At 40.5% G+C, this 72,089-nt stretch overlaps 3 protein-coding genes across 6 annotated transcripts; 2 read left to right on the forward strand and 1 right to left on the reverse strand.

Annotated features, from left to right (window-relative positions):
* Nucleotides 1–4,830: 4,830 nt before the first annotated feature.
* On the reverse strand, nt 4,831–11,123 carry LOC131240945 (uncharacterized). 3 transcript variants are annotated; one of them, XM_058239503.1, is made up of 4 exons: nt 10,380–11,123; nt 5,726–5,843; nt 5,384–5,611; nt 4,831–5,284 (listed from the first exon to the last, which is right to left on the reverse strand). In XM_058239503.1, exons 1-3 carry the CDS (start codon nt 11,009–11,011, stop codon nt 5,408–5,410), a joined length of 954 nt encoding a protein of 317 aa, XP_058095486.1. In that variant the 5' UTR covers nt 11,012–11,123; the 3' UTR covers nt 4,831–5,284; nt 5,384–5,407. The 3 variants fall into 3 exon arrangements, with proteins under 3 accessions (XP_058095486.1, XP_058095487.1, XP_058095485.1); XM_058239504.1 differs by having other exon boundaries at nt 4,831–5,293; XM_058239502.1 differs by having other exon boundaries at nt 4,831–5,611; nt 10,380–11,122.
* A 29,913-nt stretch (nt 11,124–41,036) lies between these two features.
* On the forward strand, nt 41,037–52,128 carry LOC131240946 (heat stress transcription factor A-4b-like). Of its 2 annotated transcripts, XR_009168912.1 has the most exons (4): nt 41,037–41,376; nt 41,558–41,925; nt 43,295–44,525; nt 51,902–52,128. XR_009168912.1 is itself a non-coding variant. In XM_058239506.1 (3 exons), exons 2-3 carry the CDS (start codon nt 41,710–41,712, stop codon nt 44,420–44,422), a joined length of 1,344 nt encoding a protein of 447 aa, XP_058095489.1. In that variant the 5' UTR covers nt 41,037–41,376; nt 41,558–41,709; the 3' UTR covers nt 44,423–44,666. The 2 variants fall into 2 exon arrangements, 1 of the variants encoding a protein (XP_058095489.1); XM_058239506.1 differs by lacking the exon at nt 51,902–52,128 and having other exon boundaries at nt 43,295–44,666.
* A 3,202-nt stretch (nt 52,129–55,330) lies between these two features.
* LOC131240947 (pathogenesis-related protein PRB1-3-like) lies at nt 55,331–56,114 on the forward strand. The gene has a single exon (XM_058239507.1). The coding sequence runs from the start codon at nt 55,483–55,485 to the stop codon at nt 55,993–55,995; it is 513 nt and encodes a 170-aa protein (XP_058095490.1). The 5' UTR covers nt 55,331–55,482; the 3' UTR covers nt 55,996–56,114.
* The last annotated feature ends 15,975 nt before the right edge of the window (nt 56,115–72,089 follow it).

Here is a 72,089-nt window from a genome sequence, read left to right on the forward strand (position 1 = left end):
TAGATAGAGCCCGCATTGAACAAGGATGGTTCAAATCATTGAATATGTGAATAATGAAGAGATAAGATTACGAGATTACCCCTTTCAAGTACTTATTGCGTGGATATTGGGTAATATGAATGGGGTTATTATTGGAAATTTAAAATAAAAATAAGAGGCACGTAGCATCAAGGTCATGAGAGGTGCAGAGAGCAGTGATTATAATATTATTAAATAGAGGTATCTCGATGTTGTAAGTGGGATATGTGATGATGATGATGGTAGCGCCACTGGCCTCCAATTCAAAGTCAAAGTACGGTGGGCCCCACATTCGCTACATGATGCCAATCAAGGGTCCTTTTTTATCTTTTGACATTAAGGGGTTCGCCCCGTCTGCACCACGTGATGACTGGGACCGTTCATCTGGATGGTCCCACCGTTTTATGGCCTCCATTTCAAAAATCTCGGTGATCACAAAATAAATCAATCCTATTTGTCCATGAAAAGGCGAGACAGAAGGGCGCGGCATGGGATCCAATGAGGTGGGTGGATCCCTGACTTTGGGGCCTACCATGATCCATGTTCCTTATATCTATGCCGTAAATCCGTTTTGAAAGCTCATTTTAGGGAATGGTACCGAAAATGAAATAGATAAAAATCTCACTTGGACCACACGGTAGGAAACAGTGGTGATTAACCATTAAAAACTTCCTGGGCCACAGAAGTTTTGGATCAAGCTGATATTGTGTGGTCTCCTTATCCATATCATTGTAACCTTATCAACAGGTTGGATGGCAAATAAACATTCCGGTGGCCCCAAGATGTTTTTAACAGTGGGTATTCAATCACCACTATTTCCTGTGGTATGGTCCACATGAGATTTGGATCTGCTCCATTTGCGGGATCATGCTCTAAAATGAGCTTTCAAAATGGATGGACGGTGTGGATATAGAGCAGATACATCACAGTAGGCCCTTAGTCAAAGATCCGGGGATCCACTGAAGTGGCGACCAAGAAAAACTGTTTCACTGGACCGTCTTTGCGTGGACGGTTGGATGTTTAATAAGTGAGATTTTTCATGTGGGCCATCGATAGTTGGACCTCAAGTAGATCAACTAAGCATATTTCAGCGAGTTAGGCAGCTTAGGTGAGGTATGTGGAACTGTTGCGTGCACTTAATAAATATGAAGCTAGTTAATATAGCCTGCATTTGATAAACGGAAATGGTACGTAATCGTTGGACCATGTTGGGGTTATAGAAATCTCCTATAACCCTTGGTTAGTCAAAAGCTATCTTTTGGTCCTCTCGATGTAAAGATCCATCCATATGTTATAAGGTCAAGAGAGAATTCCTGAGCTATCGATTCTCATCCCACGACCTTATCTTTAGTGTCAAAAAAGCACCAATAACTCTTTCCCAGTACCCAACCACACTCTGAATTCCTTGCCTGTAACGGCCTCTCAAATACCCAAACACGATAATCTCTTTCTATTGTAATCTATTTCCTGGAAATTCTCTCTCTCTCTCTCTCTCTCTCTCTCTCTCTCCACCTTTTAAGATCCCACAGAGCCAAACTACTGCTACATACTGCCCCTGGGATTGTCTGGCCTTTGTAACAGTGCATCATGTCTTGCATTTAAGCGCACACAGTTTCTTCTTCTTTTTAATATCAAAGAATATTAATCTTTGTGGCCTCACTAGTGGTAGGTTGCGTTTGGATGAGGGGATTTGTGTTTAATAAGGTAGACGGGATTTGTTTCATGGCCACACTGCAATCACCACGTGTGCTTGTATCTGTCGAGAAGGTCGATGCAGATCTCATGTGATCGTGACAAGTGTCAGTTGCACATGCACAGCACTTGAATAAAATTATTCAATGCAAGAAAGGTAGGTGCCATTTTCGTGACAATATCATTTTTCTTTTTTGACTTGGAATAATGTTGCTTAATGCTTTAGAAGCCTACAATATGAAAGGCCTAAGAGACATTGAGCTTTGCCCTTTGGTGGGTAAGCTACCCCATCTTCTTTACAGTTGCTTTGATGGCCCACGCCCTCCCAAAAAGGAGGCAATACACAATGGGTCCCACTGTTTCATTCAAACATGGGGAATCCATTGGTATACCTATAGTTTTGAAACTCAGCCGAGTCAACTTGACTCAGCAAGATTTCAAGCCAAGCCTTTAGGAAACTCAGTTCTAGCAATGACTTGGCCCTGACTTGGAGGGACTCGTTGAGCCAGTCCCCAACCAGAGAGTGAACTCACAACCTCTTACATGTAATTTTTTCTTTTAGAATTTCCTAAAAATCTTTAAATTATATTCTTCAAGTCAGGTTGGGTTCAGTCTCCAAGTTGACCCAACCCAGATGAACATTGAATTGCGTCAAGTTTTCAGGTTTTTAAACTATATGGGTATATTCCAATTGGAGGTAACACAACAACCAGCCCATCGCTTCAAATATGGGTCCCATTGCTCCTGCCAACAGGATGGGTGTTCATCAGGAATGTATAATGGGCCCCACCTAAATGCAAACCTGATCTCATGCAGGTGGGTGTCAGTGAGTATAGCAGTCCACAGCCAGGCAACCACTACTGGGTCCAGCCTGCCATGGACCAGACTGTTGGGCCTGAAATGTCCAGGTTTACAGCTGACTACATTGTGTTTTTGAGATGCTGCTTGAGCCTGTTTGCATCAGCCATTGGCTGGAGTACAGGCACATTTTTAAGGCCGACAGGTCACGTCCGGTGCTGCATTTTAGGCCCTGAAACATAAACAAATTGGTTGGAAAACTAGACTCAGAAAGTCCACTGGGTTGAGTAGACTCCAAGACCCACTCAAAACTCAAAAGCAGAAACCCAATAATAAATAATTACTCTTTAAATACAAAAATGTATTTTAAAATGAACACATGAATAAAGATAGGGAATCCAGTAAAATCTCGACTCAGAGACAATTCACAAAAGCAAAACAGCAGCAACTGCAAGTCCCAAGGTCGATTCAGTGGAGTTCTTAAACGGGTGGGATTGCTATCTAGGTGTATAGTGGTTAGGTTCCAAAGTAAGAGAATGTGTACGAAGGCCTGCAGATATCACTCAAACACCAACATCTGCACCATATACATATCTAGTGCAATTGGAACTTTGATCTGGTGAGACCCTATTCACCCAGCTCAACGACCTTTAGGGCGTGTTTGATTTTCCAATTCCCACGGAAATGCCCCGTGAATGGTAATAAATATTTCCCTCCTTAATTGCCGCACTCTTCCCCATAATTGATTTGACGGCTTACTTTTCGGTGTAAAAATGGCAAATATTGTGAAACATTTGTGGGTCCCACCATGATGCATATCATATATCTACACCGTTCATCCATTGTGTCAGAAGAATTTATGATATAAGCCAAAAAAATTGAGGCATATCCAAAGCTCAAGTGGACCACGCTGTAGAAAAATGTGAATTATATACTTACCGTTTAAAACTTCCTGGAGCCATTGTTTCTTTTGGTATGGGCCAGTTGAGTGTTGGATCTAACTCATTTTTCTTCTCATATATCAAAATGCTGTGATAAAATGTATGGACGGAACAGATATATCATATACATCAAGATGGGGTCCTAAAATGGCCACTACTACTTTTGAACCGGTTTCCAAGAAATGAAATTCCCATAAATATTCAAACAGGTGAAACGGTAATAATCACCCGTTTCCAGGTGAAACGATAAAAATCAAACAGTGCCTCAATTTTCACCGTGAAGAGATCAAACACCAGATCAAAACTGTTCATATGTGGGCCCGACTGTGTGTTCGCCCTGTCCAATAAATCAGCCAGGTGGGTGCAGACAACTTCCAACTAGTGCAGATTTAGAGCAAGGGGATATTATAAATCAAAAGTTCAAACTCTGGCAATTAGAAGAGGGAGTGCAAAAAAAAAAAAAAAAAAAACCTTCTTGAACTAGGCCTCTTAAGGTTGAAAAGAGATGCCAAGGAGATTTGGCCCTTCTGCCCCACCCCCACCACATGATGATACCAGCCGTTAGTCTGGAAAGTCTCACATATCTGAGCTACATGGCAAATTTTCACTGATCAGAAATAATCAACATTCAGCCTGAGGCAAGGAGCTGCTTTTATGGATCATTGTTTCTAACTAAACTTTGAAGGGCCATAAGATCTCTCTGATCAGTGACAACCTTGTGGTCTGTCTATGGTGGGACCTAGATGAATGATATGGATCATCATATGGCAGGGAAGAAGGGTGAGCCTCCTTAGTGTTTCTTGGTTGAAGAAATAGATTTTCTAGAAACAGCCCAAAGGGCGAAAATTCACTGCAGAAGAAATCAGAAAAGAAATCAGAAAGCCAAACCAACTTCTTTTGATGCAAACCAACAGAGAAGCGGAGGAAAAGGCATGGACTTAGAACAGCAGGACAGAAGAAAAGATCAAAAAGTACTGTTCCATAGCTGAAGAAGCAGATGAAACTAAACCATGAATGTATCGACTCGCCAAATCTGTCACATTATATTCAGCAGATCTTTTGCACAGCGTTTGGATTGATGAGTGAATTGAATCATGAACATTCAGTTTAGTCAAAGACGAAATGAAGACGAAATGACAAAGGATAGTGATATTTCTGAGAATTCGTAATGAAGTAGCCCTCAGATTACAGTTACACTTCTTTCCAAGCCAATTTGAGTGTACCACGTCCGCAATTTGGGGTCAAGACCCTCGATGTGAATGCCACGGAAGGTAATTAAAAAGAACATTTAAATCATGTCATGAAAAACAGTTGTATTAATGTAAAGTAAGAGTTGCACTGATACTTTTAACTGATATGTGCTTGATAATAATGCTCGATAGGGCAGAAAATAGATAAAGAGTTTCTTAGAAGAAACTAATGGAAGTCACAGCGAGACTATAGCCTAAGGTTAAGCACACTGTCGCCACTTTCTGATTATGATAATCCCAAAACTCTTCAAAATCTATATAGGCACAGCCCATTTCTACATTTAACCAAGATTCTAGTAATAAATATAAGGATTTCCTAGAACAGAAGGAAATTTCCATTACCAGCATGAGAGAAGAATCACAGATTGAAGGCAAGGCAATGTATCATCATCACTTCCTCTTGAGCCTTGAAACCCATCTCTCTCAAGTATATTTTGGGAAGCCCTCCCTTCTACTGTCATGACAAGGGACCCCATAAGCTGGAATCTCCTGTTGCATCCTTGCAACAGTAGTACAGTTGGCATGATGAGTGCTCCTACAATGGGAAAGCCAACAGCACTATCTATCATATCACCCTTTTGCTCCCTATCAGTGCTGCCATAAAATCGTTTAGTTTCACCAAACAAAAGCACATCTGCCTAAAGGGTGCAGTATATGAGAATGGATGCATTTGGAAGAGCATACCCGAAAACTGTCAAGACTGCACAGCTATTTGCCGAGTTTAACTGCCGCCTTCAGCAATTTGCTGACGGAAACCTTTATGTCATCAGATACTATCAACTGCTGGGGCAACGACTCCAAGCCATATACGGCAAGTACCCTCAATGCATCTTTTAAATCCAGGTTCCACCTTTTCTTTACTCTCTGGTTTGCAAATTTGCACAAGCTTTTCAATTTGCAAGGTTGGCAAACCTGAATGCATGAGAAATGAAAGAATAATCAAAAGATGGAAAGGGGAAAGTAAATAGAGACTTCATTAATTTATTTTATCTATGAAAGAAATTAGACACTTGAAGATTTACTTACAATATCTTCCCGAATGCAGAAAAAAGAACGTAAACTTTTAGCCGCAAAAACAGTTCTTCTTTCGGTGGATGGGCAACCAAAAAGAGTGACCTCTTTCAAGTCACTGCCTGACAACTGCCTGCAAAAGAAAGAACTTAATGGCTGCAGTAACAGAAGCAAGAATTATTAGAAAGCTGGATTAGGTGAACTTGAAAACAAAACAAATGCTCAGACTGCTACAGAGCACAAAAAACTTCAAAACTGCAACCATTTTACATCTTCACAATGTAAATGATTGTATGAATCTATTGGTCTACTGATTCTGATCAAGAATAAAAAACACAAGGCATGGCCAAAATTAAAATGGAATTGGTTGGCTGTCCAATTTGAGATGGAGATCCAATTTGTCAGGAGCAAGAGTGACGACAAGTATGTCCATGCAAAACCATGTTGAAAGCACGGCACTTCTTTTTCTCTAGCCATATGATCAATGACCTTCAAACTCACCAATCAGACCAAAGCCCAAGTGAGTCACTGGATAAAAACAGTTAATGACACTCAAGAGTCACTAACCAGACCAAAGCCTCAATGTCACCAAACTGAAGTAGCAAAGTTACATAAGAACTGAAAGCTTGTACTGTTATCATAAATAGTTGGAAGGCAAATGGTAACCCTATGTGTTCTGAAGATAACAATCTTGTATCCAGTGGTAATAACCTGTTCTACAACAATTACCTTGAGGATTCTAGCCTATAGTATCTCCAGGCACTTACGTGGATGGTTCAAGTGGCCAGACAAATAATGGATGTTTAGGTTGCTACCAGACAGACCAAGATCTCATCATAGCTAGAACGTTCCCAAAATATATCAAGAGTGAAGAGCAAGAGAAACACCCTAGCCCATAGTGAATTTACAAGTATTAAGGGTTATTTGGAAGTACAGCAACAAAGGCGGAAGCGTGATGCTTTTTCACCAAAATAATATTTTGTGGTTTTGGTACCTGCTGGCAATGAACACAATATACATTTTGAAGGCAGAGAAGCGAAGCAATAATCCACCCAAAGATATTTTGTTTCCAATGCTGCTCCAAATGCACAGTTACTTCAAAACAGTATCACCACACCAACACATTAATGTTTTGGCACCCAAACACTTCCTAAGCACCCCCTCCAGTATGAGTTTGAAGTTTGACCAGGTGACAAGTTTGATTGTGGGTGCTTCCAAATGCATGGTTACTAGAAAACAATATCACAATGCCCACGCTTTCAGTCAAAATTCATATTGTGGCTGTGCCGCCGTGGGTACTACCAAACACTTCCTCAGCAATCAGTCTAGTATGAGTTTGAACAGGTGGCAAGTTATATTGGAGAATTGAATGCCATCAGGAGTTCAGTACACTTCGTCCCAGTGAGATATAAGATACTGGACAATCCTGTGGACCGTTCATGTGAAATCATTGAGGTTTGCATTAAATAGCTACAATGTGACCTCATAAGCAACTTTCGGGCACCTTACTGTCGAATATGCAAGGCTCCCCCATCCTACAGATAGTAGGATCCAAAACAAATATTCATCTCAGTCAAGGTATTCTGTATCAGTAATAGTGGCCGTAACGGTCACCACCGTTACCGATACAAGTATCGGTCATAACGGCGGATATGAGGGTGTAATGACCGGTCATAACGGCGGATATGAGGGTGTAATGACCATTACGACCCTCATAATGGTTGGAAAAAAAAAATTGCTCGAAAATTTCTGAAAAAATATCTAGAAAATATAGAATAATGTAAATATTCCAAATTTGTATTCATTTTTTTAAAACATGTTTATGGTAGCATAACAGTACACTCTTTGGTGAGAGTATTGTAGTTGGCTATTTGGTGAATTTATGAATGTGGTTATGTGTCTCTAACGTTTACACACCACAATTAAGCATTAGAATTAGAAATCGGAAAAAATAAATAAATAAATAAATAAAATAAAAAAATTGCATGGACTACCCTTTTTTTTTCTTTTTGAAAAAATGGCCATCGGAGCTTCTATTCGCCCAAATCGCTTCAATCTACTATTTTAATTCTAACATTTATAGCACGAGTGGTCAAAATCTGCTCTAGAATGATGTAGGAAAGTTTTTGGAATAGTGAAAAAATAAGAAAAAAATAATGTATTTACATTGAGAAAAAGTGGTCATTTTTTGACCGTTATGGTAGTTATGCCCCATAACGGCCATTACAGCCCCTGTAATGGCCGATATGGTCCAAAAAAATAAAATAAAAAATCATTCCATCACCACCCCACCCCCCCAACCCAATCGCATAACGGTCACGGCCGTTACCTATACGTATCGGCCTTTACAGCCAAATCGTAACAGATATGGAACACCTTGATCTCGGTACCAACTACCACGGATTCAACTCAAGTAGAGTTTCAATTACTTTATCGTCTATGCGCACATCATGAGAAATATGATATTTGGCATACTCATGCTGCTATTGAATATGTGTGCACTGGGAGACCAAGCAACCTTGACAACAAGAAAGTAATGCAATTATCATAACTTTCATTTGAAACTGACTGTATCTAGTTCACTTGAAACCTTGAAGAACATGCAATGTGAGAGATTTCTTACTTGATCCTTCAAACCATTACAAAATATCAAAGACCCATTGGCAAAATTAGAGACGTGACACCTCCACACTAGATTGCCAATCAAGAATCCTTTAATAAACCCAAGATCTGTCCCCCTATGGAGAAAATGAATGCGGATAATAGATCCTCCTATCTTAAGCCTCTCTGACCCCTGAAGTAGCTAGTTGATTATCCATTCACAAGGGCTGAAAGAAGCTGTCCATACACTCCCTCATCCAACCAACCCACCTTGCCCAAACCCCATTCTCCAAAGAGAGTAAAAGAGAAACTACCAATCAACAAGATCATCTGCTTTCTCCATGTCAATCTTACATAAAATGCCAGCATTTCCAGATTTTTAATTTTCCAGGATTCGATGTATTCATTTACCACCATCAATCCATCCAATATTTGGCAATCTTTAATAAAAGCCCCTTGAAATTGAGATCAAGAAATCCGATGACCTCCCTTCAATTTGTACAGTTTTGGTAGTAATTTATGGTACAATCAACTAGCTCTGGTTATTTAACCATCTATAACTCCATATCAATGCAGTTCTAGGCATAGAAACAGATCTCATTCTCAGCAGTTTCCTGGTTCAGAAATTTCTCGGGAAAAATTCAATTTTTAGGTTTTTCTTGGGACATCATCAGGAAAATGTCACTGTAAGTAAGAAATTTAAAATATCTATTATAAATTAACAACTCACTCTAAATTTTTTAATATATATGCATATAATGAGAAAAAAGAGTTTAACTCAATAACATGAGATTTTTGCATTAAGATTGTGACCATTTTGTGATAAAATCACAGAAACATAAAAACTGCTGAGATTTTGAATCACCAGATCAGAAACTGTTGTGATAATATTATTTAGGGTGTGTTTGGTTGCAACCAAATTTCATAAAATATAATGATAATTTCCATCAAATTAGACTGATTAATAATGAAATTTCATGATATTTGGTGCGAATAAATGCAGCCTCGGTTAATTTTTTGCGGAAACATCTGGAGATCTTCAAAATCTCAGCAATATTTGCAAGTGGTTCTAGGTGCCCTCATTTCTTATGGCTTTCCTACTTATCTCTCTCTTGCAATGTTCGTCTACTTCATCCTAAGTATGCATCCATCAAGAGTACCAATAAACTACCACCAATTATTGGTTAGCTTAACAACCCGGCTCACATGCCAACATGTTATGGGTGTAGGATATCCATAAAAAAGTGGACTCCACCATGAAGATCACCTCACGTGAAAATCAGGCCTGTCCATTCTTTAGGCAGGTGACACAAGTACATTGAACCAGCCCATTCACAGGGTATAATTTAAACTGTCCCTTGTTTCGATACAGGATTGCCTGCCTGATTATTGAGCCTGTCTGATTCTTGTGCCGGGTGATCTTCATAGTGGAGCCGACCTTCTCCGACTGGCTGTCGGGGATCCTTATTCATCAGTGGTTTCTTATGCAACTCAGTATTGGAGTTAACAATCAAATCATGTGTGATCTTCATGGTGGGGACCAACTTTTTCCGACTGGCTATAGGTATTACTTATTCATCAGCGGTTACATAACAAGGGATTGGAGTAAACAATCGAATCATGTGTGATCTTCATGGTGGTGCTGACCTTTTTCCGACTTCCTGTGGGTGATCCTTTATTCATCAGTGGTTTCTTATGTAATTCGGAATTGGAGTTAACAATCGAATCATGTATGCAAGCAAGCAAGCCCTAATTGCTGCTTCCACACATTTTCATTTCAGATACATTCCGATTTCAAGGGTGCTGGGAATGCTTGTCAGCTCAAATCGACGTCAGCAAAATCTTCAGCCCATAGTTGAAACAATATGGAGATTGGGGAAAAGGAAAAAAAGGCGGAAAACAGAAGCCTGCGTGAATGCTAATAATCTATCTATCATTGTAACATAAATACACCAAATCACAAAAAAGGAAAAATTCAAGTTGAAGAATCGATGGAAGAAACTAATCAATTTGAAAAAGAAAAAGAAAAAAAAATCGATGGAAGAAACTAAGCAAAAAAGCCAGTTACCTTGCTGACTCCTGATGGTCCTGACCAAACCTCTCTGCCGCAAACTTCAAGTAGTCACATGAATAACTGTTGGAGAGGCAACTGAGATCCAGCCGTCCGTCCTTCACGAAATTCCCATTGATCAAGTATCCTTCCTCGTTCAAACGGCCCACGAACGAAACCATCTCCGGCGAGAGTTCTTTCGGGCACGAAACGCCGCCTTCCAATTTCTCACCTGAACTTGGAGGCTCCGCAAACAGAGAATAGAGGCGGTTGAGGGTCGCTCCGACAGTCCCGACTCCGTCTTTCTTCTGCGTTTCCGTAGCATTCGGTCTCAGATTCTTTAATTCTCTTTCCAAATCCCGCAGCTTTTTCGCCCTCTCATCATCGTCGGAAGTTTCGCCTTCTTCGACCTTTTCTAGCAACCCGACGGCTTCTCTGAAGAAGAGATCGAGAGGCTTCTTCTTCTTCGTGTTTGGAGGAGTTTCAGTGTCTTGGATGGCTGGGATTCTTTCGTATGTGGGGATCTCTTGAAGGATTGCTGATGAAAAGTAATGAGGAGAAGAACGGCTAGGATTGGAAATTGAGAAGATACGTGCAGGGTTTTTTCTTGAGAACGAACGATGGAGATGAAGGGTTCGGAACAAAAGCATCTTTAGTTAAAGAGGGAGAACACTGGACGTGAATACTTCCTTGTAAGGAGACGAAGGTTGCAGTACTCGAGATTGTAGACAGCGGGGTTTGAAGAGAACTTAGATACTCTGGCAGAGTATGATGGATGATACGCAGACGCTTAGAAATTTCATTCAAGTGATTCAAATAAAATTGTCCAGCTCATGGGTCTGGGACTTGCCACTTGCTAGACAGGGGCACGGCTCATCGACTTTTAAATCTGGCCCACATGGCGCTGGATCTGGACCACCCAAATAAGTAGGCAGTTTTATTAAGCGGGAACCCGAACATTGGCGTCAGTTGGAAGCTCATAACTATATGATCCATCATAACCCATTTCTGGACGGTTAGAAATGTCTAATAGCTCGAACTTCGAGAACTGGACCATCGATGGGGTGGTCCTTATGGATTGACATATTACGACTTACAGGCCGGAGACCATTTGCCAATGAAGATTGCTAAAAGTGGAAGTTTGACCAAAGATAAGAGAGTGGGATCAGCCCACAAGTCACCTGGCTCGACCTGCTGTTGATGCTGGATCGAGCCAAGGTAAATGTATAGTGGGTTCGGCTCTGGTTAAAAAAATAGGCCCATTTAGGATCAGGTTAGAAACTTGAACCCCATCCGACCTAACCCGCCCAGTCAAGTTATTAGTGGATTGAGCTAGATGATCAGACCCAAACCCTCAAAAAAGAACTGAAAGATTAGTAGAGGCACGTGTATGAACTCATATATGTATGATATTGATCCCATGTTCCATTCGTAGAACTACGTTGGGTCCTGCTGGCTTGAGTGTCAAAACTGGGGCTTGGAGACAAAACGTTCGTTTCAATTCCAGACTGTGGTTTTGTGGCACGTTCGGATGCCACCTGAAATCATTGGTTTGAGACTCACGGGATGAATTAAGCAACAGATGGGTTATACACCAAACCCACTATCATGTGGCCCGTTTGGTTTTGGCGTCTCATCTATCTGTTGGGTCGGGCAAAAATTTTGGCCCGTTTATTACAATGGGTTGGGTTTGGGCTCGGGCTCAATCTAAATGGACGCAACCTGACCCATTGGCTCCCTTATTCCTTACCTTGAACCACATAAATGTCACAAAATTCGGATGTGAGAAGACTTTGGGTACGCAACAGCAGATTTCTTGGGGAAAAAAAATTCAAAAAAAAAAAAAAGTGTTGGCCACGCATGTGAACTCACAGCCACTCACCAGGCTGAGAAACATGTGTTGGCCCAAAAATCAGGCTAGTCAATTATTTATTTTTATTTTTTTATTTTATTTATTTTTAACACACACACACATACACACCCCACACAGTCACGCTGGTGGAATTTCACCACCAATGGGTACTCGAACCCTTGACCGGGAGTTGAAACTCTTGAGAGTCTACCACCCCAGCAAGGCTAGTCAATTCATCAATGGGCTGCAATATAAGTTTGACATTGACAATTTTTCTAATCTTTCACTAACCATCCATTTTTAGTGACACGGCAGTATTATTTTTGGGCCATGGCATACTCCCAGTGGAGCCACCCGATGAGGAACCCCCTATGCCCTTCCATCATTAGGGCTGTCAGCCGGCCAAAAGCAGATTTTGGCCTGGAATTTGAATTAGTCAGGCCCAGCCTATTTAAAAATTGGACTTGCATGAAAGGGATGGCAATGAACTGGGTTCAGGTTAGGTGTAAGGGTATCCCATAGTCGCCAATTGGTACTATGCACATGATCTGTATCTGTACCATGTCAGGCCTGAAATGCGCATGCACACCTATGATATTGAGCAGCCAGTAATGGAGCGGAAACCCATTTACTATTAAAACAACCTAATAATTAACTTAAAAGGTTACATTTACATCAGTGAATGAAATATTATGAACCTTTCTTAAAGAAAAACATTAATATATATATATATATATATATATATATATATATATATCATGTTCATGATATTTTAAATTTAAAAAACTCGAAAACAATATCCATTAGAGAGGGGCTTCCCACTATCTTACTACTGCAACTAGTTCTATGAATTGGATGGCATAAACGCTACACACACTATGAAAGCCCATATGCAAAGTGTTGTAAAATATTGTATGAGAAACAAAATCACTTCTATAGTTGTGTGAATGAAAAATTGCTAATCATTATTATTAAATTGGTAATTCTGAATTAATTGGAGTATCAGTCATATTTATAATATCAAGAACATATGTAACCATGACACACATGAGAGAGAGAAAAATGATTCAATGCAAACGTTTCACCCAAAGAAGAACACTGAAATCATTTCACATGGGGCCAACATGATGCATGTGCGAAGCTGATTCCAACTACAGTTGGGCATCGAGTTGAGTTGGATTGAGTTAGGGTTGACTCGACTTAATCCGGTTTTGAAATAGGCCTGACCCGAACTCATTACCATGTCCAGCATGCCTGACTTGATCCGACTTCGGTCTAGCCTAGATTGATTCGGACTGAGTCCGATCCAATCAGAAGTACCCAGTCGGGTCGAGTTGGCACCAAGTCGGATTGAGGGAGGGAGGGAGGGAGTGAAGAGGAGAGAGATGAGGAGGAGGAGGGTGATAGTGGGTGGTTGCCTGGCTTGGAAGAGGAAGAGGAAGAGGAGGAGGGAGGGAGTGGAGAGGAGGAGGAGGAGGAGGAGAAGGAGGGTGGTGGGTGGTTGCCGGGCTTGGAAGAGGGGGAGGGAAAGAGAGAGGTTGGGATCGGTTTGAGGTAGGGTTAGAGAGTCGAGTCAAGTAGGGTTTCGAATCGAGTCTAATCTAACTAGATCGAGTTTCGAGTCAAGTTAGGTTTCGAATTGAGTCGAGTCTAACCGGATCGAGTTACTGGGTAACTCGAACTCAACTCGGTTTAAGTTCAGATCGGGCGAACTTACTTGGTTCAGATCGACTCACCCATTTGGTTTGGGTCAAGTCGGATCGGACCGAGTCGGATGAGTCGAGTTAGCCGGATCAGACAGAGTCGGATGAGTCGAGTTAGCCGGATCGGGTTGTCTCGTGCCCACGTCTAATTCCAACCATCAAAGGCACCTCAAAATTCAGTCTGATCCATGGCTTAGGCGGGCCACACGACAGACCCCATTTTCACGAAGAGTGGGTGTCCCCCGATTGTTTTCTTTCATGTGGCCCACCTAAGTTTTGAATGAGACTGAAATGTTCTGATGGACGAGTGGGATGGCGCATGTACATCACGCTGGGCCCACAAAAAAAAAAAAAAAAAAAACCTGCATGGTACCCCTATAGCTACACTCATACCTGATCCATGTCGGTGGGTATTGGGTACCTGTCGGGCCTACCCAACCCACATTGACATCACTGTCTATTGCAGAGACCATTGACAACTTAATGCCACAACCATATCACAGCTACCAGTCTTATTTTCTACATTCAGTTGGACCAAGTCCCATCTAATTGGTACGTTTCTCAGTCTCCTTTACAATTTGATTTGATTTGAACCAAACATATTGTCCCAAATCATTGCTGTGGTGCGCGGAATAAAATATAAAAATGCGGCGGCTAAGATGTAAAAGCTAACATTGCAAAATTATCAAAATTTACACTTTCAAATTATTGTTTAACCCGGACTTTGTGTTGAAATTTTAGACTTGTTGGACACCTGGGTGGGCCACAATCATAAGCTCAAATCCAGCCATTGGTATGCTTTCAACAACCTATCAGGAGAAAAATGCATTAAAACTCATTCTCAGTGGCACACATATTGCAACTTTCCCCATTTGTGTTGCATCACCTGATGCATCTATCCCAATTCTTACAATGCGTTCTGATATTTTGAACCTTGTTCTGATGTGGAGAAACTATGAGATAACTGCACGAAGTTTCAAGCAGAATGAATTGAATTGTGGAGATTTGAGTTTAATTAGAAGTGATGCAGATTAATGGTGTTTCAGTAGTCCACTAGGCCATAATATGTTTTAAAAATAACTTAACTCGCCCGAGTTGACTTGATCGCACCAGATTTTATCAAGATTCAGGAAAACTCAATCTGGTCATGGCTAGGTTAAAACTCAAGAATACCCCTAATCAACTCGAAAAACAATGCAAAACTTAACACTCAACTCTGACTCAGCTCAACTCGACAACATTTATATATCATTTTAGAGAAAGTGGTCCGAGTTTTTAAGTCAACTCAATTCAACTAGAGTTCGAGTCCAATCGAATTTTTGTGTTTTAAAACTATGGCTGCTATATTTTTCTCCGGTCTCATTTGAAAGTGACCTACTTGCAATTTGGAGGAATTACAATTTGGTTCCCAAACATACTTAAAAGACATTTGTGCAAACTCCGTTCTTGGGTCGATTTGTGAGATCATGGTCCAAATTGTGAAGATTTTAGGTGATTTTCCGTTTTGAGTCTCTTGATCTTTTGCTTTAGCTGTCTTTTGTTGAATAATTTTGTGGTTTATGGGAGGCCCTCTCGAGCGATCATCTACCGTTCAACGGGTTAAGGAAAATTTACCAAAATGCAATCTCGTGTTGGCCCAACAGCGGATGCAGACCCAGTAGCATCCGGGCCATTGTGCCAGTGCCAAGGCTCAAAAATCAGGCCAGTCCACCCATCACGTGGATATAAAGCAGGGCACCTGGATAGTGGGCTCACCAGATGGATGGTCGAGATCCTGCACACGTTTGCCATCTTAGCACGCGTATCAAGACAGGCTGTCTCACACGCTTGTGGGAAGTGCTCCAGCGTTCTGCGCGCATGGAAACCTTCCCGCACAAATAGTCTACCGGGCAGTTCATACTACTGATTCGGACGGTCATCTGGTCCAACCCATTCTTCAATAGGGTACCTTGAAAAATCATAACGATGTGATAAATCGACGTCCAAGACATTTATTCAACCGTTGATCTTGGTCATCCATTCGGTGGACCTGACCTTGGATTATGTATGGTTTTGAAGAGACAATTTGGTTAGATAATGATAACCATATGGTCCGTGGGTTAAAAATGTAGGTAGTTGGGACCCGATGCGCAAATCCAAACAGAGGAGAATTGTTACCATATCGGAAAATTTCTTATCCAAACAGGCCCCTAGGATCTCAGCCGGGTAGGTGTTAGGAATGGTCCATACCCATGCAACTGTTGGATCATAATAGGACACGCATGCATGTGGGACCTACTTGATCGATCTGGAACGTCCACCTGATGCTTCCTACCTTGGATTGTCTACATATAAAAATCACATGAATTAACTGGTCCATCCAAAGCATCCAATGAAGGGCTTGCAAACAATGGTTAGAGGGCATTGTAGACAATGGCCCATTTCTAGTAACGTTCACGCTAGGAGGATTGCACATGGTGACATTCCTGTTCAAACATATGACTGTTAGTTAGGATTCTGTTCGGCTAACATGGAGTGTGTGTAAAGGTAGGATTCTGTTCTTTGAAAGGCTGCCGTGAAGCACTTGAACTTCTATGGAATATTAAAAGCACTTTTCTTTTCTTTTTTTAAAATGAATCCGTGAAAGAAACTCCGCATGCTTGACCCTTGCGAAGGAGATTCCATACATGCATTATTTATTGAGCGGTGATCAAATACACCTTAATGTACAGTAAAGTTACCATCCAACTTGCACGTACAACCAATCTTTCATGTGTACATGAAATCCGATCCATTGAAATATTTGGCCCCTCCATTATGATCAGAGGACATGAAAATCACCAATTTTCATGTGTACATGTGAAAATTGTGTCAATGCATTAGCAGTCCGTGTTTTCAATGCTAGGGACTAACTACTTACTGGATTAACCCGGTTTTTGTGCGTCACACATGGAAACAATACACCAGAGAGATCTAAACCACTCACAAATTCCAACCAAGGGTTCCACCCACTGGTGGGTAAAGGTAGCAAATATGTCAATTTAAAAATAAAAATAAAATAAATAAATAAATAAAATTAAAATCTGTTATTTTTCTTATATCAAATCTCTTTATTTCCCTCAATGTTTACTGCATCCTCTCCGGCAAAATTTTCGGCCTTGGGTGAGATGTCTCTTTCTCATCATATGAGCTGTAATGCAGGTGACCCTTCATCCTGCTGTGGGACCCATGCAATGCTGCAGTGATGGGCTAACATGGTGGGCCACATGACTTGTGTCTGTGTGTCCAGCCATGACTTGCAAGGCCCCTAAATAGTTACGGAAGCGGATTGGCTGGTGTACCACACACCACCGACCTGGCTGATGTGGGTATGTGTCGTGAGAAGACTAGGGCTGACGATCCTCGAGCTCCAAGTCGTACGAACGGTTCAAAGGAGATCAAGGTTAGATGGACCCCACAATGATGTATTTATTATATCCACACCGTTCATCCATTTTTTTGAGATCATTTTAGTTCATGATACCAAAAATGAGTCATATAAAAACCTCAAGTCGACCACACCGGACAATGATTCTCACTGTTAAAACCTTCATAGGCCCACTATAGCATTTATTTTCCATCCAATCTGTTCATAAGGTCACAAAGATCTGAGTGAAGAGGAAAAAGAAATCATATTGATCCAAAACTTCAGTGACCCCAAAAGGGTTTCAATGGTAGACGTTCAATCCCCTACTGCTTTTTTCAGTGTGGTCCACTTGATCTTTGCATCTGTCTTATTTTTCGGATCAAGACGTACGAAGATCTCTCCAAATGTATGGACAGTTTGGATATAACACATACCTCATGATAGGAACCACAGAACTTAGTGACGTCAACACATCAGCCACATCGGTGGTGTGTGGTACAGCAGCCGAACCACTTCCAATTTACATAGTCAGGTGTAGCCACTGGCTTTTATCTTCAAATGCCCTTTTCAATCAACATTCTAGCAGCAAAACTAGGCACATGCTAGGGTCTACCAAATTTCTGTGGGGCCCAGCCCAATGCAACAAGGCCTACAACTTTTGCTTGATGGATGGAGAGACTTTGACCATTTGATTAACATATCTAGCCACAACCTAGATAATTGAGATTGTTAAGTTCCTGAATAATTGCGGACCGTGCACTCTGGGGCTACCGTCGGTCAGCACTAATGTCTACGTGTACACAAATCAACGGCTCCGTGGACTCGTTGGTCATCATTGGAATTTTGCGCCAACCAGATTTGTTTGATGTGGATAATCCTGGTCGCGGCGTTTGTGAATGTCGGTCCTCTAACATCTGCCCTTCTCACGAATCACGATACGTTAGGCAGGAATCCCAACATGCATTTCAAAGTGGAATCTTCAAAATCACAATTTGAAATTGCTTTGGAGCTCCACATGCTACGACCGACATTGGAGATATGTGCGCACTAACCTTCGGACGGTGCACTGAGAATTTGGGTCGTGTTTACTTGCTTAGCCTTCCAAAGACGAGACGATTGGGTCAACCGTTCGTGGAAAAATAAAGAAGAAGACAGCAGTGTCAGGTCCAGAGTAGATTTCGTGCGTCTTGGGGCACCGCATTTTTTCTTGCCAACATGGCATTCTGAACACGCACGGGGCGCATGTGGATAGGATGGTAACTGGCACTTTTAGACGAATGTAGCCCATTACTTGTGGAATATAAGGCTCATTCATGCATGGTTGTTATACATGATTAACTATTAATTCCTGTTTTGGTTTGAGGGTGATAAAATTGTAATACTAACACAATTCATTTACGTCACCCACCGGAATAATTAGTTTATTTGTTTTCAGTGCATTATATATTCTTACATATTAAGAGTAAGGGACTTTATTCTTTATGTAGAGTGTGGAGATGGCATGTGTTGGAAATTGTGTTGATGCATGATATTGTGCTACCATCAACCTAGCTTTGGCTCAATTGGAAGCTTGTAAATAGGAAGAAAATGAATTGGGAGTAAATGACTTGTTTCGGTTGTGCTTGAATGGATGTAAATGAAATGAATTTGAAATCCAAATATTCTATTTAGATGTGAGTAAATGAGATGAATTAGAATGCATGGGAGTTTTTGGATATATTCACGGGAATATATATAAATGATATCTCAAATTAGTTTTAATATTTCAAATTTGTGTACATATATAATTTTTAATAGAATGATTATTATTATGGGTAAAACTGGACTGGTTTAGGAAGAGAGGTTAGATTGGACATTTGTACTTGTCATGTGATCAGCCGACACCAGTCACAACCAAGGAAGTCCTCAATGACCATAAAACAACAATCCACTGTTGGAGAAACAGCCTATTCCTCAAGCTCGACCATTAGAAGATGAAATATCTACACTTCCATCAGATGTCGAGCTATTCCACAGTCTCATCCATTTCCGAGCTACTGCTCATAACATCTCTTTGTAAGGGCCCCTGAGGTACGACCCTGCACGAGGTTAGACTCTGAGCTGCTACATTCAGGGAAACCATGTCCCGTACCGTAAGATGAAGAAGATGGTCATCACCAATTCCGTTTATATTCTACTAATGAAATGAGCTCAATCTCAATGCTCAGACACAACTCTCAAGGGCAAGTAAGAATGTCAACAATATACTCAATATCAAGGGAAAACTCGATTACGACTCACTAGAGAATCCAGGTCAACAAATTACCCTTCGGAACGACTATGTAAGTCACCTCGGACTATCGACCTCAGCCTCCTATTATATGTTTCTACTGATTCCAACTATTCAGATCTTATCAAAGATATCTACCTAAGATTTCAGACGAGTATCATGGGAGATAATTGCAACACGCATTTATTCAAGATTTTAGCCGAAGATTTCGAAAGATATCCACGATATGCTCGGAATACGATATCCTCTACAACATGCTCCTACTAAATAGGGAGATTGCCCTCTATGCTACCACCCCCTTTCAACTATAAATATGAGCATCTCTAATAATAAAATATATACACAACTCTACGCATCCAAAACCATATGTTCTACTAGACCTAGTTTGCATGTCTAACTTTGGCATCGGAGAGTCTCCTGTAGTAGCCAGGGTTTCCGTCTTCATCTTATTTTGCAGGTCTCATGTAGTCTAAGGAGGACACTCAAATGTCTACATCAACAACTATAATAAGTCTATTAAAATATATACTTTAACAAAAAACAAGGAATTTTCAAACTTTAGGTGAGCTACAAGCATAATGTTCATAAACAAATAACTTACTAATGTCTTTTAACCATCCATCTATATGGTGAACCTTTGGACGATTTAGATCATTTTATTTTAATGATGTAGTTAACAATTGGATTGTTCCGGAGTATTATCAACATGCTACATATACAATGAGCATATACATAGTGACACCTTTGTTTACTCAAGCGACTCTCTAAGAGAGCCAAAAAGGTATTTCATCTTATGTATTTTCAAATCTTTCTTGTAAAAGAGAATTTTATTTATAAGCTATTTAATCTCGTTTCATTTCATTTTCATGCATTTACTCACATACCAATGTACCTCCAAAACCATTAACCTCTGTTTACTCTCAATTTCTCCCATTTATCTTCATTTACTTCCACTCAAACAGCCTTTGTATGATAGTCTTAATGCCTGACTCACCTTGTGTATACCCCGTGTATGTACGGTTATTCAGATGAGTCATACACTTGGGCAAGGAACGTGAGGAAGATTTAAGTCTCAAATCATCTCCTACGAATTCCATTGGCTGACAAGTAAAAGCCGTATTTAAAAAAAGGAGCATGCGTGATTCAAAGTAAAGAAATCAAAGATATTTATGTCCTTTTCTTTTCTCTTTTTAAAGATTTTTCCATGGAAACTTTGTCGAATTTCCATTCAATTTAGTCAAAGCACAGTTAATGAATTAATCCTCCTTAGAATCCAATGGACTGGAGTGGGAAATACAGCATGGCCCACTTAAAAAGAAGATGCTGGCATCATGCTTATGCTATGCTGAAGTGTGCCAATCATGACCATAAATGGATTACAGCCACGTATTACCTTCGTTCTCATCCCTAACATCATTACTGGCGCGGAGCACATCCACTTGCACCAGTCAACCACGCATACCTTCCTTGTCAGAGCATGGGTAGCCATCGGACTTCAAAAGGTAGGCTCACCTTGGTTAGACTGTGGACGGTTCTTAGTTCTATAAAGATGATCCTAGCCATTCGTGAACTGGGCTTCAATGCAAACCATTAACCATTCCCAGTTTGATTAGCCAGGATCATTTGTGGCAACTCATACTTTGCCCGTGGCCCATTTGGGGTGAGACCCACCTGTTGATCGGTTCCCAGTCTGTCAGTGTGACGAATATCACCGAGATTTTGTAAAGATTGCCAAGTTATCACTATGATCAATAGATGCTGAGATTTTTTAAATCTCACGAGTTAAGGAATTTTTACTGCTGAGAAATTTCCAATAATCAGATTTGTCACTTTGGTGTCCCTCCGTATAGCCCAAATGGTGGACTAGGAATTCAATTCAGTAGTCCGCGGACTACAAGAAAGGGCCGATTCCTCCTGGCTCAGTGGCTCAACCTGATATGCATGATATATCCTCCCGCTTTTAGTTTGGAAAAGCCAGGGGAATGGTTTAATAATCCAAACCATCGATCGATTGGGCCAACATGGATGGACCACACCCTTGAAATCTCTCGTATTGGAAAATCCTAGCCATCGAATCTCTTATCTTTCTTCAGTTGATGTGGACCAACTTTGTATTTCCCTTCTTGTGGAAATATTTTTGGGCCATCTCATCAGAAAATGCGGATCACCAAACCGTGGCTTTCAATTAATCACATTATCATGTAATGTATCACCAAACCATGGCCCCGGTTGTAAAAACTAAGGACCCAAGGATCATAGTTCGCACCTAACTAGGAAGTATAGTACAATGTGGATCGTACATGAGCCAAGACCACCCTGATTGAATGATCACAACCGTTAAAAGAAGGGCCAGGAAGATGGGATGCAAGAATAGGAATCTTGTTGTTGGATTAATGGATGTGGTCATCCGATCGAGGTGACTTGAGAGCGATGTCTGCATCCGTGATTGACTCCCATCCATCCACCAGTCTCCAATACTCAGCACAATCAGCAGTTAAAATGTTTCCATCTGGTGTGCGTTTTGAGCAATGGCGGGGCCACAGGATGAACGGTCTGGATTGGTTACACTTGTGCCGTGGTTATGCAGTCAGAGTCAATGGTACGGGAAAAAAAAAAAACGCGTTTAATACGGTGAGAGCGGCTGCTCACTTTTGCACGGCTGCACCACCTTAGACGTTCTACACTCTTTAAATAAGCTACTTCAATCAGGATGTGGATTGCGTCGTCTTGAGCCACGAACACGCAGTTCTGTGGACGGGCCCACCGTGATCTAACGGTTTATCCACGCCGTCCATCCCTCCTTTCGGATCATTTTAAGGTCTTTGCAGAAAAGTAAGGCAGATCCAATGCTCAAGTGTACCACACCACATATGACTCTTCCATTTAATGTAACTGACATTTAATGCTTTGTGCATTTAATATAATCTAATTTATTATTTGGTGTGGCTCACTTGAGCTTTGGATTTGCCTCATTTTTTTGGACAGATCTTAAAATGACCAGAGAGGAAGGATGGACAGTGTGGATAAAACGATAGATCACAGTAGGCCGCCCACAAAACTGCCCGTTCAGGGCTATAGAGGGGCAGGGGTAGGACGCAATCCCCGTCCCTTCAATCACTAGGTGGGTTAAAATGTGTACTAGGTGGGTTAAAATGTGTAATTAGATTTATTTATTTATTATTATTATTATTATTACTATTTTTTATCCTAAGTCAGCCACACAGCATGTTTGAAATTTGTTGAACCAGGTATGTTCTGTCTGTCGGGCCATCTTACTCATATGGTATACTTGCGATTTTGCAGGGGCGGACTTCCTGTACAGATGGGCATCCCTCCGAAGATCCAGACCGTTTCTTTAGGTGGCCAATGATGCAAATCGTTATCCTTGACAATCATAGCTTTCTGAAATCTGTAGCCAACGGTTCATCGGCAGTGGAAAAAAGACCACCGATTGAAGGGCTTTGATTGCATAATGGAGAATATCTGCGGTCCATCACCCAGCCACAATAGACCCAATTGGATAAATAACTTGAACCCCCGAAATGTAGAACCCACCGAGAAAGAATGCTCGCCTGAATGAAGGCACTAGAACGTACCTCCATAGGATAAGACTTAAGTAATGAAATTTGATACAGCAGGGCTTTTATTTGGCCCAACAAACTGCGCATGTGGGACCCAATTTTGGGTTTTGAAATCCTTTTTTTTTTTTTTTTTTTTTGTGGTAGGATATGTCATGGATTACTGATACCCCAAAATCTCCCCTGTCAGATCCTAACCATTCAAATATTCATCCCGTCAAATATGTATCATGTGGCTAGGATCATCTAATTGGAGATATCGTAGAGATGGCCCATCTCATGATGAGGACCACCAGATTAATGATGAGTGGTGGGCCTACCTGTACCATTTAAAGGTTGAACAAACGAAAAATTGTACAACTCTCAGGTTCACATGCTGTAAGCTATCATTTCTGTACATGTGGGGGCACATGATTCAATGATCCGAACCGTTGATGTGAAGTTGTTGACTTTGGGTGGTCATGGGCCACAAATCCTCAGATGGAAGGATCTGTTCTATCTAATGTTGGTCTCTTTTGTGCATTTTCTCTCTTAAGTATCTACTTGTGGACCACTTAATTGGAGGATTAAGATTAATCTTCCATTCCTAGGAACTTTTGATGTATCGGTCCATATCGACTTTTTTGGATCAGTGAACCAGTGATCCCCACACCCGGTGGCTGAGAGGTTGTACAGTATGTTGAGGTTTTAGGTCCGTACAAGTGGGTCCATGAATTAGTGGTCCAAAATGTTAAATGATGGACGACCTTGACACCCAAATTCCAACAGATAGGAGGATCCTTGTTATGAAATGGACAGTGCTAGCGTAGCTTGACTAGGTACATAGACACCATCAGCTTTGCTAGCCGAGAGCCATGAGAGTAAAGCTCTCATGAGATTGGCCCCTTCCACAAGGTGAGCTACATCATGTTCACCTTGGAACCTAAATATCATGATGGTCCAAAAATCAAGTAGCCATGCCAAAGAAATACTTGGGATGGGCATGTCCATCTTTGAGGGTTCGCCCTGGTTTTTGTATATCATCCCATCCATTCATCTAAAGCAAGTAGTCAATCTCAGGTGCGGTATATCAACTGAATTTAGAGGTTGAGGTGTAATTTTATATTATTTCGGAGTGGTATACTTGAGTGTTGAATCAGCTTGCCTTTTAGGATCAAGCCAAACACAGCGTACTTGGCAGACTGGGTGGCTCTCATTGATGTAATGTTTTTTTTCTTAATTGTAGAGAAAGTGACATCCCCAAGTGTACTTACATGAGTTACTGTGGTATTTTTTGGTGTGAAATATTGTTGTACGAGTGCCTTGGATTATGTCGTTCTGTCAGTAGATGCAAAGTTTTGTTAGTCGTATTGAGAGATTGTTGATCTGACCCATAAAGTGCGGGTTTTCTCAATTGCGTAAAGGGTTTGTTGGTACGACCAATAGGGGTTTGTTGGTTCAAATGACGGTGCCATCAGTCCGATTGACTGACCTCGATTAAGTCACGCAATTATATGGAAATTCGAGTATTTAATCTTAATTATGATTAAGGCTTGATAATTATAAGTGTTTTCTCTCTAAGGATAAGAATTTTGAAAGCTGAGAGAATTTTTTAAACTTGTAAGAACTTGGAAAAGAATTTTCTTAAGAGGCAAAAGTTTTCCTATGTGTGCATCACAAGGGGCGATCTTCGCCGCTTTATGCCGTGATTGGTGAGTGGTGTAAATTCTAAAGCTTTTAAAAAAAATTTAAAAAAATTATTATTATAGTGGAGATCTTCGTCGCTTTATGCCGTGATTTTTTTTCCCGCAAAAAAATTCCACGTAAAATTGGTGCGTTTTGTGTTTGCTTGTTTGATTGTTTTGTAATATATTTGATTGTTTTATCTCCGTTGAATATGCTTCTGCAAAGCGCATGGATTAACAGTGGTATTAGATCCGAATTTATAATATATATGGTTAATCCAGATTTATTGGATTTTGAGATTACGACAAAGTTGTGTTAAAGCCGAACCCGATTTATCGTAACAAAGTAGTATTAGAGGGTCGAGTTTAAGGGCGTTTAGGATTTCAGTGAAGATGTCAGGGTCGAAGTTCGATACATAGAAATTCGATGGAAATAATAATTTTAGTTTATAGCAATGAAATGTTAATGATATTTTAATAGCACAAGGGTTGAACAAGGGTTCAACAAGGCGTTGTTGGAGACTAAACCAGAAAAGATGTCGGATGATTATTGGAACGAAATCGAGGAGAAGGCTATGAGCGTCATCCATATGTGTCTATCGGATGAAGTCATGTACAACGTTCTGCATGAGGAATCAACCCTGGAAACATAAAAGAAACTAGAAGACCTATACATAGCAAAGCTCCATCGCTAAGAAGTTGTTTATGGAGAAATAACTTTTCGTGCTACAGATTAATTAAGGATCTGATCTCCTATAGTACACGAACTCCCTTACAAAGGTATGTGGTGAGTTGTTAAGGCTTGGAGTGACGATCGAAGATAAAGATAAAGCAGTGCTACTTTTAGCATCGCTTTCCACATTATACGAACATCTCGTCACTACTCTGTTGTATGGGAATAATACAATGAAGTTGGAAAAGATCACTGCGGCTCTCGTTTCTAATGAAATGAGAAAGAAATCAAGTAATGAGTACTATCAAATGGAAGGGTTAGTTGCAAAAGGGGGTCAAGGACGTGGGAGATTCATAAACAATCTCGATCTGACGAGAAGAAAAAGTCTAGATCAAAATCAAAGGATAAGTGTATATGCTTTTATTTGTGGCATGAATGGGCACTTTTAGAGAGACTATCAGAAAATGAAGGATGACATAAAAAAACAAAAGTAAAAGGAACACGGGTAAATTGGCTAGCATAGCAGAAAAGAACTAATCAAAAGGAGATCTCATCTCAGTCTCTTCATGTACAAGCCATCTTTCAAATATTTGGATACTCGATTCAGGATGTTTATATCATATATGCCTGGATGAGACTTGGTTCGATTCCTACAAGTCTATGATGGTGGAAGTGTTCTAATGGAGAATGACGCAGCATGCAAGGCCATCGAAATATGGACCATCAAAGTAATGATGTTTGTGTAGACACCCCACCTTAGGCTGATAAGCTTATTGTAACACCCCGGATTTTGAGGGGCCGTGTAGGAACTCAGCTCCCGAATTTCCAAGTGCCACAGGTGCCCTAATGGGCTTTAGATTTTAATTACATTTGGATGATCTCATAAATAATGGAGAGTTTAGCAAAGCAAGAAGCATAAGTAAGTCATAAAGCAATATAAAGTATCACTAAATATAAAAATATTCAAACCACAAATTCAAAATCATTTAAATAGGGAACTAGTCACACCCATACATGACTCAAAGTGACGAGAGCCCTGAACCATACCCCGCGGTAGCCCGAACTCAGATTAAAAGGATCTGTTGAAAGTGTGGAAGTAGGGAAGCTCCTCTTCCTCATACATGCTCATCCCGCTCAGCTCGTCAAGCTCCGCCTCACTTGTATCTAATGACATGTCTAATTGGTGTTTTAAAATACCGTCCTAGAGTGGGAGTGAGTAGCTAACTCAGTGGGTGTCATTAGCCATAAGTTATATCAAGTAACAATTCCATGATGATTTTAATGAAAAACATAAATTCATAAATTACTAACTAGTCTTTGTTAATGCGTATGCATGAGTTATGTATGATGCATGACCTCACCCACAACACTCCCTCAAGCGACTTTGTCTTACGGTCGCAAATGACCAACACTCCCTCATTACGACCTCAACTGCCGAGTCGCCAAATCCTAACTAATGCGATGTATGAATAATGTATTAGCCGAGTTTTTAGTTAATTTCGTTCATCCAGCAGGTTGGGGAAACTGATATACCCCGATGATATCAATGCCCTCATCCATTTACGAAGCCAAGATCCCTCAATGTGCGAGACCAAGACCTCGCGATCCTGAATCCCGTTGGAGTCCCCACCCCCGATTGTAAGTACGTGGGGATTGTTGGGAAGCGGGATCGTTCGCGGTTACTACGGGGAGGCTCGTCACCCCAACGTAAGCCGACAATTTGGACATAGTGTCTCATTCCACCATGACCGGCTCATGAGACTGTGGATCAGTTTCTAACTGTTGTCAATAGGCGTCAGTGGACGAGGGGTATTCCAGGTTCCAAACAGGCGTGAGCAAGCATGATTAACAAACATGGTTGGTCAATCAGTGAACCAGACAGCCCACGTTCAGGCGAGCACGCAATGCATGATATCGGGTGCAAGCAACCCATGTAGTCCCGCTACCGTCGCATGTTTGCGTCCGACCAAATCAGTCGGACTAGTCACAGGACGGCCCAATCAACGGGGACGCCCTTGCAATTCACAGATTCCTAACCAACCCAGAGAATGGGCTATATTCAATAACAATTTTAAACAGATAAGATTCATACTCAAGAACAGATGGAAACAAACATGTGATTAATCAAAATATAAAATTCAGGATAAAAATAATGCAACTACTCCTAGTAGCAGAAAAATAGTCGTGTGTGCATGCGGTGTTGGATTTGCCCGAGCGACAAGGAATTTGTAAGTCAAACATACTGTTGGGGAAAACAAACATACATGCAACAAGGGAGAATGCAGAAAATCAGATGCACAAACAACATACAGCCAAATTTCTAGGTTTAAACAAGTTGGAGACAAATCAAACATCAAATTTCAGCACATGCATGTTAGGTAGACTTATCAGACAGGATTCTAATCAGATTTTCTTCTAAGTTATACATGTACAACAATTTAACATCCATAATCATTAAATCTATCCTGAAACTGGTACTTGGCCACCTAAGGATAATGATTCGCACCTATAGGTCGCTGAGGGCTTGCAAAATCATCGTAGGAGTGTTGGACTTGCGGGAGGGTTTGCTGAGGTCCAAAGTCAAATGCATCCACATGTTAGGATACATATAAGGGCCTAGCTTACAAAACGCATATATGGAGAAGAATGGTGATTAGCTAGGAATCTTGCTCTTATGGTGGTGAATGCAAGGTTCTTATGTAGGAAAGGTAGGAGGTCCTTTAAGCTTCTAAATCCCTTGTGAAACACCCTGGAAATCGGGGGTCGCGCATTCGCTCGACTCCCGAGTTTCCGAGAGTCCTATTAACAGATATTCATTAGTGTGCATTCAATCTGTTCGAGTTGCGCAGTTTGGAGTCCCCTGTACATGAAACATGAACACACATGTCTGCTGAAATGAAGAGGTCTGACGTATACAAATGCAAGTCAAAAATATAAATGGGTCGCGCATGGCACTGCCCACCCACAATAACAAAAGAATATGACGTCCCAAAAGAATGGGACTGAGCCCAGCGCTCAGCCATCCTATCCCGCCTCTCATGCTGGCGGCGAACCCTCCATCAGCTGGAAGTATGACAGCTCCAACTCCTCGTCCAAGCTCACCTCGCTAGGCTCCTCCAGTCCTGAGTCACCTGTATCTATGAAAGGGTCTGGTTGGTGTTTTAAAACACCGTCCCAGAGTGGGAGTGAGTGATCAACTCAGTGGGTGCTATTGGCCATAAGTTATAACAAGCATCAATCGTAATAAGAATTTAATGAAAAATGATCAATCATCAGCATCTGTCTAGTCTTGTTAATGCGCATGCATGCAGGATGATATGATGTATGCCCTCGCCCAACACTCCCTCGTGCGACACCATCTAACGATCGCCAATGCCAACACTCCCTCAGTGCGACCTCGACTGCCGAGTCGCCAACCTAACTAATGCGATGCGATGCGGTCGTGTTAACCGAGTTATTAGTTAGGTTCATTCATCCAGCAGATTTGAGAATCTGGAACACCCCATCTAATTAATGCCCTAAACTGGTTGCGAGGCCAAGACCCCCCAATGCGTGAGGCCGAGGCCCCGCGGTCCGTGATCCCGTCGGGTTCCTCATCCCCGACTTCAAGCACATGAGGAGTGCCAAGAGGAAAGGATCGCTCGCGGTCACTACGGGGAGGTGCGGTACCCCAGCGTAGGCCGACAGCTCGGACACAGTGTCCCATTCCACCATGCCGGCTCACGAGGCTGTGGGCCGATTTTGAGTGGGTTGTCGTTGGGCTACAATGGTTGTGGGGAGTCCCAGGTTCCATACAAATGTGAGCAAACAGGGTTAACAATCGTGGTTGGCCAAACAGTAGGCTAGACCGCATGAGTCCAGGCAAGCGTGTGGCGGAACGACATCGGGTGCAAGCAACCCACGTAGTCTAACTACAGCCGCCCACACACGCTCTCCCAAATCTGAGGGTTTAGCCTCAAGGCGGTCCTACTAACGAGCCTTCCTTAGCTTTCCTTGTTTCCTTGGCTAACTGCAAGGTTTGAATGGTGGTCCACAACATGTCAACGGACAGGAGCATCAGCAGGCAAGATTATCATGTTCTCATACATCAATCGCATAGTCCAGATTCACCAAATAAGCAAGCTAACATTTTATGAGCAATGGGGCATGTGTGTTGGGTGTGTTGGTGGGGAAGTTGCTCACTTCCTGTAACTCATGAAGACAAATTACACATGTAGCAAATAGGACATGCATATTATAGGGCATCAATCTTATGAGTAATCCATCAAGTCATCAACAAGCAGTCATCAAATTTCAATAAGTCATGCGAGAAACATGAATAGCATCATGTGAGGAAATCGAACAAAAACACACAATTTCATACCATTGCAATAGGCATACATCCCTAGGTTTTCTCTACACTCTCTAAATGCATCAACCAACAATCATAATCATTAAACTCATATTGTAATTGGTGCTAGGCCACCTAGGAGTAATAGTCCGCACCTATGGCTCATTGGAGACTCGAAAAATGCCCTAGGAAAGAGGGCTTTCGGGTGGAACGGTTGGAATCCCTAAATCAAGCTATTGCATATTAGATTTTCAACCCAAATCCACATTACTACATGAACTTCAAGAAGGATGGGTGAAAAACTCACCTAGGCAACCCACGGATAGTTGTTGAGGCTAAGGAAAGGGGTTTTCTCCTTGCAAGAGTGGCAAAGAGATGAAAGGTTTGGCTTTCTTGGGGCCCACCTTGATCTAAGGTCCACCTTGGATCTCCTCCCCCCCTCTCTCTCTTCCTCTTTACTCCCCTTTACTCTCTTTCTCTCTTGGTGGTTGTAGCAAATGGGAGAGGGAGTTATGAGGGATTGGGTTTATTTCCAAGACTTGGCCCCTTTGGCCTTAAGTTCCCTCATATTCCCAAAATAGCCTACGAGGGACATTTTCGGGGTTGGCGTGGCCCTAATGCTCCTTTGGCCACCAAATTCGGTGGGTAGGTGCCTTACGGCCCGTCTAGGGCCCGTGTAAAATTTGGGAATAAACGGATAGACGAAAGTGGGGTTTGAGTCAAAGGCTTTGATCTTGAAACGGCCCTGTGGGGTCCATTCTAGTGATTTGAGTAATTCTGGTGGTCCTCAGGCTATGAGATTTCTAGGATGGGTGCTTCATAGCCTGATGAAGGGCCACGCAAAATTTGGGGACGATCGGACCAAGGGTTTGACCGCACGGGTCCGATTTGTGATCGACGGTGACCGGCCCACGATTGGGTCCCAGAGTTGGTGGACAGGCGCAGGAAAATCCATTAGGCCTCCACGGTAAATATGGAAGAGATCCAATGGTCGAATAACCTGGAATCTTGGTTCCATTTGCCAGCGCCAGATTGGTCCTGGCATAGTTGCGGTGCATTAAGTCAGTGCCAGATCCCACTTCTGAGTGTCTGCCGGGTCCGCGGTCCGCGATGGACCACAAGCCCAGTGAGCCCTATGACCCCCTAGGTTTCTAGATTTTTCTGACCTTCCGGCGTCGCGATACAGCCCGGACGGACTGTAGCTCATTGTAAATGGTCATCCGGCTTGGCGGCCCGCACTTGGTCTTGTCATGGCCTGTCCGGTACAGGCAAATGGGCTAATCCTAGATTAATTAGCTCATGGCATCCCTGCCACGAACGTTTCAAATGTTTGGTCCTGCGGAAAAATCCTACGTGGACGCCTCAGGACACTGTACCGATTGGACGGGATGTTACACCTTGGCCCCACCTCCTTCTACCTCTCCTTCTTTTTCTTCCCTCTCCCTTCTCTCTCTCCTCTCACTTTCTTCTCTCTTCTCTCTCCCTTGTTGCTGGAACTTGCTGTGGAAGTGAGTGAGAGAGAATGAGTGTTAAAAGGTTTTATTTCCTGGATTTGGGCTAGATGGCCCTGAGTTATATAATATCCTTCTAATGCCCTATGGGACCCCTTCTTAGCTACTGTGGCCACCTTGATGGGCCCCTGGCTACTAAATTTTTAGGATAGGTGCCTTATGGCTTGATGAAGGGCTGTGCAAAATTTGGCGGCAAACTGATGCGGGGTTTTTCTGTATGGGTCCAATCTTCAAATGGCCCTGCGGAGCCTAGTTTTGGTTGCTGGGGCCACCCTGATGCCCCCGTGGTCATGAAATCTGTAGGATAAATGCTCCATAGCCCGATGAAGGGTTGTACAAAGTTTAATGGCAAACAGACGCGAGATTTTACCGCACGGGTCCGATTTGCGATCAACGGTCATCATCCCTCGATCGGGGTCCAAACTCTGCGACGAGTTTGAGGAATTAATTTCAGCCTTCGGTCTAAAGTTAGAAGAGATCCGACGGCTGAAATGCCCTATATTAATATATTAAGAAAATAGAGTGATTTTGAGTTTCAAGTCTCAGGCCAAGATTATGGCGAGTTGCACTTGGCAAGTGCTGACTGGACGACATGAGAATCTCATTTCCAGGCATCATTTAAGTCCGTAGTTAGTGATGGACCACAAGCCCAGTGAGGCGGACATTACTCTAAAATTTCGGAGCTAGTGGCCCACTAACGGGCGGTTTAGATCTTGTTCGGGTAATTGGAGCATTTCTGGAGTAAATTGGCTAAGGAGATTTCTTGGGTACAGTTGTTGAGGTATGGATTGAATAAGTTTACAGTATGACCTACTCGAAATTAGTGAAAATGGTGATTTGGTCCTTATCACTCTAAACTGTCAGTTTTAGGCTAAAAGAGTAACTAGGTTGACTTGGTTTATTAATTAAGGTCCGGGTCATAGCTGACTCGGCTTTGGTTAGATCTTTAATTTTGTTATGATTATCTTGATTAGTTAGCGATGGGTTGGTTAGATTCGGGCCCTATGTGAATAAATTATGGGGATAAACTTGATGTTTAAGTGATCAGTTGGGTTCATTGGTTTTCTTCGGTTGATCAATCTTATTTGTACGGTTCTTTATCGATACTAGTTGCGTATAAGCTCGCCTCGGGCGTCAATAGTTCGTAAGTGATGACGTGGCTAGTTATTAAAAAAAAAAATTTAAGAATTTTTGGCAAAATGGTGAAAATTCGGGGTGTTATACTTATTGAAATAAAACAAACCCTAATGTATACCCTTAAACCCAGCCACCTTAAACCCTAAAAGCCCTAAATCATTGTACAGAAAGGGATATAAAAGTAGTTTCAGATAAACGAAATAGTCCACGTGTATGGGAGGAGCCTTACTACGAAGTTAAAGCAAAATTGAGGGATGAGTGGCGCCCAGGGCGCAGTCATACTTGGGCCAGCTGCTTTTCTAGTCCCATGCATGCAGAGAATTTTGAAGTTACTTTGGTGTCCCTCTCTTGAGTCAAAATTACACCTTATGCCATCAATTCATAATTAATAGTAGCCCTGTCATGCTTGGTTGTTGTAATCACTATCTACAAGGTAGTTTTTATTATAGTAGACTATTGTAGTTTGGTATTTAAGGTGAGACCATCATCTTGTTTTTTGAGGAGTAGACGGAATCTCAACTACATTGTTGAGGCTTATGTCTCCATAAGTCATATAAACTAAAGAGCTTATATAAATGAATTAGCTCACAAGAAACATGGACGTCCTTACTCTTGCCCAGTGCATGCTAGGCTCACAAGAGTTTCGATACTGGTCAAGGGTTCGAGTACTCATGAGTGGTGAAATCATACTATAGTGTTAATGTTTTTTTTTTTTTTTTAAATACATGTAGAGAAAGGAAGGGAGATTGCCAACCATAGATTTTTGTGTGTCTAAAATAGTATTTCTAGTCTATTTAACCCATTCACCTAGGTCTAATAACCCGGATGAAGAAATGCATTAAAAATAATATTTGATCCAAAACTTAGGCAAGCCACAATGCATGGGCAGTTTTTTTTCTTTTTTCTTTTAACATACACCCACATGGACACTTGAACCCATGAACTCATTGTTAAAACGTATTCTATCTACCAACAAGTCATGGATTGGAACCCCATACAATAGATGGAATGGGAGGTTAGAGTGTAATTTGAAATTGTTCTTCATATGCTAGCCCACCAAAGTTTTAGATTATGCCACTGTTTTGGGATGTACAGTGAATATGAAGGTCTAAATCTGATGGACGGATTAGATGACAAACAAACAACACGTTTGGGCCCCACAAAGTTAGGAGTGTTTTATCAAACTTTCTACACCATGAGTAGAAACATAAACATGAGCAACATCGTGCCTTTGTTTCACAATGCAAGTAAGAGGACTACCTTCAAATGACCTAAATACCCTTCCTTTTCATACAAACCCACCCATGGCATTCCATAACATATGATATAAATAAATAAATAAATGACCCTCAGGCAAAAGTAATAATTACAAGAAGAAATTTGCCCATATTGCTAGCATTATGAATAGTAGAGTCCTTTGTGTAAAAGTCCTCGAATAGTATAAAGTTTCTGCAATTCAAAAGTGCTAATCTTGACCGTGGATGTAGATGCCTTTATTGGCTGAGATAACAAGGTTATGTTTGAAAACTATGAATTCCATGCCCAAACCATGGAAAATGAAAATTGAAATTGAATTCACCCTCCTATTCGTATAGTTTTCTCATAATTTAAGTTCTTGACCAAAGAAATTGGGTGCCGGTTGTAAGAGCGATTTAAGATTTTCAATTATTATCCAAACAAAAACTTCAAAACTGGAATTTATATTTCGATCGATCTCATGAAAATCATCATCAAATAATTAATACATTTTCTTTCATTTCCCTTTAATTCGATGTATCTAAACAAAGAATTTCCCATGCGTGGGATTTTTGGTGCATGAAAGTTGAAACATCTATGTTAGGCCCATGCATAGTATGTTATTTGGACTGCTTCACAGAAAAAACTGCTTTGGTGGAATCTGACCGTTCCTCATCTGGGCTGCAAAGAGACGGTTAATAACAACAAGATGCCCACTCGGTCAAAGGAGTTGGTTTTGACTCCACCGTGACTCAGGATCCAATGGCACTGCCCACTACAGCTCATATTTGAAGTGGACCACCTGTGCTGTGGAGTTTATGTTACGGATGGGAGCGGATTAAAGGGGATACCACCGAATAAATTAAGTAATTGAGTTACTTTTTTTACTAAAATTAGTTTGGTAAAATTATTATAAAAGTAATTTATGTCCCAAAAGCTATTTATCTTAATAAGTAAAAATTAGTAATTAAGTTGCTTTTTTCACTTAAATTAGTTTGGTAAAATTATTATAAAAGTAATTTATGCCCCAAAAGCATTTTTTCTTAATATGTAAATTTTTTTAAAAGCTTTTTAACTTATGATGTTTTTAGTTCTATTGTATTGTATGATTGGTGTCAAAGTTAGCTCTCTTTCATTGTCCATATTAAAGGAGGCCCTGCCTTCACATTGAAGGTGAGGCTCACAAGGCACATAATTCACATAAAAGGTGGGCATGAAAAGATGGATGACCTCATATTAATATGGGGCCCACATATGGATGGTCTAAGTCAAAGGTAAGCCCGTGATGATAAAAAGCCCACAATAAGAGTGGATTGGTATGATGGATGACTCACTTCAAAAGTGGGGCCTACATGATGAACGATCAACATTAAAGGTGGGCTTTACATGATAGGGGGTAGACATTGAAACTGGCCCTACATGATGGATGACCTATATTGAGGTAGCCCCATATGATGGACGATCCATGTGAAAGGTCAGCCCCTAATGATGAATGACTCACGTTCAAGGCGAGCCCCGCATGATGGATGACATACATTAAAGGTGGGGCCCACATGATAAATAGTCCACATCAAAGGTAAGCTTCATATGATGGGCAATTAATAGTGGTGGGCCCATATGATAGATGACCGACATCAAGGTAGGCCTCACATGATGGACAATCTACATCAAAGGTCAGCCTTAATTATGAGTGACCCATATTCAAGATGGATCTTGCATGATGAATCGCCCACATCAAAGGCGGATGATGTCCGAAAATGCAAGGCAACTCCTTGACCCATATCAAGCTACATGACAATCCCCCTCCGTGTAAAGGAGGCTGTGCCGACCTCTTTACTCGACTCGGCAAATAATCGTCTTCAGATGGGCGCAAATTCAAGGTAACTGTTAGCACCCATCACTCACACGTAACCGTCCACCATGCAGTTATAAGGTAATTGTCAACATCCATCACTCATGCACATATTGCCTGGACGGTTAAGATCGTACCTGAGATGGCGGGCCATCTCATCTCACAAACACTATAAGTAAGAGGAGCCATCAACATGGAAAGATACAAAGACTCTCTCCCTCTAAACTCTCTGACATGACTAAGACCTAGATTCTTAGCTTGATTCTAAGAACGGAGGGTCCATTGCTTTAGCCATGGCCTCCTTTTATCTTCCTCTTGTGCAACCAAAGAGGGCTATCCAAATTCTTATATCAACACTGTCTACGTTGGATTTGCAGTAGACCCATTTTCCCAGAATCCAAGGCGGCAATATAACTGCTTACACATAATGGATGATTGTCACCATCACTGTCAATACAGATGTACTTAAAACATGATAGGAAAATTTTCCATGGCTGACATTCAGCTCTAACACCACATGTCAGGATCATCACCAAAACAATGATTTCGAGGACAGTTATGTTAGAAACGAAAACATGGACCGTTAGAATCATTGGACCGTCTCAGCCCCTCGCCCGGTTAGTGGCGTCACGAGCCAGATTCTCAGCAGCGACAAACTCGAAACGAGCAGCACTGAAAAAAGGACCAACGGTTGGATCACTAATATCTGCCCACCTGTAACAGATAGATGTAAGGTTATTTGCGACACATGTGCTGATCCTCACAAATGTGAGAGATCAGGGCTTCTTATCAAGTGGAAGCCACCATGAACATGTCGTGTCCCAAAAGCAAGCTGGTCTCCTAGCGAAATGGGTATGTTCAATTTAGATAATCAAACATTTATTTATTAACCATCGATTTTTCTTGTGCATGTGATGCCTGTCTGATGAGTGCACCCATTTTAATTTTGGGTCATGGAATGTACACGATAAGATTCACTTGATGAATGGCTCAGATGACTTACATGAATACCACGACGGCATGTGTAGTGCAAGTATCCTCTTTAATACCTCATCGCGCGAATCGTCCTACCAAATCCAGTCTGAGAAATTTTGGGGGCATGTAATGGTCCCAACTCCCAAGGCCGGATCACCAAACCCTGGGCCCACTTGTATCGCCCGAAGATTGTATACGAAACGGATTGGCTACTCACCCTGCCAGCAGCCCCGTGGCTGGTGGTCGGTGCACTATGGGCAGCACATGATGTATGTGTTTCATCCATGTTGTTCCTCCATTTTTAGGGATCATTTTATGGCTTGATCTCGAAAGTTAGAGAGATATAAATCTCAGGTGGACCACACCACAGTAAAACAATAGTGATTGAATATCTACCATTAAAATCCTCCTAAGGCACACTGTACCGCTTATTCGACATCCAATATGTTGATTAGGTCATTATGGACCTAGATGAAGGTAAAAAGCAAAGATCAGCTTGATCCAAAACTTTTATAGCCCCTAAAAAGTTTTTAATGGTCGACACTCATTCAACGCTCTTTTCTTATAATGTGGTCCACTTGAGATTGGGATATATCTCATTTTTGGTTTTGTCCCTTAAAATGATCTAGAAAAATAAATGGATAGCATGTATGAAACACATACATCATGATGAGGCCCACAAAGCAACGACCACCCGCCCATTGGCAGGCTGCGGGGGAGTAGCCAATCCGTTTCCGATTATACTAATGTCTTGGAAGCGGATTGGCTAGTGTACCACACACCAGCTATATATCTGGTATATTGACGTCAACGAGTTATGTGACGTGGTCAAGACGCATGTGTTATATCTAAAATGACCGTTCATTTCGGGAGATAGTCTTAAGACTTGGGTCTATGATCAGGTAGATCTGAATATCAAGTGAACTACACTGAAAAAAGCAGTGGGATTGAATTGTTTACCATTGAAACTTATTTTTAAGTCACGCAAGTTTTGCATCAATATGAATTTTGTTTTTCCTATTCATATAAGTATCTTTGACCTTATTGACAAATTAGATGGAAACTAATCATTACGGTAGCCCTACAAAATTTTTAATGGTGAAAATCATTATCCCGCTACTATTTTTAGTGTGGTCCATTTGAGCTTTGAATTGATTCATGTTTTTGGCTAACGCTCTAAAATGATCTCAAAAAATGGATGAGCGGCGTAGATATAATAAATACTTCATTGTGGAGCCATGTAAATTTGATCTCGTACGACACGTATCTACAGTGGTGTATGGTACACCAGCCAATCCGCGCCCCATATACTAATTAATGGACGCGGATTTCCTGCAAAAGCCTTTCGCAGAAAGTTCTTACGCCGTGACCTTAGGTGGGCCCAGCGTAATGTTTGTCAAGAATCCATTCCGTTCATCTATTTTGTTAGCTAATTTTAGGAGATTAGACTAAAGTTGAAAAGGATTTAAGATACAAAGGGGCCGTTCTAAAGAAAAAAGGTAGTTAGGGAAATTCCTACCATTCAAACTTCCCTCAGTTCAACAGTGATGTTCATATACCATCCATACCGTTAATAACTTCATTCCTACATGGATGAACTGAAAACACAAATATTAGCATGATTCAAAACTTCTATGTCCCCCCAAATATTTCAACTATGGACGTTCAATTATCACTTTTTCAGCCCACTTGAGCATTGTATGAGGTTCATTTTTGCCCTCATGTCCTAAAATGAAGTCATGAAATAGATGGTCGGTGAGGATTTATCACAAACATCCCAGTGGGCCCCAACTGCGTTCCCTGCGCAGGAACTTGCTGCTAAAGAAATCCGAGTCACTAATTAATGAAGGTTTAGATCCGCGGTCCAATGATACGCCACTTCTACATTTCTATTGGTAAGGCCCATTTATTTAGTGTTGATCATTGTTCCGTTGGGTCCATTCTCGCAGGGACCACTGTGGAAGATTCCTCGTTAGGACAATCCCATCCTCCGACCTGCAAATGGATGGCTAGGAATGGAAATGGAGCAAATGGTCCTCTCCAGTGGGAAAGCGGCCAGCATTTGTGGCCAGGTTATTTTAATAATGTAGGTCCATCCATCAGATTATTTTATCCCATTAGCCAAAAAATGAAGTAGATCCAAACCTCAAGTCCACAGCATAGGAAATAAAGGTGATTGGACTCCTACGTTTAAAAACTTCATAAGGCCCACTCTAATATTTGTTTGCCATCCAACCTGTTGATACCAGGTTGATCCAAAATTTCTATACCCCAAATTGGTTTTGAACGGTTGGCGTTTAATCACCACTCTTTAATGTGGTGCGGTGAACATGAGATTTGTATCTGCCTTATTCATGGGTTCATGCGTCAATTTCTCGCGAGGAATGCAATGTGCCCAGTAGCAGCATATGATGGAGTGGGAAGCGTCAACATGGTGTACGTGCATGGAATGCGATCCATCTATCAGATATTGGGAGAATGCTCTCGTCCGAAAGTGAGACTGGACCACTCAGTTATTGGGTCATAATAGAACGAGAGATATTGACGGCAGAAAAATGACCATTTGTCCATATTTTTCGTACATCTGTATTGTTTCATTACTATACCCACAATTATTATTTTTTCTTTAATAATAGTAGTGGCTGGTGAACGGTCTAGATCTTTCATTAGTATTGCATGTAAGCAAGCACGTGGAAAACGGCTGCCGTCCATCTCATGCGAGCGAATATATTACTATAGATTCCCCTCACATTATCGGACGTGGATTGGGTACTATCCCCACCAGTACATAGCCAGAGACGGACGCTACTGTAAAGAGTTTTGTGGGGTCTACCGTGATATATTCGTTTTATCCAAGCCGTCCATTCACTTTGACAGACCATTTTAAAATATGATCCCAGAAAGGAGGAAAATTGAAGGCTCGAGTGGCCCAGACCACAAGAAGCAGTAGTCACAATGAACCCACCGTTGAAACCTTCCTAGGGCCTAATTTAATTTTTATTTTCCAACCAACTTGTTGATAAGGTCACATAGACCTGGATGAAGGGAAAACATAAATATCAACTCGATCCAAGACTTCTGTGGCCCCCAAGAGGTTTTGGGCTGTAGGCATTTAATATCCACTATTTCCGTAGTGTGGTCCCTTCGAGATTTATGTATAACTAATATTTTGAACCATCAGATACAATAATTTATAAAAATTGATGCACGGCACGGATAAAACACATACATCAAGAGGGGTCCCACAGAGCCCCCGACAGGACCGTCAGTCTCTGGCCAGGTATTGGTGGACGCGGATTGCGTCCTACACCCGCCCGGACAGTAATCCGTCCGGGCATGGCTCTGTGGAGCCCAAAGTGATGTAAGTGTTTTATCCACACCGTTCATCGTTTTTATCAGATCATTTTAAATTATGAGCCAAACTATTATTTAGTTCCAGATATTAAATGGACCACAAGATAGGGATTAAACGTTCACCATTAAAAAATTATTGGGAGCTGGAAAAGTTTCAGATCATGCTGATATTTGTGTTTTCATTTCATCCACGTCTACATGACCTTATGAATAGGTTGGATGGTAAAAAAACATCACGGTGGCCCTTAGAAAGGTTTCAACGGTGGGTTGCATTATCAATGCAGCTTCTTTTGGTGCGGTACATTGGAGCTGTAGACCTACTTCATTTTTAGGATAATAATTTAAAATGACCTGAGAAAAGCAATGAACGTCATGGATAAAACAATTACATCAAGGTGGGCCCCACGGAGCCCTGCCCGGACGGTAATCCGTCCGGGCGGGGGTAGGACGCAATCCGCGTCCGGTACTGGTGGGGGTAGTACCCAATCCGCGCCTCACAAAATCTCCACGGAATAATATAAAGAAAATGAGATCTGACATCTAAATGATGTACCCGAGAGCGGAATACGTGCGGGCCCGCCCTCACTCAAGACGGTTCGGCCCTTACCTTGGAGCCTACCTTGATTCATGTATTCAATATCCACTTCGTCCATCCGTTTTTTCGGATCATTTTAGGTTAAAAGTCCAAAAAATAAATAAATCCAATCTCAGGTGGACCACACCATATCAAACAGTAGTGATTCACCATTAAAAGTTGTTTATGAGCCACAAGCGTTTTGGATGAAGCGGATATTTATTTTTTCCCTTCATCCAGGTTTGTGATATTATCAACAGGTTGGATGGAATATCAACGTAACAGAAACATTACGGTGAGCCCTAAGAAGTTTTTAATGATGTGGCGTTAAATCACTACTGTTTCTTATAGTATGGTCCACCTGACTTCATTTTTGTTGTCATTCACTAAAATGATACGGAAAAACGGATGAACGGCGTGGATATAGAATAGATACATCAAGGTGGGCCCCAAAGTAAGTATCGCACTGTCTTGGGTAGGTCCGGGGCCGCACCTAACCAGCCATGTGGCAAGCACCCCTTTTCTTACTACTTCAATCGATAAAACATTAAAAATATGTACCATTAGGTTACCAAAAAATTAGAAGAAAGAGCGCATCGATCAAGAAGAGGGGTGTAAATATCAGCTCATATCCGAAAAATGAAGAACTGAAAGAGAGAGAAAAAGTAAGATGACACTGCAGAAGTCTATCAAGAGAAGCTCGTGAAAAAGAAGAAAAAAGAAAAATCTCCAAAATCTCAAATCTCTATCGAGTCAAAACCTGCAAAATCTTTCATTTCCTTTCTTACCCTTTTATATCTCTCATTATTACAGAAAATTCCACGACCCAAAAGACTATAAAGGAAAACCCTAAATTTCCAACAGCTTCTGAATCACATCTCATATAGAATAAGATCTCCCTCGCTCTTTCTCTCTCCAAAAGGTAAGCTTCAAAACCCTAAAAAAGAAGCTCCCTTTTTTTTGCCACTTTCTCTTGCCTTTTCTTCTTCTTCTTAAAAAAAAATAAAACAATAATAATAATAATTTCCTTCTTTAAATTGATTAATTCGAGCTTTTTTATTTTTCTTTGAATGTTGAAGTAATGTTTCGGGATTTGATTTTAGGTGGAGTTCAATTCACGAGAGAAATAGAGGTTGGGATTGAGGTATTTGCAGTTTCTATGGACGTTATCGAATTTGATTGGAGATGAATTGGGTTTGTGGTGTTTTTGATATCCAGCTGTGAGATTGCTTTGCAATTGTCGTTTGTTTTTGGGATGGATGGGCCACAGGGAGGTTCGAATGCGCCGCCGCCTTTCCTCACCAAGACGTACGAAATGGTGGATGACCCATCCACGAACTCAGTTGTCTCATGGAGTGTAGGCAACAACAGCTTCATTGTGTGGAATCCGTTGGAGTTTGCAAGGGATTTGCTGCCCAAGTACTTCAAGCACAATAATTTCTCGAGCTTTGTCAGGCAGCTCAATACATATGTGAGTCAAAGGTTGAAGTGTTTTGGTGTGATTTTTACGATTTTTACGATTTTTACGATTATTTATTTATTTATTTATTTAAATTAACGAATTCGTAGTTTAGGCCGCTTTTAGATGTAGTGCCAAATGCCAGAAATACGGCAATTCAGAACCAGAACTATGTTGTTCTGTTTCTTCCGCTTTTTCCCAACCTGAATTAATGGTGAGATATGATCTGGGAAATTCCTGAAAATGGCTTACTTGGGTTCTGTTGCTTGTGAATTGTTTGACCTTTGGAACTGGGAACTTCCAAATGTACCCTCTGTCTACATTGCGATGCTTAATTGACTCGAACTGAATTAATTCAATTCAAAAAATGAAAATGATCCAATTACTGATAACACCAACTCATTCATCGTGAGGAAGTTTCCTCCAAATTGGAATTGTGATGATTTCATGTTCATGTTGAAACTCAACGAATATCTGTCAGGTGTTCGGCTATGGATGTGGATTGGAATGTTGCTACTTGGGCTGCTCCCACTTTGGTCTTTTCATCTGTGTTGTATCAGGTTATTGAAGTTCAGTTCTATTGAGATTGAGCATACAGACTTAACCTCAGTGATTCAATGTATTGCAGTTAAATGTTAGCAAGTCATGTTATAGTTTCAGGCTTTTATTCCATTTTTGATTTCAAGTATTTTCAGTACTTATATGGTATGTTTGGAAGTACCTCAGGAATCAGGTAGGCAGACTGCGTCAATGAAAATGGATATTTCACCCTTATCTACTGGTTGAGAACAAGTAGAATAGTTATTTTGGTGTGGAAAAATGGAAAACAGACTACCACCCATTTGTATTTCATATTTGACGACGCCCCAAATGTTCTGGAAGTTCAAAACAATATCATTCCCGCTACACATTTAGCCAGATGTCGATTTGGGGGTACTTCCAAACACACCCTTAGTGTTGAATGTTGAGATCCATTTTATTTAAGAAGCGCTCATGTTTCTATTTTTGTTTGTGCGGGCGTGCATGTGTTGAAAACATTAACATGGCAAATACTTTGTTCTATCTGGTTGTCTTGTTCAAAATCTGGAGTGATGTTCACCCATTTCTATATTGAGTGGATTCTTCCAAATCATGTTGCTGTGCTATTATGATAATTGATACAGATTATGCAGCAACGCATTTGTACTGCTTTTTGCTCAATATAACCACATCTGTATTGCTCATTATCCATCTCGGGAAAAAAGAGAGTCTATTATAACTCGATTAATGTAAAAGGGTGAACTATGAAAAGTTTTTTGTTGCTTCTTTTTTTGTTCGATTTATGTATCGGTGAACTTCTGTTCTTTCTGTTTGAGTTTAAGCGTCTTCCCTCTTTTACCAGGGTTTTAGAAAAATAGACCCGGATCAGTGGGAATTTGCAAATGAGGAGTTTTTAAGAGGTCAGAAACACCTTCTAAAAAATATTCACAGACGCAAGCCGATACACAGCCACTCCCAACAACATAACCAAGCACAAGGCAATGCTTCGGGGGCATTATCTGAAACAGAGAAGCAGGAACTTGAGGAGGAAATCGAGAGGTTGAAACTTGAAAAGAGTGCTCTTCTTTCGGAACTACAAAAGCACACGCAGCAGCAGCAGGGGGTGGATTTGCAGATGCAGTCTCTAGAGGAGCGGTTGCATCACATGGAAAACCGCCAGCGGCAGATGATGGCTTTCTTGACACGGATTGTGCAGAAACCAGGGTTTCTCTCCAATCTTATGCAACAGTCTGAAAAACACAACAAAAAGAGAAGATTGCAGAAGCCTGATTATTTCTGTGATGAAGCCATTATGGAAGATAACCGGATCACGTCTTTCCAGGCAGGAATGAAAGAGAAACCAGATATTATTTCGGTGCAGGTATTAAATGTGGAGCCATTTGAGAAGATGGAGTCATCCATTAATTCCTGGGAGAATTTTTTCCGTGGGGTCAGTCATGCTTCTGGTGAAGAAATGTATAGTAATGGCGTGCAGTGGCAACCTTCTGGAGTTGTTCTTACTGAAATGCATGCATCATCTGGTGAGCCAGACATAAATATGCAACCCCAATCACCAAAACTACATCCATCTTCACCTCTTTCACGAGATATCCAGTCCTCTCCAGAATTGACGGAATCTACAAGTTACGCAGAAAGCCCGTCCCTTTCTCCCATTCAAGTTCACATGGATATTCGGCTTAAGGCTGGCATAGATGTCAATGCCAAGCCCTCTGTTGAGGTTCCATCATCGAAGGAACGTGTCACAGTAGCTAGTACTGCACCGACTGGGGTGAATGATGTGTTCTGGGAGCAGTTCTTAACAGAGACTCCTGGTTCATCAGATACCCAGGAGGTCCAGTCACAAAGGCGGGATGGTGATGGCAGGAGTGAAAGCAAGCCAGGTGAAGTTGGGAACTTTTGGTGGAACAGGAAGAGTGTAGATCATCTCACGGAACAGATGGGGCAACTCACTCCTGCTGAAAGAATATAACAGAAGAATGTAGATCACCTTTCAGAGCATTGTTTTTTTTTTTTTTAAAGCTGCAACTTCCGAGATGGCTTGTTGGCTGTGTAGCATTCCACATAGGGAAGAGGTATGGCTAGTTCGATCTTGTAATGTATATCTTCCATGTTTTGGGCTCATTTCTTTTATGAGCATTGGCTGTAAATGGAACTGGTTATGCTATTGTAACATTAATTTACCTTGTTCATTAATTCGTGTATTTGTTTTTACCTTAGGTTGGTGTACGAGTATTCCTTGATGATGTCATTTTCCAATTTATTCCTTCACTCTTCCTCTGTGTCTTCCTTTCGGAGCATGCTTCCTGTTTTGATCTGCATATGGTTGTGACAGTTCCACATTTCTTCTGTATTTAAAATCTTGAGGTGGGTTTTATATCAAACTTTTGTTGGTGATTTCCACTAACTTATTAGGGCACAGTTGTCCTATGTCCATATCAATATCTTGCATTTGTCATTACTCTGATGCTGTGCAGATTCATCAAAAATACATTCAGAGGTCAGTGCTTCTGCTGTGATTTACTTTGAAAGGCACAGTCGTACATTGCAGCTCGTATTTTCTTGTGACACTGGACTGTTTTGTGTCCACCTAATCCATAGGTCAGATGTAGTGCTGTTTGTTTTATAGATACTCAGTTTGTGAAAAGCATTTTACAGAAGTTTTGCCTGTTATTTCATTTTCATCCTTTATTGTTTATTTAGCTCCTATTAGTAACTAGGGATGAGCCCTGCAAACAGAATTTCCTCCTTGGGACTCACAGGTGCACTCTTGAGTATAGATGCCAGTGTGGCACACTATGAGAAGATTTCTTTGAATAAAACACTTCTCCAAATGATGTCCTATGGAAGTAATTAACTAAATAACTAGGCTGTCGGTTTGTGTTTCACTCCTATCTGAATTCTTCAAACTACAGACAGATTCCTATGACATGGATCTTTGTAGTAAGGTGATTGTATTGTGCACCTTTTCTTTTAGCTTCTCATGAAGGTTCGTCTTCTTGTGAACCCAGCTTTCTACAGCTGGCATGGTCATTTAGCAAAGTATGTCGAGATCTCATCATAATCAACTCTGTATTACTGAGTTGTCAATCCGGTTATCGAGTTAGTGAGATTTCAACACTCATATTGCAAAGAAATGGACTGTAGAAAACCAGGAGCTGAATAGGTGAGTGAACTAAGATGAATAAGCTGTTTAACAGCAGTTGCATAGACAGCATTGTAAGGCTGGCCCATGTTGGAAGCCCATTAGGCCCAAATGAGCCACATGGTTTAGACTCTTTAATATCATCTATTTAATTGTATCTAGGGTTAGGGTAGTGAGACATCTCCTCCCATACCCTCTCTCTCTCTCTCTCGCCTTCTTCTTTCTTCTTTCTTTGCAACTCCATATGGTGTTAGAGCAACATTTTCATTACCCATGGTAGATTAAATCACCTGTCTAGCATCCCTTTACCTTGGAGCATTTCTCGACTGCTGGTTTGATTGAGTAAAGGCCTTCATCTCCTTTTTTTTTTTTTTTTTTTGCAGAACCAGTTGGGTTCTGCACCACTGGTGGCTGTTAATGGCATAAAACGTTGTTGCATCTGCTTCTTCTCAGGGATTAGTTTGATCCAGGATTTTTCAAGAGGCTGGAATGTTGCTACCATAGGCACAGGATCTGATCATTGTTAGATGCAGCTCTGGTTGTTTAAAAAAAAAAAAAGGAAAAAAATTTGCCCACTAGCCTGATGTCTTCATCATCGTCAGGAGTGCTGCTACATATGGTGTTGATGACCTCTACTACATCATCCATTCCCCACTGGTACAGATTGTCAGTGCCCCGCAATATGGCCCCACCGTTTGTTGCACACCAAGTGATGCACTGCAGGGTTTGTTCATCATCATTCCTTTGAAGATCTGTGTTTGGTAAGTGGCCCATCAAATTTTGATATCAGTTCATACACACACACACACACACACACACTTGGGAAAACTCGCACTTGAAAATTTGGAATGCCTACTTCTTATACCACCTCTCCTTTTTATAGACCTTAAATAAATCTCTAATGAGAATCCCTCCAACTAAGAGATTGGTTTCAAACCAATCTAATCTACCTAAGATATAAAAGCCTAATAATAGTAAAAGCAAATCTAGGAAATAATCCTCAAAATCTTCAATCACATCTTCAAATTAGCGCCTATTCAATCACATCTCTCTAGATCTTCAATCACATCTTTAAATCAACTCCCATGTTTTTCACAAATAGTGAATTGAAAATCTTGATATTGAGGCTCCAAATCTATAAATAAACAGTCCAGAATCAGCACATGTTGGGCCTTATTGTGAGTCGTGGGCTTAGGTAGGCTATGGACCTGCATCAATTCTCCTTGGAATTCAAAGAACTTGTCCCCAAGTTGGAACTACTACCTCTTCAACAGATCTTCTTTGGTGGAAGCTGGTGGTGCAACCTAAGCATCGTCTTGGCACAACCTTTGTTGATGTCCACTATAGATGATATGTCCATTACGCTTGTGCTTTTATGGGTACCAACTTGTTTGGCGTAACGTTATAGTTTTTTGTGGATTCCGAAATATTTGTTGCTTTTTCATGCCACAATCATCTTTTGCAAAGGTGCTTCAATTTGAGTGTTGAGACCTATTTGCATGTCTATAAATTTGATTGCTACTATTAGTGGATTCATCAATTGATCTATTGGCGAATTCAAGTGTAGGTCCAACGTTAATGCATCAATCACCTCAAATATCAGCTCTTCCTTTGACTCAATGGATCTCTGTCATTTTCAGAATTTCTACTTCAATTCCAAATTCTTTGTAATGTTCCAACAATCGAAAGATTCGATCATTGGTTTCTTTAAAACCTGAGGCCACCTGTTGTGGTTAGGACCTTAGTGGGGAGTCTGGGGACCTTCCCCTACGTGTCCGCGTGCTCCAATTTCGGTCTCTTGATTCTCTACAGGCTGGAGCTTCCTCACTTGATTAGTAGTGACATTTGTCTACCACATGCATGAGTTGATCTAACATGCTCTGTAAGTGGATGGGTCAATTGAAGGATTCAATCTACTTGGAGATGATGTAGAGTTGGCAATAACCTAACAATCACCCACTCTGATACCAAAATGGTGCAACCCGGTTATCAAGTTAATGAGATTTCGACACTCTGATTGCAAAGAAATAGATAAGGATACACCTACAAGAATATTTGAGTAGAGAGGGAGAAATAGCTTTATTGATATTAGACTTCTTACAATATTTAAGAAAACTCACACTTAAAAAATTTGGAATGTCTACTTCCTACACCACACTTTTTTACGGACCCTAAATAAATCTCTAATGAGAATCCTCCCAACTAAGAGTTTGATTTCAAATCAATTATAGTTGACTTCAAATCAATGTAATTTGCCTAAGATAGCAAAAGCCTAATAATCGTAAAAACAAATCTAGGAAATAATTCTCCAAATGTTCGATAACATCTTCAAATTAGCCCTTCTATCTCCCCATTTCTTAAATCACATTTTAAAATCGACCCCCATATTCTTCACAAATAGTAAATTAAAAATCTTGATATTTAGACCCCAAATTTATAAATAAACAGTCCAGAATCAGCATATGTTGGGCTTTACGAAGGGCTGTGAGCCTAGGTGGGCTATGGACCTGCTTCATTATATTCCTTCTTCTTCTTCTTCTTCCCTTTTTTTTTTAAATTTTTTTAAATTTTTTTCTTGTGTTGTTTTAATCTTTCTGTTGCCTATACTCATTGATGTGAGCGAAGGGTAGTGGAATCTGAAGTGAGCCTGGAATATGCCTTTTGTGGTGCTTGTAGAATGGAATTGATTCCTTCATTTCGACCCATACTTCATACACGGATCAATCATGCCTAAGACTGTTTGCATATCTCAGATACACCTTACGATTAATCCTAACCATTTTATTACTAAGAAAACAGTGCACTGTTTTGCTCAACTTGTCAACTGAGAGGGGAACCGGCCATAATTGCTTGTATCATAGATTTTTAGATAAATTAGCATAATTTGCCATTGTAGTACCAAATTGCATTTGAAACAGATGAATCATGAATGCCTTGAGACAGCATAAATGTGGCTACCTTTTGGCATGTATACGTCGTAGTCCTGCTTCTGTCTTCTAGCCAACTTTTAGCGTAATGGATGATCTGTTCAGACATCAACTAGGATTTCAAGACGGTAAATGAAATCTTGTAGCTAGAATACAAGATTTATTGTCATGTTAGGAACAAGAAATAGTTTGGGATTGTAACATTTCTACAGAAGAGAATGGAGTTGATGCAGTGGCAATGTGTAGGTACTGTTTTTCCATCACCCATTATACCAAAACCTCTATCGGGAATTGGATTACCAAGATTGCCTTAATTAGATGTCCATGATTCATTGCTTTAGCATCGAGAACCAAAGATAAGTTTAACATGTTCATGGAGAACTAGTGAGGGCAGTAGGTAATTAGGAGTGAATCACTGATGCTACTCGAGAGATGCGTGATTGTTTTACTACATGCATTATACAAGAATCACAGAATTGGAGTGGGGTGGTTCCTTATCATTAGATGATTAGCGATATCCATGAAATGTCGGAATTCAACATTATGTGGTTAGCCATATCTTGAAATTTCAAGATAATGATGATGCCTCGCCTTGTTATGGTTGGAATCATGATCTAATCTCATCTGCAACCTCTTCTTTGTAACTGACCTTGTGATTGGGATTGCATGGTCATCACATTGTTGGTATGATTGGATTTCATGGTCAGAACATTGTAGGATCATACTTCTTGAAGGGCAGTGGAGGATGTTCATGTCTTGCATTTACTAGGCTCTAAACAAGATGAACTATGAACTTGGGGTCATTGAATGTCAGACTAGTGTGCTGTAGACCATGAGACGCATTGTTTGTGGATGAATGACTTGCAAAAGTATGGGAAAGCTTAGTTGGAGATGAACCAAACAACAGCATTGATCCTTGGATGAAAGACTTGCGAAGTTTGGGGAGGTTCAGTTGGAGATGAACAAAACAACAGTATTGATCCCTGGGCACCAAAGAAATCTGGTTTGTTATGACTTGTGCGGCAGTTGTGTTGCACTGAGATGAGTGGAGTAGTGTGCCATGTCCTATTGTCTTTCGTCAGCTGTGTGCCCTGCTAATGAAAATGCAGGGGAAGTCATTTATGAGTGAAAGGTGAGGCTTTTACACAATAGTTTGAAGTAGAATATGGATGCAACCAGTGTTCAGAGTATCGATATCGTTACATGTATCGATGACTAGAGATACGAAAACATGCATCGGTATTGTCAATATTATTGTTGATATTTAGATATCACTGCTTGAGGGAAATATTGGGGAAATGTCGGAAAAAAGGTGGAATTTTTCAGTGAAGCTTCAGGAGATGTTAAAAGATACATGTTTACACATGTAAAAATATAATTATTGCAAAAAACAGCTATACATAATAAGTTTTCATTTTAGAGGGGCCAAACCATGTGTTGTTGAAAAAAATAATATAAAATAAATATACAAAACCATGTGTTGTTAAAAGATATAAAATTTCAACATTAATTAACAGCAAAAAATACATTTTTCAATACAAAAAAAATGGAAGAATTAGGATTTCACCAAATTCTCGTATTTTTTAACTTAAATGTTAATTTCTTCGCCATGAATCCCTGCTAACATTTGAAAAAAAAAAAAAAGTTTCTGTGGATTTTTGTCACCTTTGAGTTTCGGCTGTCTTCATTTCAAGTCGATATTTCTCCTCAAATCCAAACTTGGATTAATCAAAATCAAGAGTGGTAAAAATCACCCAAGGAACAAAATTGTAAAAAGAAAAAAATAAAAAATAAAAAATTGGAGATTTTTCTAATTTTTTGTCAATTTTCGCCTGTTTACAAATGTTTTCCTGATATTGGGAATACTATCACTGGTATCAGGGATCAATAGTATCACTGGTACTAGGGAGAACTTATTTTCCCAATATTATTAAAACTATTGGCAATATTTTAAAACTTTTTAAGTTTTCATCAGTTTCGATATCGCTGACTTGGCAATACTGTCAATGTCAATGATATTATTAATAATATCACCGATATTTGGAACACTGGATGCCACAGCCATTGTAAATGCTCGAGTAACACGCCTTGCAATAAGCACAGGAGAAGCAGTTCTTAGCTTGCATTTCCAAGCATATGTATAGTATTAGTCAGTATGAGCATAATATATCTGTATGAGCCATTACAGAAGTCGATATGAAGGTGAAATGACCTACTTAAAAAATCGGTAGGCTTACCAATATGGGCGTAGATCTCGACACTGCCAAAATACGTATAAAAAGGTGTTTTCTAAAAAATTTCACTTTCTCATCACATTTTTTCTGTATTTTCTTCATTTCAAGAGTAAAGGCTAGTAACTCATTTTCTAGTAGATCTAGGCCTATTTTGAAGATCAAAACAGAAGATTTGGACATACGATTCAATGAATTGAATTGGAGAGGAATTCATTTGCTAGTCATGTTTGTAATGACCACATATCAATTAAATTCTTCTGAGATGCGGGTTATAAAGCAGATAATTTACTTATAGTAAGTATAATATTCTCACTGCATCTTCCTCACAATATTTGTTACTGTAATCAAGGATATTTTAATTCCAAAGGCATTTGAAGTGATTCTCATGATGTTATGGTTAAAATGGTAATGAACCCTTTACAATAGAAATGGTGATCGACCAAAGTAGTTCTAATTTATAAGCTTTAAAACCAAATTTAGGGGTCAAAGACTCAAGAATTCAGCTTTCAACTAGTGAGGCCAACTGATAGCATTCTTACCAAAGAATTGTCTGATTGCCGTGTAATACACATGGAAAACACCAACAAATGATAGATTTTTGGCTTTCCTATTAATACCTGTTTCTGATATTTTCCACATTTTTTTGCCTTAAAAAATGTGCTGATATGGACTTATGCACCCCATATATTCAGGACGAAGATGAGCTGATATGCCCTGTGAAACCTATTTTCCAGACTCTGGCTATTGCACTGAACATAGTTTTTGTTGCCATGATATGTTATTTGAACATATTGTTCTTCCTTCCCCTCTTCTTCTTCTTGGTTTTTTCGTTGTTTTCACCTTCATATGCTTCCCTATAGCCCATGCCTTATGTCTCTCTGTCTTTGCGTAGTTGCATTGAGAAAGTGAAATTTGCATCTATATGACATTGGTCATGCTTATAACAGGCCATTAACCATACTTCTTTCATTGCTTTCAACCCTTCTTCCTCTATACCTTACAAAGATACATTTCTATCAGTTTCCCACATTCTTTAAAGGTGAACCCAAGTTTTGCTGATTGTGTCATCTCCACTATTTTCTCTCTTTCTTCTGTTCTAATCTTCATTCCCATCTCACCAATATGCTTGTCTTCGGTGGGTGTAGGAGATTTTGCTCTTTCTAACAAGGACATGTCTTTTAGAGATGTAGCACCGTGTCTACACAGTTGGACAGGAAGTGTCTTTCGGCTGTTATTGTATTTTATTTATTTTTTCATTTTACATATCAATGACGTAAGTTATGGGTTGATTATTATTTGTTTCATTTTGTTTTTATTAAACATAGAACTAATTTTAATATTTCTAATATATTTGTATGGCCATGTTGGTGAATCAGGCTTCTAAAAAGGCATCACATCTAACACCCTGCATGTACCTCACAGACACTATCATCATCTAAGTGTGTGTGTGTGTGTGTGTGTGTGTGTGTAAGCACGCAATAGATGAGGTCGTGGATCTGAACCCGTCTTCGTTGCTGAACGATAGAAAAAAGATAAACATGTCATGTATGACATGGCTGCTTCCCATTTACAGGATACATCAACAATGACGCCATAGCACCTACTACCTGGACTTGTTCAAAAGGGATAAAATGGTGCTTGATCACATGGAGCAGTGTATCTGTAAGGTGCTTCATCACATGGAGCAATGTATCTGTAAGAACATGCCCATGTGCCTTTATTTTGACAATGGATGGTCTTCATAACTTGGGAGTACAGCATATAATTCCTCTGCATAAGGTTCATAGGTACATAGTTTCTTATTATTTTTCTCTTATCCTTCTCTAATGATATATCTGAATTTTCTATTCCTATAATCCCATTGATGAAAATGTCAATCACTTCTGTGCTAAAAAACCATAGTAACAAATATCATTCTCGGCAATTTCTCAGCCCTGAAATATCTTGGGAGATTTTCAAATTAAGAGGTTTTTCTGGATATATTATTGGGAAAATCTTGCCAAAAATAAAATATTTAAAAACGTTTATTGTAATTACTAAATAATAATTTAAAAAAAAAGAAAAAAAAAAAAAAAAAGATGCTGGGTCCACGGTGGTGTTTCAATGACGTCCAATACATCATGTACACCTATTCTCCTCAGATCCCAAACCTCAGCCGAGTCTCTCAACGCAAAATCATTCAAACTTTTAAAGATCAAATTTTGCTGGCCATCTGAGTTTTTGGATGGGAAGATTTGTGTCCGTTGTTTGAATGCGGTGCATCTTCTGAATGGATTACATGGCAGATATGAAATACGGTGGCTCCACATACAATCTGGAAGGTTTCTAATGGTGTCCCCATCTCAACTGTTCCCTGTGGTGTGGCCCACTTGAGTTTTGGATTGGCCAGATTTTTTCAGTGCAAGGAGAACAAAAGGTGGTGAACATGAATGAAGGATTGGTGTCATTAAAAGTATATTTTTTTTAGAGAGAGATGTGATTAAAAGATGAGCGGATTTGGTGAGGCCTTGGCCTCACTCAAGACAGTATGGTCCTTACCGTGGGGTCCACCTTGATGTATTTATTTTATATCCATGCCGTCCATCAGTTTTTACAGATCATTTTAGGGTATGAATCTAAAAATGAAGTAGATCCAATTCTCAGCTGGACCATACAATGGGAAACAGTGATGATTGACCATTAATGAGCCACCCAAGTTTTGGATGAAGCTGATATTTATTTTATCCCTTCATCCAGGTTTATGTGACCTTACCAACAGCTCAGCCGGCAAATAAACATTATGGAAACCTTACAGTGGGCCCTGGGAAGTTTTTAATGGTAGGGCATTCATTCACCACTGTTTCCTGTGGTATGGTCCATCTGAGATTTAGATCTTCTTCACTTTTGGGCTCATGCCCTAAAATGACATCACAAAACAGATGGACTGCGTGGATATATAATACATACATAACGGTGGGCCATACGGTAAGGGCCGCACAGTCTTGGGTGAGGCCGGGCCCACACCTGATCCTCTCCCCATTCAAAGATCACGGTGGGCTCCACATATTTGTACGTTAAGCTTATCCTTGAAACTTTTGTATTACATCTGGCCTCAGAGAAAAATGGGCTGTTGCTTATCTGAATGTCAGCTTTCCAAACGTAATATTAAAACCTTACATTATGATTGTGATACATTATTTAATAATTAAGATGTGATTGATGCAAGCTCAATCCAGTTGTCTTTGAGGCCGTAATGATTATTCTGATTAGTGGAAACATATTGAGACCAAGGGCCAGGATCCAGTGATCTCGACCTTTGATCTAATGGGCCTCTCAATGGATGAGCGATGTCCCAGAGATTCCCACATCCTAATTCCTTGACGTGGTCAACTACAAATGTTTGGTGGAGAAATATTGGAATATGCAATCCGTACAATCCTTGGCCTTTCATTCAAGAAAGAGACGCCATACATTGGATGGCTAGTAAATTCCAATCTGGAAGAGGTTGGGGCATCCCTTATCCAATGTTAGTACCATCCGATTAATGATCTTGATCAGTGAACCATGGGCCACTTCCACGAATGAGCCATCTGAGCACTTCCCTCTATATTTCATTTTTCACATGGAATCCGTGCTGTCAGGGGTTTGGATGGGTGGAACTGTGTGCTGGTGGCCCACGTTATTCTCCATTATTCAAATGGCCTATGTGCTGTACGGTTGTACGGATGCGATTGCAGGGAGTTCTCCGCTCAAGAACTCGAGTTCCGCACATATAGAGGGTTTCCAGCATTTAGAATTTGGATGCACCCAGGGTCCCACTTATCTAAACAATCCCCAATCAGGATTGTTCATCCAGTGGACCATACCATGGACTAGCCACCACAAAAGAACTTCACAGTTGGACAATCCTAGCCGTCCAACTAACTGACCTTCTCCCTGGTGTAAATTGTCAACCATTCTCGTTTCAACTGTTAGTTTGCAGGCCACAGCAAGAACTGTTTGTATAAGATTTTGTGGGCCACCATTTTTTCGGTTTTCCCTATTTTCTAAAAATAAAACTAGTCTCAAATCATTTTCCATGTAACTCCCATTTCTTACATTTTCTATTTTACATGAAAAGACCTTTTGATCATAGCCTTTCAGCCATCACTTGGCCCATGGTAAGGTGACAATTGGCCAGGCTAGGGCTGGGCCAAGGTTAGCTCTGGCAAGCCCTGGTCCTACCCCTAACAGCAAAGAGTAACACGATCGAAGGTTTGAAAATAATTCAAATCTAAGATATTTCTGCAGTCTCCCCTCCATCCACAGCGGGTCTCATCGTATAATTAATTTTGATAAGAAGAAAATGACTCTGAAAAGCCTGGGTCCCAGTCCTCGCCAGCAATTTTAAGAACCCAAGAGCTGGGCCACCCTTAGCTCATGGGCAAAACATCTGGAATCTCCCCAAGAATCAGAATCATCATGCAAATGATTAGTAACATGTTCCAAGACATTTAAGTAATCAAGCCATTCCTCTTCCACATTCAGTAACATGTTTTCAGCCTCGGATTTAGGAGAAACACATGACATTACTCATATACCTTTTAATCTCTCTCTCTCTCTCTCTCTAAACAAATACACATTTTTCTAATACCCATTTGGCATTCCATCTCTATATAAGCCCTTCTTAACTACTTGAGATTTCCATCCCTCTTAGATTTTTTTCAAAGAAAAACCAACTTCTCATTCCATTCCATCTCCATCATCAATGTCTACTACTACCAAGTCTCTTCCATGTCTGCTCTTAGCTACATGCATCCTCTTCTCTCTGCTCCTCCCCACCATGGCCATGACAGCAAAACCAATGTCCAATATTGAGCAATTTCTCATCCCACATAACATGGTTAGAGCACGACAAGGCCTTCCTCCGCTCAAATGGAGTTTCTATCTCGCAAACTTTGCAAAATCGTATGCTAAGCAAAGGAGAGGCGACTGTGCATTGATTCATTCGAGCGGGGACTTGGGAGAGAACATCTTCTGGGGGAAAGGAAAGCAATGGACACCATCTGATGCAGTCGCTGCATGGGCTGCCGAGAAGTCCTTCTACAGTTACCAGTCCAATACATGCTTGCAAAACAAGGACTGCTTGCACTACACACAGATGGTCTGGAGGGCCACCACAATGGTTGGTTGTGCGCGGATCGAATGTAGGAGTGGAGATACATTCATTACATGCAATTACTATCCTCATGGGAATGTCATAGGTCAAAGGCCATACTGAGGAAGCGTTTTTTTTTTCCTTCTTCTTTTGAATTAGGGGATGTCGTTTCTGTTGATGTTTGGATGCTCTGTAAATCGAATTTGGTGTTTGGTTTTCAATGGAGAATCTTTGTTTATCTTTCCAGCTGTGTTGGTTGATGTGGATTTCGTTATGAAATGGGCCTAATTAGTCCTTGCTTTGAAGGTAAATGCTATGATACCACTGCCTTCAAGTTGGTAGTAAGTAATGTAACAACGTCCAGTTGCCTATCCACCTCAGGGCCCACGGTATAGACGGTTCAGATTGTCTATCCAGGCAGCCACTGGGCCCATCCGGCATGGGCAAACAGGGACCTCAAACGAGATGGGAATCAATACACTTGAAATTAACGAGTTTCAATATGAAATCCTTCTTAAAAGGACATATCACCGTCCATTACATGAACTCAACACACTGCAAAATTAGGAATATGGAGGACAAGATGAGTACAAATATTTACCAAATAATAATAATAAAAAAGAATGATCCAATGCATATTAAGATGTGCCTACACCCGGGCCCCACCCAATTCTCGAGTTGTTCTGATTGTATTGTCCTAATACCCTGTCTTTTGCTTATTTATTTATTTCCTGTTGATGGTGGACCATCATATATATATATATATATATATGGTAAACCTCCACTTGAAGGTTCTTGGTGGGTAGCTTGGATCATCAGCTGGTCAAGGTGGATTTGCTGCATGGGGCAGTCCAAAGGTGGGCCCAAACATTAGATTCTCCAGATAGGTGGGGCCGAAATGTCATGTAGACACATCAGTTGATAGGCCATCACACAATTGACGGTTTCATGAATTTATTTATTTTTTAAAAGTAAAACCTTTACAAATCACATTATTTCTTTCTTTGGCCCTATCTAGGGTGGCAAATGGGCCATCGGGCCCAAGCATGTCCCAGTATAACATTGGTGCTAAGCACCTAACACAGGCCCACCCCTTCCCATCCCATCCCAGTATAACATATGCATTCTACCAACGTTCTAAGTATTGCCCAAACTAGTACATATCACCTGATATATACCGGCTTCGTACATGAACAATACGCCTGAAATACGGGGCGATACGACGGGATTTTGACGGTGATTCATGTATACCATACACAAATATCGGTTTTAAATCCTTTCACCTTACCAACTTTAATAAGTAGGGCTTTTCCGATCACCGAGATTTTTGGCGTACTCAACTACAAAACCAGACTCGTCAATTACCAGAACCAAATTTCAGGCCGAGTCCAACACATGCGGCTGGACACCGGTTGGGTTGGTCCAGCCCACCGCACTTTCCTCTTCTCTACTTAATTGGTCAAAACTCAAGAAAATCAGGACTTAAAAACCGTACAAACTCAGGAAAAAGAAATAATCAACAAACTGGACTGACTTCTCACAACTCGGCATTATTTATATATTTAGGGCCTGTTAGGGAGTGCGGATTTGGAACCCCTGGATTCAGAACTCCTTGTATTTGAAATCCTCCTGTTGTATTTGACACCTTAGATTCAGAATTCTCTATGATTCAAAAGTAGCTATGTATAGCATATCTATATGGGTTTGAATTTAATTATTAAATCAACTTTAATATCTCTAATTAATGTACGTTTGTAATGTTTGACACAATGGTTGTAATAAGCCCATTGAAGTATGCACTTTGCCCAAAACTAATGAAATTCAAATCTTGGATGAGTTACAAGCAGAAGATTACATCCAAGTCACTAACCAACAATTTAAAGTAATTACAGTGATGCAAGGGATAATCCGATTCTTTTGGAATATCATCAGTAGGCATTAATAGCCACATGCAACTGTGAAAGGATTTTAGTAGATGTAATCCAAGTTCTCACCTTGGATTTCAATCTCCTGGATATTGAAACCCTCAATTACTTTAGGGTGCCAAGCATGATTTGAAATCACCTCATAACCCCCCTCCCAATGGTGCCAAACGACTCGTTATATTTATAACAGGTTTGCTAAGCGCACACTCGGTCAAGGCGTCCTTGTTCTTGCTCGGTGGTAGACTCTCAGGAGTTCGGTCAAGGGTTCGAGTACCCATAGGTGGTGAAATTCTACTAGCGTGAGTGTGCGGGGTGTGTGCGCGCGTGTGTAAAAAAAAGAAAAGAAAAAAAGGTTTGCTAAGCGCACACCGGTATGCAATAAAGTTCATATACATGACACAAATGTGCTAGCATGGCACATACTTAGGAGATCTAATCTATCCATCGGGTTGGTCCGACCTCTTACCTGTTTATCCAAAAATAAAATATTATCCAATGAGCATTAATTTAGGTCCTAATATTGGAAATAGAGGGATGCGTTAGAAAACGCCAGACAAGTTTTTTAGAATTGTACATTTGTTTTGTAAACTGCGGCCCACCTGACGAGTGTATCAACCTTATTCTTGGGCTATGGCATTAATATAGTGGTGCCATTCTGTTGGATGGACTGGATTATCTACCTATTGTGCCATGCTGGAACATGTTTGGCGTGTGCATCAGCTTTTCTTGAACTCAGTCCGGGCTTAGCAAAGCTCTACTTAAAAATAGGTAGAAATACTGAAAAAATTCAGGAAATTTTATACGGAGAAACTCGCCGAGTTTTTAAACTCTGATTATCGGTATTCATCAGGTTGGACCCACCATTATATAGTCACCATCTAAGCCACATGTGCACAAAAGAAACGAACAGTTTAAAATAATCGACGACTATCCACGTTCGATGTGCAACTCTGGCCCACCAGATGACCGGACAGGTCTTTCTCGGGCAGATACATTCCTAAGATTGAAAATGCCATTAGTTTAGTAAAACTTAATTAAGGTGGGTACATATTGCACAGATGTATGGTGATCCCGACAGTGGCCCACCACATCTGGTCCGAAAATCAAATGGGTTACACTTGTACCAGTTAGCTAATGCACACGCCAGCGTGGCACACAGGTGAAATATCCAAGCCATCCATCATGGGTGCACTAAGTTAGTGTGTCAGATAATAGAAATAAGTGGACGGGTTTCAGAACTTGCAGATTTTTTTCACAGCTATACGTTTGTTCAATTAATTGTGGACCAACTTGATTCTTGGGGTGGGAAATCTAAAAGGTGGCACCCTTCTGATGGATGGCTTGGATATTACACCTGATTACCACGCTGGCATATTGAGTGACAAATGCATTAGCTGACTTGTACACGTGTGGATTTATCCAAGCTCTTTTTCCCGTTGGCTGGGGACCATTGCTAATTTTGGACGATGGTATATTTGGTGGGTCCCAATGGGCGTTTTCGATTAAGGTACATTTGGTGAGTTCGTGGATGATCAGGTAGTTCCCAGGTCCTAACAACCTAATGGTGGTTATCAAAGGATGGTTAAAAGGAAAATTATCATCAGTTCACATTCAAATAAAGGCATCAGAGGGTTAAGATCATCAAATCAATGTGATTCTCAGATTACAATCCATCCACGATGACTTGGACGGTTTGGATTGGCTAAAAAACGTGCCATGTATATCATGGATGAGTAGCCAAATTTTGGTAAACGCATATTTTAGTTTACTCATACTCTCATGTATCTTTCTCGTCCTTCGTACAAACAGCGTATTTTTTATTTTTCAATGTACAGTGGACAGCTTTTTTTTTTTTTTTACAAGGACATTCAGCTTTTTGGAGGGTTCATTCGTGGGCCCATCTAGCTGGATGGCCAGATAATCTGAACCTTCCATGGGGTGGGCCACCATCAACCCCTGCAAAAGGCGGGTTGCACCATGAAGATCTCGATGGGCAAAAACCAAAACATCGATTCATCATGGGACCTACGCCGTCAAAATCAGCGGACATCCAATGGTCTGAGTGAATGTACAGGTGTGACAAATCTAACGCGTGGATCAATCCCATTTTTTACCTAATTGATCTTCCTGCTGTGGCCCAGATTTTACACGGTTCAGATGTTCCACATGAGTAAAAATTTGGCTCAATAGAAACTGCCGTATGACAAAGTTCGCATACAACATACCGAACTCAAAATGCCTTATGATTACTTGCATGATGGATAAAACATTCAGACCTTTCTCCTCACAAACCATTTTCAATACATGAAAAAATGATTAGTTGCATGTTCCAACGTACCTGACTCATTCACCTACCACATTCTCAAGACCTGTTTTCAGCCATTGATTTCGCAAATGCCCACATGCCATGATTCGAATCTTCTACCCCATTTTAATCCAATTAATGTATTTTAATCCCACCCCAAAATTCCATTAACCTCTATATATATAACATCCACACATACAACCTAATTCAACCATCATACATTACCAAGACAAATCAAGACCTTTCATTCCATTCCATCTCCATCAATGGCCACCACCAACTCCCTTTCATGCATGTTATTGCTAACCTTCTTTCTCCTTTCCACTATCTTGCGTCCCGCCACTGCGGCCCACAGCCAAAACCAGATCACAGCCACACAATTCCTTGGCCCCCACAATAAGGTTCGAGTGCAACATGGCGTACCTCAAATCAAATGGAGCAGTAAGTTAGCGAATTTCGCTAAGTGGTATGCGAACCAAAGGAGGGGAGACGGTGCACTGATTCATTCAAATGGTGACTTGGGTGAGAACATCTTCTGGGGTAAGGGGAAGAGTTGGATGCCATCTGATGCGATCGCCGCGTGGGCCGCTGAGGAGTCCTTCTATGACTACAAGTCCAATAAGTGTATGGAAAACAAGGACTGTTTGCACTACACACAGCTGGTTTGGAAGACTACGGAGATGGTTGGGTGTGCTAAGATCATATGCAGGAGTGGGGATTCATATATCACTTGCAATTACTATCCTCATGGCAATATCATTGGAGAAAGGCCGTACTGACCCTCGATTTGCTTGCTGATATGGTGCATTTGTGCATGATCCAGGACATTCATCAGGTGGGCCCCTCTACAAAAGTGTCCCAGCGAAAAATAAAATAAAATAAAATTGGTTGGCTTACTGGTCAAGTGGTCCACACCTCTGCAATATTATATGCGTAGATTGGCTATTGCTTTCTAAATAGTCGTTCTTACTGAGATCCAACTGATCCAACATGATGGAACACTTGGATTTTTGGGATAAGGAATATACAACGTAGGGCCCATTTTGATGAAGATCCTGGACACGGCACATGCGTGCCACGTTGGCACGTGTGATATGTTGCTGCAAATATAGCGATACCATTTTCGTGAATTATCTAGTTATTTCAGATGTTCTTGTCCCTTCTCTTTGGTTTTGTATTGTTTTCTAAATATTAATGAATACTTTGGTTCTTTTTCCGCCGAGGGATGACTACTTGAAGCATGTGACAATGTAGCACACGTGTGTGTGAGATCAAGATGTTCAATGGGTGGCATCACCATATATGTGTCATGGCCTGAAAATCAGTCCGCCAAATGTGAACTGTGGTCAGGCGTTCAAAGCATTCCTTTTTTTTTTTTGTCATGTGGGTGTGACACTTCCATGTGCATGAAGATATTACACTGACAGACGGCCCTGATTGTCTGATTGATGGTCATCAAATGGGAGGTGAAACATAAAATGGTCAGTAGCAGGATAATTCAAGAGGAGAGATCCGATGGTTAAGATTGTCTGGATTGTCATGATTTTGCACTATGATACATGCACAATCTCGCTGTGATTTGGATGGTCTGGAATTAAAACATGTATGCGGAGATGCCACAATTCTTTGCGGAATCTAATCCTTTACAAGTAAAACACCCTAGCTATGTGGGGCCCATGGTGTTGTGCGTGTGACATCCACTCCGTCCATCAGGTGCGCCTACTCATGTTCATGGTGCATCCGAAAAAACTATCCCAGTACAAAGCTCAGGTGAGCCTGGAGATGGGGGGAAATTGAAAAAATCAAGCTTTATATCTCTAAGTTCACATCGTGTGGTCCACCAAGGCCCCGGATACACAAACCTACGGTTGACAATCCTTCCCCGTTGTTTCCATGTGGTGTGGCCCACTTGAGTTGTGGATCGAGCTGATTTTTAGCGAACCTAACATCAAGAGGCACGCCTGATGGAGGTGGATGTGGATGCCACACACAGGACACAGCACTGTTACCCCATAGACCACACGTGTTATACCCGCTGCACACAATATCTGTTGGAGAGGATTTTTGGTCTAGTCCTTACTTTGGGACATGACTGGTTGTAGTTCATCATTTCCAAAATGGTGGTGACTCATCCTCCTTACACGTGACACACGTGCGCAATCCAGACCGTTCAAATTGGTGGGGCACATTGTGAATGGACATAAGCCTAAACAGAAACACTGAACGGACAATCCTAATCGTCCAATTTGTGACTATCAAGTGGATGGTTAAAGGTAGCAAGCCCAGATTCAACAAGAAAATCAGATCATAGAAGTGGTGCAGGTGCCAATTACATGCGGCCGCAAGTTCATTTCCAACCGTACATCTTTCTCATAGAAGTGGCCTGATTTAACGGTTGGCACCACCTAAGTAGTGTGACCTAGTTATTGAACAGATGCATCATGTTAACACGTGTGCCACGATTAACCTCTTCAATCTATCCTTGAGTGTAATTAGGGTCGGCAACTCCCCAGGCTAGGGCCGAATCAAGGTTGGGCCCTGTCTGGCCCTAGCGCCCTGTGCCCTGGCATTGACCAGTTTAGAAGATCCTGGCCGTCGCTTTACAGGATAGGATTGACCAGGGCGGGCCCTTTGAGAAGAAGATTTAAATGATCGAGGACTTGAATGGTCCAATCTAGACCGGACACGAGGCCTAGATTTCAAACCTGGGCCGAGCTTAGAGACAAGCCCTGCAGGACCGGGCCGAACCACTTCGCCCATTGGCATCCTTAAAGATAATGGACTTGATTTCTTCTGTGGTGCAACTCCCGTAAGAAGCCATCAGAATGGGTTATGGATGAAACAGATCTGGGATCATTCATGAATTGCGACACTGTGTTTGTTTTATGACTTTTCAAAAAGAGGCTGACCAGGTAATAAGGTGGGCCGCATAGAACCATTCATCAGGTGGGCCCACTATATTTGCTATGTGGGACCTATAATTATAGGGAATGAGATCGCACTGTGGGTTCCAATGCGTGTGATCCAAACCATTCACTGGGCAGGAGTAAGAGTGAGTATGCTCTGGCTCAAAAATCACTCGTAAACTCAAGAGGCCAGCCACACTTGGATAAAATAAAAATAAAAATGGACGGTTATAGAAAGATGACCAAATGTTCCATGGTCTACCCTCACGGAGCTGTTAACCTTCCGAGCACCTGCACAATGGAAGGAAGGCAATGGAGACCCTGGCTAGAGCAAGAACCCTTCGATTCCAAAGTTAGGCTAGGAATTTGGGTCTAATAGTGTAGAGGGGCTCAGGGTGAGAGATTTTGCATACCTATTCCTGTAAGTGGGTCCCTTATTTATAGTGTTCATAGGATAGGGTGGCCCGTAATCTTAGGCACAATCTCAGCTATTAGGCGAGATATGCGTGAATGGTGAATGTTATTGGTTACCCTAGAATCATGCGTTGGGCAATTACTTTCGTCGTGCGTTATTAGGAGGGGGTCTTGTGCCAAGCTGATCTGGTCGACCGAAAACGGTTTTGAGCTGAGCTCATCTAAGTCGAGCTCTGTTGAACAACTGAGGGCAACTTGGACCGAGCTTACCAGAGCTCGGCTCTATTGTTAAGTCGAAGATGTCCCGAGCTGATTCAATCACGACCAAATCAATCCAAATTATGGCTCGAACCAGATCTCTCGTCGGCTCTAGCTGTTCTTCGATGGTTCTTTGTTCATGTCAGGTTATCCAGTTCCTACCAAGTGTGAGTGAACAAAAACTTGGGACCATATCCTGCTGAGGGCTATGTTTGCGAAAGTGGGCGTTAGCTTCATGTCAATTTTCCTAGATAAAGTGTTTCGGGGACAAACCTTCATCGGGCCGAGTTGACCTTGAAGGTGGTCGAATTATATTTTTCCATAGCAGTATACATTCATTTAAGTCCTACTTGATGAGTAGACCAGCCTATTAATGGCCAAGGGGTATCATTTTGCACTACACCGGATAAGATGCCCCAAGATCGCACGTATGTGCCATGTTGGCACGTGTGCTGCAAAGCATGAATGTGCACCTGGCACATCCATGATGGGCACTGCCCCATGAACGTACGAAGATCTGCCTATCTGAAATCAGCCAAATACTTTGGCCATTACTCATACATGGCGTGACCCACTTGATGAATGAGTCGGATCTTTCACTCATACGCAACATCACCACGTGTGAACATGGCAGAATTCAAACCGCTACTCTCGCGATTGGCTATTGTAGTTATTATTCTAAAAGATGAGGTTTGTCTTTGGTGGGTCCCTCCATGCATGTTCCATATTTAAAAAGCAGGCACTCATTACGGGTCATACGCTGCCACAATATCAAATTACTCCCTTAAATAGTAATATAATACCATCATGGGGCTCATCTAGCTGCATGGCCAGATGATCACATCTTTGGCCATTTTTCTCGTTTAACCATATCCAGTGGAAGGCTGTTAATCCTAAGGATAAGATTTTTCAACTGAGTGATATTTGTACATTTGTCCATCAAGAGAAGGGTCCATCAGATTGACGGCCCAGATTATTCATCCACATCTAAGGGGGCCACATCATGTGTTGACGAACCAATGGTAAAGGAAAGGGGCCTCTAGTTCCACTTCTTGATGCCAACGCCATCTGATTGGTATTAGGCTGTGCTTGGGCTTGACTTGGTTCTAGGAGGTTGTAAATAAAGGTAAATGGAAAATGGAATTAGAGATAAATTATTTAAGAGCAAATAACATATGGAATTGTGTTTGGATGGGACTAAATGAAATGCATTTGAAATTCAAATATTCGGTTTAAATGAAAGTAAATGGAAGTAATTGGAATGCGTTTTACTATCCTGACTTAGCGTTTGTAGGTGATATTAATAATTATAATAAGCCTATTGAAATGTATATTTTAGTAAAAAAATGAGAAAGTTCCAAGTCTTAGTTATTATAAAGATCACAAACAAGTAACTTGGCAACATTTTTTAGTCACTTATTTAAATAGTTATTCTTTAGACTGTTTAAATCATTCTTTTGATATGATTTTAATAATGTAGCCATAATTGAATTGTTTTAGAATATCATTAACATGACATGAATGTCGCGTTACCTTTGCTAAGACGTGCGAATCTCAAAGGAATTCAAAAAGGCATTTCTTCTCATTTGTTTTCAAATCCTCTCTGGTAAAGAGGAATTCATTTGTATACATATTTACTCCATTTCATTTTATTTACCCGCAATTACTCCCATCTAAACGTACTTCAACTATCATTTACTTCCATTTACTTTCAATTCCATTCATATACCTCCATTTACTTCCATCCAAATGGCCATACCTCTATCACCATCTAAACAATGAGGCATTTGCAATTGCAACACGCTTGATAGTCGGAAGGGCTATGTATTAATTGAGGTCGTCCATCTGCTGGGACCTATCATGGGTGGCATATATCTCAAAATCGTTCCATTGGACAATCGTATCCATCAATTTTCTTCACTTCCCAGCACTGAATATTCAGTAACCATTTTGTTTCTTACCTTCTCTTTGAACTTGACCGATCATACGGCTAAGATCATTCTATATGCATCTCGAAATATTTGTCATCTGGAGTAGATCTAACTAAATGGACGGCCCATAATGACAACATCATCATACACGTGTAGTAAGGAGAGAGACCTTACCTCATTCCCATTCTCCACGCTCTACCTTATCATCTCCCGTACCACAGAAGGCAATATGTACGTACGGGAGAATGCATTCGGACATCCCTCGTCGCAAAAGCATGCCAATTCATCCAAATGACTAGTCTCATTTGCATGTGACAATGGAACCGACTCATTCTCATTCCACATTCTCAAAACGTGTTTTCAGCCATCGATTTTGGAAGTGTCCACCTGCCATGATTCAATCATTCCGACCCCATTTCAATCCAACATCTAGTATTCTAATATCACCCCAAAAAATGCCATAAACCCCACACAAACAAGCTAATGTGACAATCACTCCCCAAATAAATTCAAGCCATTTATTCCATTCAACCTCTATCCATGGCCACCACCGGGTACCTTTCATGTGCGTTATTCGCCACCTTCTTTCTCCTTTTCTCTCTACTTTGTTCCGCTATGGCAATAGCCCGGATAATGATCATAAAATTCCTCGACCCACACATCAATGCTAGACCGCAACACCACATTCCTTCTCAAATCGGATACCAAGTTAGCAAAATTCGCCAACCAAAGGAGGGGTGATTGTGCACTAATTCATTCAACTAATGACCTGGGAGATCAAGAATGGAGAGAAATTTTAGGGTTAAAGTTATGGTCCCTCCTCTCTATTTATAGATGAAAATGATAAGTTCGCCCGAGCAATATATACATCCTTGTATGCTCGCACATTAATTCTAACATTTGCCCTCTATTAGAAGGACAAACAAGATGTTGTCTTTGTAAAGGCATTGGCTAGTTGATCGTTGGGACAAAGTGAGGCATATAGACAACTTCAGTTGACAATTTCTCATGAATAAAGTGATAATCTATTTTAATATGTTTTATTCATTTATGTGAGGTTGAGTTGGTGATAATATGTATGACAGCTTGATTATCACAATACAATGAAACATAATATGTAATAATTAAAAAAAAAACTTGAGATTGGATAAGAGTGTTGGAGCCAAAAGATCCCACTGGTGATGTGACCCATGGATTGATATTCAACGAATGACTCTTGGGTCCAATGACCAAAATGAAATCAGTTCGGTAGCCCAATTAACAGAATTTCCCCATTTAATACGGGACTTTGATTATTCTTTGAGGCCCTACCATGATTTCTCGTGGCATGAGGTGAGCCCCACCGTATACGTATCCTGGCTTGAAATTCAGTACTCCTATTTAGAGCTGTGCCTCACGCGTATGTCACATGTGGTCTGTGATCAATTTTTCATACTTCTTTTTTATCATACGCCCACCTGTACGTGTGAACAATTCACAGCAAATAGATTACCCCTGTGAGATTGATGGCCAGAAAATGAAAGGTCAAACACAAAATGGTCAATGTTAGAATTCAACAGGTGAAATCCGTACAATTGGCCGTCCCATTTGAGAATTCGCTGCAGTTATGCACCTATTATCGAGACCATCCAATTTATGGAGCACATTGTGGATGGATCACAGCTCAAAACCACACTGATCGAGCAATACTAACCTTCCAACTGGTGACTATCAAATGGATGGTCAAAAGTATTATAGTAAGTGGTCCAAATTCAGCTGGAGAAATCAGATTGTTATATGATCACCATTTGTAAATTGATCTGTCCTAGGACTCTAGCACTGCTACTTGATGGGAAAATCACATCAATGGCAGCCAAATGCGACTTTCGAGAGGGCCAGACTACCCAATTCTTCTAGAATGGGCGCCATTTGATCGGTTGACGATTCCTTGTGGAAATTGGAGGCCGTGAAACCCCCCCGTCTTGGGAATTAGTAGCTCATGTGTCGGTTGGATGACTTTTCCTGTTATATGACATTTTTATGTGTTATAACAAGCAAAGGAAATATAGGATTTCGTGGAAATCATTACCATTTTTCCAAGTAAAAATTTTTAAGCAGAAGAGATGCGGTGACATCCATCTCGTAAAGAGTAAATGTTCATTTGCTTATGCAATTGCAAGACGCACCTATTTGAAAAGTAGTAGATAATGTAATAAAGTGTTTACATTTGCTTTTCTTCAAAAAAATTAATTTTTTTCCTTTCAAAATGTTCAAAAAAAGATAAAAAGTAAAAAGTTTTCTTTTAATAAAAAGCCTCAAATGAAACTTCTGAAGGAAAAAAGTTTTCCATTTTGTCATATTGCAATCCAAACACCAAACAGTACAATGCAAAGGAAATCCTAAACTTTTCTTTAACAAAACAAACATGTGCAAGTGATTTGCTTCTCTTGATGTTGATGTCCATTTACCTTCATCTTATGTCACATTTCTTTTGTTTACTTTTGATCATTAATCAAGACTCGAAATAGATTCAGATATTTGTTTAGACACTAATCTTGAATCAAGCCCAGATCTAAGCATGGATTTGGACACATACCTAAACTAAACGTGCTTTTTGAAAGGGTTAATTTAGTGATGATTCCAGCAAGTGCATATTTAATCCTCAAAAAATAATTTTCTACATTTTGTTTGTTTATAACATTTTTGTCCCCACGATTAGTAAGGATGTAGACCTTTGGAAATTCAAATGATATAGGAAAACATTTCAAATAAAAGAGGGAGTATTTGGGAAACTAAAAATGTAACTTTTGCCTCTTGAATGGTTCAGATTTCAGTTACAAAGGGCGCACAATGTGCCTTTTTTTTTTTTTTTTTCCTTTCCACCAACAAGATGTGAGTAGCCGGCCCATTTTGCTCTGTGTAGCTAAGGCCACCGGTACTACTAGGAGACATGCAACAAATGCTCTGTAGAGCCCTCCACGCTATACATCTGTTTCTCCTTATCATGTTGAGCTGTGTTAACCAATGACAAAGGCAGTTTCAAAGCTCCGGTAGGCCAAAGAAAATAAAATTTGGGCATGGGTTTGAAATCCATTCCATTCATCAGGTGGGCCTTAGAACATTTTTGGGCAAAAAAAATCAGCCTGATCGACTATCTTGGTGAGCCACATGCATATTATGAAACAGAAGGGTGTGTGTGTACACACACACACACGTTGACAGATTTTGAGGGATGATATGCACATGGTGGATAATATTGACCTGTCTGCAGTGGGTCCCATAATTTGGACTGTTTAACTTGAGATAATGTATACCACATGTATATTCTTTTATGGATAACATATATAATACTCCGGCAGCTTATAATACTGTAAATGCACTTACCAAAACTCATCTTGGTGGCATGATTGAAGTTAAACCAATTAAATTGTAGACCACGGTTGCTAAATCACTGTCACGTAATTAGATTGGTTGAGCAATCCTAACCTCTTATTCATGGGCACATGTTAGTTGAAACCAAATCATTTCTTCTACTTTTAACTGGCTAATAAATGTAACTACGTGTGATTTTTGGTTCAAGAGACATCTAAACTGAAAAACATAACTTAAGTGCGTTTGTCGAATTGAAAACTTTTGGTCCCTGCACATGGCTCAATGGTAGACTGTGCGTTTTAACATTGAGGTCATTGGTTCAAGTACCCATTGTTGTGTGCTTTTCCAAAAAGGAAAAGTGCCAAAAACTTAAAAGTGGTGAATTGTTATTAGAAATATTTTAATCGAAAGTGTTCATCAGAGTTTTCTATATTTTGAGGAAGCCGATTGTGTCTTACTCTTGGAAATTAAGGTTGTCAATAGGCTAGGCTCGGCCCATACCATCCAAAATTTGAATAGCCCCGCAAACAGTTCAAAGTCTAGGTTGACCCAAGCGTGGCCGGTTGACAGATCTAACCAAAATCAATTCATGCAGGGGCTCAATGTGGCTCACTTTAATGTATGGGTTTTATCTATATTGTTTATTTACTTATTTTATTTTATTCATATTATTTTAGGTCATGAACTCAAAAAATAGCCATATTCAAAGCTCATGCGGAGCCACGCTACAGGAAGCAACGGTGACAATCACACTCAAGGTTGAAACCTTCCCAAGGCCCACCGTAATGTTTATTTGTCATATAACCGGTTTATAAAGTCACATATGACTAGATGAAGGGAAAATACAAATTTCAGCTTGATTCAAAACTTCCATGGCTCCCACTAAGTTTTTAACGGTGAGTGTTCAATCCTCACCATGTGGTCCACTTGAGCATTGAATATGCCTCATTTTTTTAATCGTAACTAAAAATAATTTAGAAACATAGATAAACAGAGCGGATAAAACCCATACATTACGGTGGGCACCACAGATGCCCTGCCTGGACCGATTCTGTCCGGCGGGCGCGCCCGACTAAAAAATAGAAAGAGAAATTGACCAATGTAAAAGCCACCTTTTATCCAGCGTATTTTTGAAGCGCTCGCAAACTTACTTTTCTAGTCTAAACCTTTTACGTACGGACAGACTAATTGAGGACGAAAATACTTTTTTTTAAAAGCAGGGGTATTTTCGTCCTCAAATAATCTGTCCGTATGTGAGAGGTTTAGACTGGGAATGTAGGTTTGAGATGGTTCAGAAAAGATGCTAGTTAAAAGGTGGATATAGAGCGGTCAATTTCTCAAATATGACGCATACGTAGAACATCCACCAGTTTCAGCTGACACGTGTGTTTATTATCTGAAGTAGTACGATGGGATTTACTCCGATGCGATTCCGGGTATCATAGGACACGTGGCCTCTCACAACGCTGCAACATAAATTTCGGTGGGCCACTATGATGTGATGTGACATTCCGCCCGTCCCACACGTGGAAATCGGATTGCTTACGAGTTACTCTATAGGCTTTTATTGCACTGACTAAACTCTGTTGGGGCCACCCTGAATGTACGTCGTTTATCCACGCCGTCCAGCTGTTTTTCCAGCTCATTTTATAGATTGAGCACAAAATCGAAGCTTATCTAAAGCTCAAGGGGACCACATAACAGGAAACAGTGATAATAATGATTTCCACCGTTGAAAACCTTCCTAAGGCATACATTGATGTTTATTTGTCATCCAACCTGTTCATGAGATCATACATGTATGAATGAAGGGGAAAAAAAAGACAATTTGATATATTTGTCATCCAACCTATTCATGAGATCATACATATATAACTAAAGAGAAAAAATAAAATTATAAAGTGTACTAATTTCATTCCATTATAATTCTATTATACAATTATTCAGAGGTAAAATTAATATTCATTTCTATATTCCAACTAGGTTCATTCACAGTCATTTACATAATGATTTAATCATCAATATTTGTCTATTCTCAACATCCATAAGCATTCAATCAGCATAATTTTGCTCATTTAGTCAATACAACTTACCAATGAATATTTCCTACAGACCTAGCACAATTCAATTAAATAAAATCATTATTTCTAATCAGACTATCCTAACATATAAAATTTTAATAAAATAATTAGAAATTGTCCAAATACGGTCAATTCCTCTTCTGATGGGTACGGCTATGTCTCATGTGTGTGTATCGTGCACCAGTTCAACCACAACTTCTTGTTCCTGCGCCAACTTATCAGTTAATTGCTCATCTGTACGGTTTTACATCAATAAAGAATAAGTTGACCAAGCCTAGTGAGAATTCCCAACATAGTTCTTTATATCAAATTATAATAGAAAGCCGATAATCATACACAATATAGTTTTTTTTTAAAATGCAAATGTAATGCATTAATGCATCAAGTAGAAATCCGTCCACTTGCCTGAGTTAGAAACACGTTAACCCGCATCTGCCCTTTGATAGACTTCTACCATTTTGTAAGTATAAGTAAAGCCCATATCTACTCTTTGAGTAGGCTTCTACTAATATAATAGGCTTCTGATAACGATTCTACCAGGATACTATCCAAGGAGGTTCTCCAGGAATTCCTCACGTGTTGTACATGCAATTGATAGATGCACCAAGTAATCATGAATCATGTATTGAATAGATTAATTATATTACCATATTTAGATCAATATAGTTTAACACATTAATCAAATCATTTTATTATTAATACAGAAATCACACTTTGTCTAAATCAATTAAGAGTACATGAAAATTATATCAGACTGAGCATACAACATATCAAACAATCCATCTATTTTAACTTGATGGATGAGAAACACATCGAAATCACTCACCTTGATGCGGTAGAAATGATTCCGTGAACCAACGGTTTGAATTGAATTAGAACTTTATAAAATCACATAAATAAGAATTTTCTTTAATTTTATAATTACACATAATAAATAAAATGTATGATTTATTATCTATCATTTCTTCATATCGATGTTGCTCATCCAATGGTCCGATCAGTATAGAATTTAATAATTTAATTTATTTTAATCTTAAGGAATTAAT

The sequence above is a fragment of the Magnolia sinica genome, chromosome 3 (genome assembly GCF_029962835.1).
Source record: "Magnolia sinica isolate HGM2019 chromosome 3, MsV1, whole genome shotgun sequence".
NCBI lineage: Eukaryota > Viridiplantae > Streptophyta > Magnoliopsida > Magnoliales > Magnoliaceae > Magnolia > Magnolia sinica.

What these genes read in the sequence shown, in the direction of transcription:
- LOC131240945 (XM_058239503.1), bottom strand. Translation starts at nt 11,011, where the DNA reads ATGCTTTTGTTCCGAACCCTTCATCTCCATCGTTCGTTCTCAAGAAAA. An exon ending in GACCATCAGGAGTCAGCAAG is followed by an intron (nt 5,844 to 10,379) that starts GTAACTGGCTTT and finishes TTTCTTTTGCAG; the next exon opens with GCAGTTGTCAGGCAGTGACT. An exon ending in TCTGCATTCGGGAAGATATT is followed by an intron (nt 5,612 to 5,725) that starts GTAAGTAAATCT and finishes TCATGCATTCAG; the next exon opens with GTTTGCCAACCTTGCAAATT.
- LOC131240946 (XM_058239506.1), top strand. Translation starts at nt 41,710, where the DNA reads ATGGATGGGCCACAGGGAGGTTCGAATGCGCCGCCGCCTTTCCTCACC. An exon ending in TCAGGCAGCTCAATACATAT is followed by an intron (nt 41,926 to 43,294) that starts GTGAGTCAAAGG and finishes CTCTTTTACCAG; the next exon opens with GGTTTTAGAAAAATAGACCC.
- LOC131240947 (XM_058239507.1), top strand. Translation starts at nt 55,483, where the DNA reads ATGTCTACTACTACCAAGTCTCTTCCATGTCTGCTCTTAGCTACATGC.